Consider the following 68,742-nt stretch of genomic DNA (forward strand, 5'->3'; position numbering starts at 1 on the left):
GTTAACGAGTCTAACTCGTTAAGCGAGCTCGAATTCATTTTCGGACTCATTTTTCGGCTCATTTTAAGACTTGTTAAGCGAGCTCGAAAACTCATTTGAATAAATATTCAATAAAGATAACAACTAAAATAATATAAACTCAATATATCATTGAACATCTCAAGCTACTACATTAAACTTCCAAACTCAACACATCATTGAACATGTTCATGAGCCCTTTAATTGAGCCGAGCTCGAGCTCAAGTTCACAAGCTTATAAACGAACATGTTTCGAGCTCTTTAAACGAGCCGAGCTCGAGTCTGAGTTCACGAGCCTATAAACGAACATATTCTTGAGCCTTTTAAACGAGCCGAGCTCGAGCTCAAACTTGAACTCGAACTCGCGAGCCTATAAATGAATATGTTCGTAAGTTCACGAACCGAATATTCTTAAGCTCGAGCTCGGCTCGATAAAATTATCGAGCTCGAGCTCGACTCGATAAGTTAAACGAACGAACTCAAACAAACTTTTTATCGAATCAAGTTTCGAATAATTTGCAAACTATTTGGTTCATTTATATCCCTAATATTATTATTGGTATGGTCATAGTTGTATAACAATACTATAATAAAAATATTTAAAATAAAACATAAAATGTGATGCTTTCAATTTTTTTTTTCAAATAAAAAATTCTTTTACTTTAATAAAAAATAAGAGGGGTCATTAGCATTCAATGCAATCAGGTCTAGCCATATTCTAGTTTGTAACCATATCTCCCCAGGGGCTGAATCCCATGTCTGAATTAGGTCGACTCACTACAATATAAATCGAGTCAAACAAAGCCTTAGTTGGTCTCTAATCATACTCAAACGACTTGTACTTGTAGATCACATGTTTGAATTGTGACCCAAACCTTAAGGAGTGGGTTCTTAGGAGTGGAAATTCAGGTTCGAATATCTGAAATCCAACCTAATCAGGTCAGATAATTGTTTTAAAAAATGAGTTCAGGTATTACCTGAACTTGGATTTATTATTGTCAGATTAGGTTCTGATAAAAATTTTCCTATCTAAAACCCGATCTAGTACCTACCTATTATTGTTCTATATGAATTAAATTTAATTTTATTAGGCTATTTATTAGGATAATATTATTATAAGTGAAAGTTTTGATTACTATAATTTTGTTAGGACATAATTTTATCTCTTTCTATTTGTTTGTTTAAATTTTGCTAGGTATAAAGTTATTCTCGTTTATTCTATTAATATTTTATTTTATATAAAAAAAATTATCAAGTACCCGACTTATAGGTATCTGATTACATCAGTTAATGATCCAATTTTTTTTTCCTATCCGATATGTCGAGTACACGAGTATAACTATCCGACTCCGATATGTCAAATACCGGAGCACCCCTAAGTAGAAAAGAAACCCTTTTAATATAAAAATGCCCACTTATGGAGGTCTTAATTAGAGTTATAAATGAACCAAGCGTTCGCGAACAAATTTGGTGTTCGGCTTGGTAAGAACTTGTTTATGTTCGTTCAATATACATAAGATTAATTAAACAAACAAGCTTGAACAACTCGTTAAGCTAAACAAACAAGCTTGAACACATATGTGTTCAGCTCATTAATATTTGTGAATAACATTCGTGAACAATGTTCACGAATCATATTTATTAATAATTTTTTTTCAATATACTAAATAAATAATAAAATAAAATAAATAAATTTAAATTATTAATCTTAATAACCAATCAAACAATCAAATAAGCTTGAATGAGAGCTTGATAATATCTAAATGAATCAAGCTCAAACCAAGCTCAAGCCAAGCTTGAATTGAGAGCTTGGTAACATCTAAATGAACCAAGCTCAAGTCAAGCTTCAAACAAGCTCAAGCTCATAAAAAATAAACCAAGCCAAGTTTAAACACTTATTTCAAAAGCTTGGTTCATTTTAAGCTCGGCTCGACTCGACTCGGCTCGATTATCTTATCAAATAAGTTTGAACACCCCAAAGCTCGGCTCGACTCGACTCGTTTACCATCCTAGTCTTAATTTCCATTAATCCTTGCTTATAAACAATAAATCATTTTAAAATTAGCGCCAATTAAAAGAAGAAGACAACGAGCATCACGAGAAAGTGGCTAGCTAATAAACTAACATTAAGAGAGATAAGGACACAAGGATTAGTCCTAACTCCCTTTTGCTTATCTTAATGACAATCTCATTGGGACTAACACCGTGCATTAATTATTATATCCCAAATCCTCTCATTTAATTTATTTATTATTTATTTATTTTTTGATGAATTTCCTGTTTATTTAATTTGCACGGGCAACTGCAACGACCATTTGGAGAAGGGTAGTGAAGAATTAAAGCAAAGAAGAAGAAGGCCTTTTTGCATTACTTTTCCCCTCTGTCTCTCCTTCTGTTAGTGGAGTGCTGTCCCCAAAGAGAAAAGCTCTTTGCCTTTTCGATATTTTATCTTCATTTTTTAAAATTATTTATTTATTTATTATTTTATGTGCTGACAAATTCCCGCCTTTGTCACCATAAACAACACCTTCTTGCACTTGTAAGTTTGAATAATGCCTTCTTTTCTTTCTTTTTTTCGCTTTTCGTTTACTAGTTAAGTAGCTAAAGAGACGCAAGCTTACCGATATATAATCATAGTTTTTATCTTGATTCCTTTGTCTTGATTTATCAAGAATCTAAGAAACGCTTGAGGCATTTGATTACTAATTGGGTGATAGTAGTGGAGCTAGTGAAATGGATGAGCCGAGAAGTAAAGTGTGGATGATTCATAGATGGATTCAAATAGAGTTGGAAGCGAAGAAACCGCATTGACATACTTTGATGTGTGTCATTTGGTCCCTTTAAAGGGTTACATGTATGTATATCTCACTATGATTTGATCAATAATTAGCGGCTAATTAAGACTTATTGTATTTAAAATATTGAAGAGATAGTTATACTAATTAATAAAAAATTAATTGGGATGAGTTAAATGTTGATTAATCCAAATTAAATTAGAGAGATCCATTAATTTCCAAATTAATTAAAAGCTAATTTATAAGAGTCAAATTAAAAATTAGTTAAAGAGTTGATTACATTTTAAATTTGAACTTATTAGAGTTCTTAAGGGTTTAGTGGGAAACAAACTAAATATATAAGCCTCACTTTCAGTCTCAAAACCTAATACTTATTCTAATTTAAATCTAAGTGTCCTCTCAATCTAAGGTGGTTCTCATACCTTTGAAGGTAGAGAGTGTACGTACGTGTTGCTTCTCGGTGGGGTGAGTAGATATTTATTGTTTTCGTACTTTTATTCATGCAACAAAAATAAATAGAATAACAAATAAAAGACACAAGCACACAAAAAATAAAATCAATTTTTCCATGATTGCTACTTACTACACTAAGTGTGTGATTCACTACTTGAGCACTCTGGTCCTTGTTGGATTGTAATAATTATAAATAAAGTTTTACATTTTCATTGAAAATAAGTGAAAAGCATACATTTATAAGAAAAATATATGTCTAATGGTATGAAATATTTTTGATAGAGTTTAAAAATTAAAATAATAAGGACTTAGTTCCATATAAAAAAATATCATATCATTATAGAAATATTTAAATTTTTTTAATCCTAACAATTGGTATTAAAGTCTGGACTATCAGAAGGATTAATCGTCGACTGTAAATAAGAGTTATGATCCAATTGAGCCATGTGGATAGAATATTAACATCTAACGAAAGAAATGGGTTAAGGAAGACCTAATAATTTGATTGGACTTAGGGGTAAGAAAATCCTAGTAGGTCGGATAGACTGAGAGGTGAGGAAGTCCTAGTAGATTAAGGATCAGATGACATCAAGTGAATAAGTTTGAGGAGGAGATCTTTTGTTTGAGAGAGATTGTTGAATTGCAATAGTTATAAACAAAGTCTCATATTAAAAATGCATGAAAAAAAATATAAACTTATAAGTAAAAGATATCTCAATTAGTATGATTAAATTTTAAAATAAAATTATGATCACTTAAATCAAAATGAATACTATCATATCATTATAAAAATATTTAAACTCTAATAAAATGCTTATAAACGATACCACATTATATTCTTAATAAATGGATCGGATCACTCCTATAATTATTAGGATCTTTTCGTTAGACACCTAGAAATTTCTTCATACAGCAAATATAATATAAATATACCCAAAGCAAAAAATACAAGAAATAAAGATTACATTTCTATCTTCCATCAAAAATATTAAAATGAGTCATCTTATAAAATCTTAAGTTCACTAGGAATAGGCAAGAGGGTACATAATCCATTAAGATCTAGCCCTAGCTATGGCACCTTCTACACCGTATTCTAAAAAGCATCATTAAGCGCCCCACTTAAGCGCGCTTAAGCGCGAAGCGAGGAAGAAAAGCTTCACTTTAGGTGAAAATGGGGGAAAAGCGGTCAAAGTATGTTTGACCAAATTAAGCATGATTAAGCGTGCTTAATAGCGCTTAAGCACGATTTTTTATTTATAATTTTAATTGATTAGTAAATTTTTAAAGAATATAAGAAAAAAAATTTAAAGAAAACGAAGAGATATAACATCTCTCACTCTTGAGAGAAAAATCATAATCTGTCATAAATCCCCTATCTGTCTGCTATCGAGAAAAATTGAGGAGATCGAATTTGAATCAGACAAGGAATTAGATAATATCTAGTTTTTTATGTTCTTTTATTGTGAAAATTGAAAATTAATGAATATTATAAACTTTGTAACTTTTGTCTTTCTAAACCTGTGAAAAATTTATGCATAAACCTTAAATTTATCATGTTTAAGTATTATTTGATCTATTTATTTGTTTAAAATAATTAAATTTTATTTAAAAATAAAAGATATTTTTTTACGTTTAAAATTGTCCTAAGCTCGCTTAAGTTTATAAAACTTAAAGCTTGAATTCGACGTTTCATCACGCTTCGTGCTTTTTAAAACATTGCTTCTACATCATCCTCCCAGTCACAACTTCTAAATTAGTTGTTGGATGGCTAGTTCCTTAGTGTTTTCTTTCGATTTAACACTAATTTTGGATTTTTTTTTTCTTTTTGGTGAGTCTTGTTGAATTTCTAATTTAAATACAATCGTTACATGAGCTTGTAGCTCTTGACTTCATTTTTCAAATGACAATTTAATTTTTTTATAAATATATTTCTTAAACCGAAAAAAAAAACTGAGGCCGAAAAAGGACCGTGACCGATGTCCGGCGCTGTGTCACCCCACTTTGCGGCACCTTTTGGTCGATCACTCGCAGTGCAGCACTGCAGCAGGCCGCCGGCCATCATTAACGCTGCACGGCGCTGCCCGTCCCTCGCTCGCTCACTCAGTCACTCAGTCGGTCAGTCAAGGCGGTCAGCGGGTAATCATAAGCAACCCCAACGCGTGCGTGCAAAAGCCCCCAGCAGCACCAGCAGCCAGGCAAGCCACTGCCCACTGCCCCCACTGCTCCCACTGGCCGCTGCTGGTGGGTGGCAGTACCACGAGGGCCCGCACCGCACTCGCTTCACAGTTTACAGTTAATTCATAGTCGGAGATCTTCTTCTTCGATCTTGCTCTTCCTGTCACACGCTTACAGTAATGGCAGTGACCAAGATGGTGAATTCTTATATATCAAATATCACATGGAAACGATTTCTATTATTCGAATCTCAGCTACGATGAATTATAAAATATTTTTTTTAATAAAATAAAAATTAAATCTGACACGTTGAGATGAGAAGTTGCTTGTGCTTTTGGATTTACCCGATAGATGCACAAGAGGAAGGCCGCTTGTCTCAAGCATTAGTTGAGCAGTCGGCGCAATTGATAATTACATGAATGTTTACTTTAACAAGTCTTGATGTCAATTTTCAGCAGGTATAATAATATTTTGTTTGATCTCCGTTGTTAGGATAAAATATCTCTTATAATTTATGTCAGAACAGTTAGTCTGTAAATTGTGGATCAGAGGATGATCCATTACATGAAGATCTTTGATTTGGATGAATCCCACCTATTTAAAGATGAGGTTCATCCAAATCAAAAGTCCTTATTAATGGATCATCCCCTATCCATAAGTTGTGAATTAGAAAATCCTTACTGCTTTGTGTGAGCCAATGATATTAAATTATTTGAGATGAATGATATTATTTTTTTCTCTAATAGTAGAGTATGAATGAGAAGGATCTCTTGAATTACCGTCATCTGACTATTTGGACTCACCCAAGAAACAGAAACTACAAACACCAGTCTGCAAGATGCCAATCCAAAAGCAGAGTTCGAACATATAAAAAAGAACCAGGTCAAGTTTTCATGGGTGTGTGATGCAATTGTAAAATACTCAAAGGAATAATAAAAAAAAATCAGAATTCGAATTGCAAATAAGTGCATAATTGCTGTACTTATATGACATTCTTAGATGGTAGACATGATGATTCTTCAATCCATATGATCCTAAATTTGTAAAGATTCATGTAATATCTTATTAGATTCATATATAGTTAGTTTCAATCCATTTTGTCATTGATCAATGATCTTATTCGAAATCTGAATCGGATGAAGACCGGATGAAGTGTCGCGAGCGTTGACGGGGAGGAGACTGTGATGTTACGATCACACGGGCTTCAGAGAACGGATCCCCATGTGGTCCTGAAAGACTGCTGGGCTTGAGCCGGTGGTACTGGAATTCTGCGCACACTCAGACAAACACACGGGACATTAGAGGCCGAGAATCAGGGAAAAAGTCCCCGGAGCAGGCCCTCCGACACTCAAGTCAGGTACTTTTTTCCCAGATGAACAATGTACGAAGAAAAAAAATAAAAAACAAGTGTGCGAGTGAGTGTACTTGCGCAAGGGAGAGGACACCCCTTTTTATATGACAGTGCGTACCTTCTGGAGACTGACCTCTGCCAGAGGGTGTCGGGTGTCAAGACTTTGTCGGGTGGTGGAGGACACGTGACCTTCTCCTATAAACTGGAGGAAGGTTCTATTTGCAGATGACCCCAACAGTTGGAATATTTCCTGACATGCAGTAGATATTCTCTGACAAGTGATTACGATTCGCTGACATGTTGTCGCGTAGCGCCCATTATCCTGCCCGGGTGTGATCGAGGCAACCCGGGTTGATCCTCTAAGTGCTGATGAACACACTGGATGGATGGAGGGGTGTGATCGGAGTCCCTTTCTTCCAATTTTTATAATTTAGACCCGACTGAAAATGACAAGTCTGTTTACGCGGGCTAGCTTGAGGAAACCCAACCGGTGAAGGTAGGTCAGGCTTCGCCTTGATCACGCGTCATGCCGCAGACTTGGTTTCTTGATCGGTAGACCCCACCCTGACTTTATATGCCGGATAGCCCCAGGTGGTTCTACTCCGTATATTAACTGTCATGTCTCCTTACTTCTGACTGTCACATCTCCTTAACTTCTGGCTGTCACGTTCCCTTGATTTCTAACGACCGAACCCTACTATTATGCATCGTATCAATCAACTTTGTATAATTTGTTCATCATTGATGGCAAAAGATGATGACGCTCACACTTATTATGGTCGGCTCCATGGCTGAATAAAAGGTGGTAAATTAAGAATCAAGTAGACTACTAGGTAGGAGGGTATTTCATGATTCCCACGATTTGATCATTGCTGTATGGTGGTAAATCTACCACCTACAATTTGCTCATCATTGATAATGGGATAAGTGGAGAAAGTTTTAATTGGAGTGGTAGTTATTGTGGAATGAATTTAATAGACATCTAATAGATTATATGACTTTTGTAAGTGATATGTTTACTAATAACATTAATTTGACTGATATATATATATTGTTTGGTATTGACTTTGAGTTGAATGACACTGTTTGCTCCTAGGAGGTTCAATAGAAATGAAATAATCCCGACAAGATTTCTCCGACGACTCCATCATGCTTGAAAGTCTTATTCTACTCCATGATCTACTAACTCATTAGTAAACCATTCCTTAAAAATCCCACTATAGAACCTCTCCTTCAAGAGCTAGGTAGAGAAACCTTGTACGAAAACATTTCTCTTACAAAGATAAAAATGAATAAAACATGAGATAAAACAATTACTAAAAGAAAGAAACCGTCTAGGTGAGCTTGAGTTCTTATAGTTTGATGAGGACATTTATGGACTCCGAGAATGAGAGAAATTGAGCACTAAAGTGAGTTTCAAGATTCTTTTGCACTCCTATTTATACTCGCAAACAACCCTCAAATAATGGATAAGATCACTTAAATGATTAGTTTTTGTTTGATTTTAGTTGACTCCAATCATTTTTAGTCTACTAAAATCAAGATAAGAAAACCTTATTTGGCCAATGACCAGTGGTTGATAGATTAAAGATCTTTCCACTTGACTCAAATCCATTATAGCAGTCAGCTCAACGCAAAATAGAATCTTTCTATTTGCAAAACACACACACACTTATAATTGACTCACGTAATTCACGTAATTGATTGCATTTACTCAAAGGTCTTGAATTAACTTGAGATCAATCTCAAATGTTACTTCACCTTAGAATATGTTGCTTAGTCTAACAAAACTTTAGGGAGACTTTACATATACGAGTTGCTCGGTAAGCAGCTTCATCTATGAAGCGTGCTGTGAAATATATGAATTGTGTTCGTGTCAAATAGAATACAAGAAACAAATCATCATCATTACACCAAATGACTAGAGAGGGTGTATCAAAAAAAAAAAAAACAACTAACTCTAAAGGAAGGCCACAAAACAACTGAGCAACCAAATATTGTATGGTAGATACCACAAAATCTCATCCTTAAATAGACAGAACCATCAATAATCCTTACTTAGATCCCCATAACTCCAAAATCAACCTTTGTTTTGAGTCTAAGATAACTGAAACTGTCAAAAGAAATGCAACTAAGAGCAAGAAACCCAAGCCGACACAATGAGAATTAAGGTAAATCTCTTGAGAACAATTACTTCGAGCAGATCGATAGAGATTAGCTTGATCTCAAATGAAGATGGATACTACTAGTACATGGAGTATCAACATTTGATAACAAGTAAGAAATTTAACTTTGCGACCAACAAGTTCAACACACACATTGCAGAAACACATTCTGGTTAGTTACAGATGTCGGTACTGCAATGACTGGGATGACTAGGGGCTGAAGCCTTGGATGTACGAGCTCTCACAGACAACAACAGGAATATAGGAATCACAATACAAAAAAAAAAAGAACAAAAATATCACCTTAATTTTCAGGTACAATTTCTTCTGCTCTATGCTCTGTGCCATTACCTTCAGTTTTTCTCTGGCTTCCACTAGGTTTTCTATGTCTTAAAGTAGTTTTAGTTCTGTGCTGCTTTTGTGGTGGATCCACCAGTAGAAGGCGAGATATGACATACGCTAAAAGCTCCTCCCTGTGTGAGAATGTGAAATCCAAATGAGCATACTCAAACACCTTGTAAGACACCTCAATATCTGCCTTACGCATAAGTGCATAGTGCCTTTTCACCATCGAAGGTCGAATAACCTTGTCTTTTCGCCCTGCAACTAGATCGACAGGAATGCCAATGAGATTGTAATGTTGTCCCAGGTCCAGAGGCTCTGGTGTTCCATATGCTTTCATATTCGCAGCTGCACTTCCATGATCAAACATTATAAATTTCTTCGAGTGTTTAATCTGAGCGAGGTGAAGTGCAACATAAAGTGACACCCCAGGCATGTCATACATATTATAATGAGGTAGGCCAAGCACTCCAATCCAATTTGAGCTATCACCACCAGCAACGTAGCTTATAAGAGTCTGAACAAGGCCTCCTACAGCAGGATAGTTCTGGAAATCTCTGGCCAACTTGTTGATAAGCATTCGGAAGAATCGAGTCGGTATGTAGAGTCCAGGAACAATGGCGGCAATCACAGGCCCAAGAAGCAGCATAACTTTCTCTATAAGTGTAAATACTATAGTAGAGTCATCATGAAAGCCAGCAGGTGACAACAAGATCAATCTTGATAACCTGTGAGGCATTAAATTGATTCTAGATGTTATGACATACATTAACATAACTGCTCCTCCCAGGCTGTGGGAAATTGCGCACAGTTTGTAAGGCTGATCACGTACTACTTCATCTGAATCAGGTTTAGAAAGTTCATTTAATTCAGCAGTTTTTATCTCATGTATCTTTTCTATCATAGCAGGTATGTCTTTTGTTGCATGCTCATTGATCGAGTACCTCCAGTACCTGAACAAATTTGGCTTTAGATACATTCTGCTGACAAACATAATGGGTTAAACTCAATCACTGTAAAGTAACAGATCTCAAAAAGCTTAGAAGTTTGTATGAATGATCTATTTCAATGTATTTTTGATTTCTCTGCATGCCTGATAAGACTAACCTCTCAGAAATAAGTACAACCATGTTCTGTTGCTTATTTGATAATGATGATGAACAAAAATTGCACTTGTTTGTCTAACCTCGTAGTAAAAGAAACATGAAATATTACTAGTATCACATGCTGGAGGTCTTTCCTTTAGTCACATGAACTAGTAGAAAGTGAGAATTTGAATATGAGATTGTCTGGAGTTTGGTTAAAATAGTAATTCCAATAAATGAGAGGAAATTATCATCATCATAATTTAACTTAGGAAATAAACTCAAAGAGCAAACCATAGATAATCACCCAATTAAGACTCCAAAAAGCTGGTAAAAAAATTACCACTTGATGCACAGTATATGTTTAGTCAGGCATCAGTGTGATCAACAATTTATAGGAAATCCTTGGACAAGTGCTGAACTTCAAAGCAAGGATTGAGTTATATCAGCTTACTTGCGTGAGGAGATATTAGTATCAACATGCTCTCTTGAAACTAATCCTCGTAAATTCCCAAGAAAAACATCATAACCTGAAAAAAAAGCACAGTGACGAGTATTTGATTTTCCATTGTTTATTAAGTTATTTGAAGGAAAAAAAACCTTGATCAAATGCAGCAAATGCAGGAGAACCAACAACTCCATTGGATACCCACCTAACAAATGTAAAAATGAAAGAATTAGATGGTAATCACATAAATATATAACATATATGTGTTAGAATATTGTAACTTTGAGCTCCAATGCCCGAAAGTCAGCTAGATATCAAATGAATACATAAAAATAGTTTAATCCACATATGAACTCTTTCTGTGTTATAAATGAAAGATGGTACCAAAGACTTCTTTCAAAAAGCAAGAGCAACATCATGATGCTATATTGTGTTAGCTATGTGAATTGCCACACAACCCACCTTGATGAGAGAATTGACCCATTGAGCTATCAGGCCCAGTGGCCTAAAATGTTTAAGCCCAAGCAATAATAGCTCATATATCAAAGCTTACATAGTTCCTTTACTAGTCCACAACGTACAATGTTGGTCTAAAGTGGGGTGTCATAATCTCCCCAGTTTAAGATCTGATGTTCCATCAAAATCCAAAATATAAGTCATACTCAAAAGCATCCCTAATTGACTGCATCTCATGCCAATGGTGGATGCCACCTATATTGATAAAGGGGTGGATTGTCACACACAGTCTTGAGTTAATTTCTGCAAATTTTTTTAAGGGATTGATCATTAATAAGGCTGGATGTCACCTGTATTGATAAAGGGGTGATGTCTCTTGTATTTCACTCATTGGATCTAGCAGAAATCTTCATTTTCACCACCAGAGCAAATAGCTCATTATTGGCATAAATATGTGATCTCTCTAATCTAAACCACAATCACTAGAATCGCTAAGACTTTTTGACATGGCAACTGATTACTAGTTATTATTTTTTGTAGCATGGTCCAATATAGACGAAATCAAATTCATTAATAAATAGACATACGGAACTAACAATAGAGGTTGCCTCTTGAATCCATGTGAGTATATTTGATTTTCAACACTAGCAAGCACTTGTCAACTTATATGTGCGTGCCCTCCTAGACATAGATGAGAAGTTTGTGTTTATAAACATGGAAGACTTGTTATGTACTCATTATGTGATTCATGTGTTATGTAATGGATTGGACATTTTGATCCATGGTATGGTGTGTTTTGTTACTCATTTCATTCAAGTTCACTTGTAGTAATAATTGTACGATCTTTAGATGGAAACCATTTCTATGATATTTGTTCGCTATATTCTTTCATCGATCACATATTAATTTAATCATAAACTTGTTAAGTTTTATTTTGCTATTTTTTTTTTTTTTGATACTATGTAATATATATTCCATGAATGTTGAGATGCACAAATCATTTTTCTTGGCCTCAAGACTTTCAGGTTAGTAGATACATCTTTTTAGTTGAGCATCATTCACAGAAGACCATAATAGAATATGAGAGGTTTCAAATTCTAATGTATATGTTTGTTGTATGGTATGTACAGCTAAGAATTGTCACATGTTTTGTATGCTTGAATCATATATAAAAGATCACATGTATGTATGACCATAGTTGTTACTTTAAACTTGTGGAAACTGATGAGAGTATGAGTACAATACAATTTTAGATTTTAAGTAAACTATATTTTTTTGAATAGTAAAGTCACTCAGGTGATATTTGAATGATGTGTTATATAATTAAATAAGTAAACAAAATTGAACAGGAAAGTGGAACTAACACATGGTTTATTTGACATTTCCTGAGTATAAATTTATATATTAAACAAATTATAATAAAATTTCATCTAGGGGGATGATAGATTTTGATTTTAAAAACAGGTGGAACAATAAGTATTGTGAATGCCAATCAAAATCAAGATTTGGAAACACATAAAAGTTGGAGAAAAGCTTTAACAAAAAATTATAATAACTCACTGTACAAGTAACATAGTGTTATGTCATAAACCAGGGAAATACAATTACTATTTGGAAAGTGAGTCATTATACAAGCCAATCATCATTTTATAATTAAAAGTTTACAATTCAATTCATCGATTTTAATCTTTCTCCCCTACAACTTGATTTAACCTTTAAATCAAAGTTTAAAATATCATTTGTGCTAGAGTTTTAGTGCCCAATCGGATTGATATGGTTTTGATACCATATCAAAACAATATCAAATGGCAAAGACAGTATAATTTTGCAAGTAGACAAGGATTAACATCACTTTATTGCAATACTCACCCCATTGAGGTGTCAAATATTCCATGTTGTAAATAAACAACCTTTCCAGAGTCACGCCTGAAAAGAAAATTGATTGCATGAGCCGTGAGTAAATAAAGTCATGAAGCAACCAACAATTTAACCTAAAGAAGTAATTCTTGGCAAACCTTGGAATTCTCTCTAAAAGCAGCACATATCCATCAGAAGTAACCACACGAACAACTTCATATGGATACCTGTAACCATTCACATCATCAATAGTAGGCACATTATGTAAATAGATAGCACTGCTATTGGATCCATTATTACAATCAAAGCATATCAAGTTTTCACCAATTAAAACAATAAGCAGATGCCCTATCAGTCCCAATAATTAGAGATGGCTACATTGTCCCGTCCTGCTATTGAGCTCTATGTAAGGTTACTTCACTTGTGCTATTCGAATCATCTTACATTCCTTAAGTTAGTTAGATCATGTAAATATTTCTTTAGTTTCCCTTCATTTCTCAAATCATCAATTCTCATTATAAAATCTTTGAATCCTGTTTGAATGCTCATACAAATTTAATCTAGTTTCGCAGTTTATCATCTTTTGGAACAGCACTAAATAATAAGCACCTTGTATCTTTTCTATAGACCTTGCATGTGCCTCTTCGATCTTGTCAAAGCCCATCAGCAAAAATGAAGAAAAAACTACTCAAGTCATTCAGACTAGACTATTTCCTCCTCCAAATCACTCAGCAGATCTCAACTGTTATCCCTTTAGGTACCCCCTAACTTTTTTTAACCTGTAAAATTGTAGCCCATCACCCATATTGCTTATAGTCGTGAACCTCTTCACTTCGATCGTCAGTGTTTCCATCTCCCACTCTCATGCACACCCCCCTCTAATCTCCAATGACAAAAAGTGTCTAGCCCTGTTCTTACTCAGGCGTACTCAAAAGCTCGTCCCCTTCTGTCCTCCGCATGAAGGGTAAATCAGGACCTTGTCTACGCTTCTCCTTTCTTCTATTATACCATCTTCTTCTCTCCTCTCCTTTGTTGGTCACAACCTTCCTTGTCTCCTCTGTCTACTTCAACCTTCACCCCCTCCTTCACCAAAAAACCATTCTAACCTAGCATGAAAGAGGTTGACCTCACCCAGAGGAAAATAACTCTCAGAGAAACCAAGTGAAAATTTGATCAATTGCAAGATGATTACTATAATGACACAACTCTAGTTTTATATACTAGATTATGTGAAAATTAAGAAACAAACAAATAGGAAAACACAATAATTCCAATTAATTGGCTGCCCTAAATGCAGCAAGCAAATAAAAATATATAGTAATTCAAATTAATTCAAAGATGACAATCTGCCAAACAATTCAAATTATTTTCCAATAATTCAAATTCAAAATTTGGTGGAATCAAATCTTTCTTGATCTTCATGAGTTCGAAGAGGATATCATATGTTTCTCTGTAGATCAGGATGTCATACAAAATAAACTATAAAGAATTTTCATATAAAAGGTTTTAGGGATTGGTTCATCAACTTGAAGGTATTAGGTGTGTTCAAAAGTCTGAAAGGCATATATAACACTAATAAAAATTTTCTCGTCTCTTCAAGGTAGTTTATCATTCATCATGAATCCTGATCCTACTTTGACAATACTCACTATGCAAATCAACAATCGAACTCCTGCCATTAGTCAAGCATGTCATGAAGTGTAGGTATGAAAAATCTAAGCTTAACAAAGATCTTGTAATGGCACGAATGTTGGTAATTCTCCAAAAGAAATCCTTTTCAGGTCTCACTAAAGCATGGATGATGTAAGAACTTGTATTTCTCTAATAAAACATTCTTGTTGGAGTCCTTAAATTGGATAATTCAGTGTGCTCTAGGGGTTCATGCAATAATGTGGAAGGCTGGGCAACTATGACCTTGGATAAAATTTTTAACATGATGGACCGTGCCATATATGAGAGCTCATCACGTAACTCTTCAGGAGTTATGTCCAAGAACTCATCTACGATCTTCTTGACCTCAGGAGATGGTCTCTCGGTAAGTTACTCAAACTTATGATTGTGATGTTCTGGGCCACTAAACCTACCATCACTTCTACTCTTGACACCTTGCCTTCATTGAATTGAGAATGTGTGAAGAGAAAAAGGTGTTATCTTGAAGATTGGCATGGAGTGGTTCATGGTTTAGTTTTGGGCTCAATCTCACTGGTGTTAGCTAGGTGTATCCTAACATTTTGACCATTGTATTTAAAGAAGTAGGTGCTTTCTCTCACCATAACGGATGATATAGAGATCAAACAGCTAGCGTCGACCAAGAATGACATGGGAAATGCTCATAAAAAAACATCTCATATCGACTCATCTTGATAGGAACCAAATATTGCCCATACACCTTGTAGGGACTTAGGTGCAACTCAAGAGTGACCCCAATCTTAGTGAAGACATGTGTGGAAACTACATCCATATAGCTTCCACTATTAATAACAGTCTTGCAGGATTTACTACCATACTTCCGTGAATAGCCATCGTAGGCATGAACATGTACAATGTACTACGTGGAGTCGTACAATCTCTTTCTCACCTCCCTTAGTCTCTTGGTACTCATTAAAGGTTCAATTTCTTCATCACCACCCAAAGTTGGGAAGTATGCTACACTGTCTTCTTGGTTGTGTTCATCCCACAGTGTATTGTTGATTTTTGAAGGCATTAGAATGTACTTCTCCATCAACTTATACTTCATTTCCACCAAGGTTGTGATAGGCTTAACTCCTATAATGATATTGTGGTCTTGAACAATGTGATAGTACTTCTTAAACAATAAACTAACAAGTTTTGTCTTTGATACAATTGACATAGCACAAATGGAACTAACCTCACACAAAGGAAATAAAACTCTCAATAGAGAAGACAAGTATAGGTTATTACTGATCCTGTCCGAACCAAGAGTCAGCGGACGCTGGGCACGTGGCGCTCTCTGCTGGATCCTCGAGTGCTCCGGCGAACCTGCAACAAAACCGAGCCGGGAGGGGTGCCCCGGCGACGGTCCTCCGACGCTCAAGTCAGGTAAGTGGTGGAGAAAGTGGCTGCCAGATTTGTATTATGCGTACCTTTGGCGAAGTAATAGCCTCTTTATATAGGACGGAGAAGGAACTAATGCACGCCCACCGAGGTGCGTACGTGTCAGCAACCCATACCACGGTATGCACTTGTCAGAGAGCTTACCTGACGCCATGCTGCCACAGTCCGAGCATGTTCTTTGATGGGACGGCAGGACCACCCGTTGTCAGACTAGAAGTATGGCATAGCCATACGACTTGACGGCTGTCAGAAGATGTTCCCGTCTTTTACCCACCGTCTGACTGGGGTGCCCGGCCCGCCGGGCGGGCGATGAACGTCGTCCGGACGGCCTTGATTCTTTGCGCCGTCCGGGCGGCACATCCTTCCGCTCGGTCATTACGCACTGCTTTATTTGAGCGTCGGACCCCTGGTCCCTACCAGGGTGCCTTTTACTATCAGATTTCCCTTTCTTCTGAGTCCGGTCGGCTCGCCCTTTTCCGGCGAGCCACTGGACCCTTTGACCTCCCCTCAGCGTTGACTCCTTATGGGGTTCCGGATTTTTACCGCCGGATCACTTGCCTTCCTCTCGAGTCTAGTCGAAGGAGGTAAAGTCCGACTGACTGGACTGCCGATCTGTCGAACAATGATCATTGCCTTAGGCCGCTCGGCCAGGCATAAAGATGCTCATCCGTGCGGCGATATCTGTCTGTCCGGCGATACTTTGTCCATGCCTTGTATTTTCTGGGAATCGATGTCCGTTGTTCTCCTACACTACCCATCACGTGCTCTGCGCACGGTAAGGGGAGCTCATTAAATGCGGCTAGTAACCGGCTAACACGTGGCGACCGTGCATTTGTCAGAGTATGGCGATTGCGTCACTTCCGATGGGACAGTCGCCGTTTGAAACGGACGATCCGATGACAACCTCGATATCGACGACCTGGATCGGGCGGTGGAGATCGTTTCCGGGCGGCGATATAAGACCCTTGACTTCGTTTCCGCTGCATTTCATCTTCTTCGTTTCCAGACTCCCGTCATTCCCCCTCTTGCCGGTGACTTTGTTCTCAGGCTTTCCGACGATCACACGGCTTCTTCCGGTCATCTTCCTCGCTTGTAAGAGCCTTTTTCTCGCTTCAGACGCATTCTTCTTTCTGTTAATCATCCTTTTCAGCCGGTTTTCTTCCATTGCTCGAACCATCCTCTTCTATCCCGCATTCTGGCCTTTCGATCATGACCAGTACCTCGCAGTCAACCGGCGGTGCTCCGGGTCTTTGGTACTCGAACATGGAAAGTCGGTTCGACGAGGAAGACGCCATGCGCCTCACTCGAGCATATGACCTACCGACCGACCACGAAATAGTGTTAGCCACGCCTTCCGATCGGCCTAACGATCCTCCGCCCGGCACTGTTGTCTTCTTCCGGGATCAATTCCTGGCCGGACTACGTTTTCCTCCTCACAAGTTTTTCTTAGAAGTTTGCAACTATTTCCGCATTCCGCTCGGCCAAGTAGTTCCTAATTCTATTAGGTTGCTGAGCGGAGTGGTAGTTTTGTTCAAACTGAACGGCATTCCCTTAACCCCAAAAATCTTCCACTACTTCTACTATCCCAAGCAAGCCGAGTGGGGCACCTTTGTTTTCCAATCTAGGATAGGCTTCGTCCTTTTCGATAATACGCTAGAAGGAGTATTTTTTCTATATACGCTTTCCCGAGCGGCCCACTTTCCGCACCAAGTGGCAGACGGCTATGCCTGCGCAACCGGAGCTCGGCAAGTTTAGAGGTGACGCAGACTATCTCCATGCAGCCGAACAGCTAGTCGGTCAGCGCTATCACATTGACAAGATGCTTCTCCCAGGAGTCATGCATATATTCGGCTTGTCTTCTACACCAGCCGATCTGCCTTGTAGCATGAGTAAGCTTCCCTATCTTCCCCTTTATTTTGTTCTAACTGATTTATTCTCTGCTTCTGCAGCTGAGGTCATGTGGCGGGCCAGAGCCACCGAGAAGGTCAAACTGAAGGCCGCTCGGATTGAGGCGGTGACGAGCCAGGAGGCCGCCGAACGGGGCCTTGCTCCGGCTGATCCGGCCGGCGAAGAGGGTGAGGGGACGCCAACGGTCCCCCTGACGCCCGCCTCCCACGAGGCCACGGTCAATATAACCCGCGAGTGAAGCTGGTGGAGGGCCGTCGGCCGATGATGTGCCTGCAAGACTGGAACGCGTCGGCGACGGAATCCCGCCTCTACACTTGATGAGCCACAACCCGAGCGGGTGCGCGCCTGTGCGTCCGGTCAGTTTCTAGAGAGTACCCGACCTCAGACTCTCCGAGGGCTACTGAAGTGCCGCCGCCTTCGAGGACTCGACGACGCCTCAGGCGTTTAGGCGAGCTACCCACCTCTTCCGCGGGCCATCTCGAGCGGGCCGAGCGCTAATTTACTTAAACTGCTCTGCGCCTCCTTGAGGCGTACATGGCCGTCGGTGTTTCGAGCAGATGATCACCCGACGGGCCCTCTAGCACAAGCTTGGATAGATGCTCGAGTCGGATAGCTAAGTTGACTCCGGGCGGCTCTGACAAGAACCTTCAATCGACCAACGGGTATAGCCCTTCCCCTCTTTTCTCTTATTTGCGTTTTACCTGCTCGTGTTGCATAGCGAATCGGTGGAGCAGATCGCCATTAGCGATCGGTTGGCCGAACTGGAGGAGGAACTCAAGAAACAAAAAACGGCGAGACGGCCGCCCTGGAGAAGGCCAAGAAATCGCTAGAAGCCGAGCGAACGAGCCTCCGATCGCGAGCAAGGTCGCTCGGCTTGAAACGAAGCAGTGAGACAAGGAGATCCAGACGGCGACCACTAGGAAACAAGCCATCAACGATATGGACCACGAAGGTGGAGATCCGGGCCGGAGCAACGATCAAGGACCCGACGCCTCACGGCCACCGAAAAGAGAGCCGCTCTACCGATCTTCAAAGATTCATGGAGACTGAAGGCTCTCCAAGTCGCTAGCGACGCCCACGCGCTCAAGGAGTATCAAGAGGGGAGTCGGCCGCTCGGACGGCGAGGAAGGCTCCTCCTCGGAAGACTTGAGAGAAGTTTACCGACAAGATATCCTCACGCTCGAGGAGGCCATCAAGGCGGTGGTGGGCTATCTCAAGATCAAGGTCACCTGCCTGCTGACTATCCCCGAGGATCTGGCGAGCGTGATGGACGCCATCCCCGACGCCCTTTTTGATTTCGATGTGTGAGGAGCGTTTCTGTTATTCGCCGCTCGGCCCCGCTTATCTATGTAATGACTTTTTCGGCTTGCATATTAGATAATCTTCGCTCCTTTCTATTTTAGCAAGAAATTTTCCTCGTCCCAACTTTAAGTGTCTCTCGATATGTCGGAGCTCGACGACGCGGATATTTATAGCCGGCTGCCTCGATTTTAACGACGGGCTCATGGTTTCCGCGGTTTTATAGACGCCATTGCCTCGATATTTATCGTGAGCTCGACCGGCGGATATTTATATGGCCCGGCCTCGATTTTAACGACGGTGCTCGTCGGTTTTCCGCCCGGTTTTATAGCCGGCTCTACGGTTTAACGTCTGGGCTAGATGGCACGGATATTTATAGCCGGCTCTCGATTTTAACGGTGCTCATCGGTTTTCCGCCGATTTTTATATGGCTGCTCTACTTTAACGTCTGGCTGACGCGCGGATATTTATATTTGGCCGGCCTCGATTTTAACGACGGGCTCGTCGATTTCCGCCGGTTTTATAAATGGTCGGCTCACTGGTTTAACGTCTGGCTAGACGGATATTTAAGGCGCGGCTCTCGATTTTAACGACGGTGCTCGCCGGTTTTCCGCTCGATTTTTCTGCGCGGCTCTACGGTTTAACGTCCGGATATTTATAGCCATGGTTCTCGATTTTAACGACGGGCTCGTCGGTTTCCGCCTGGTTTTTATAAATCGGTACGGCTCTACGGTTTAACGTCTGGCTCACGGATATTTATAGCCGGTTCGATTTTAACGGTTTTTATACGGCGGCTTAACGTCTGGCAGCGGATATTTATAATGGCGGCTCTCGATTTTTAACGACGGGCTCGTCGGTTTCCGCTCGGTTATAACCGGCGCGGCTCTACGGTTTAACGTCTGGGCTAGACGGGGTTGGCACGGCTCTCGATTTTTAACGGTGCTCGTCGGTTTTCCGCTCGGTTTTATAGCGGTCGGTACTGGTTTAACGTCTGGGCTACGGATATTTATAAGCCCCGGCTCGATTTTTAACGACGGGCTCGTCGGTTTCCGCTCGGTTTTTATAGACGGCGATTTAACGTCTGGCTAGACGGCCTTTAAGGCTGACTCCTCGAGCGACCTTGGCCTTCTTTTCTAGCTTGGATAATACCCCGCCGAACGGCTCAGGGTCCACTTCGTCAAGTATCTTGGCTCGGATAATATACCCCTTCCGAATGGTACGGGCCGCTTTGTGAGCCGCGCCAATTGATCCAGATACCTCCTACGAGCCTTCGTTGTCGAGCTGCTCTGAAACCATATACCCTACCGACTCAGCCTTCACATCGCAAGGCCGGCTCAGAATAATCCTCCCGAGGTAGTCTCTAAAATGTACCTAGCCGAGCGGCTCAGGCCCGATATCGAACGCCGCTTATATTCTATACGCAGCCCGACTGAGCGGCCTGGGGAGCTCGGATATAAACCTCCCTACCGATCGGCTCGGGGGTTACGATGATAATGCCTTATATTCGCTCTTTTAACTTTTCATCTCTGCGTTTCAAGTATTTAGTGAAAAATGAAATACACGGGGTGATTTACAGTGATACACCTTTCACCCCGCCTGGTAAGGCTGGAGATGGTTCGCTCCACGGTTATCTAGTGCCGTCCGTCCTCGTCCTCCAAATAATACGCTACCGAGCGAGCTTTTCGATGATTTGAAAGGGCCCGCCACGGAGCTTCAACGACATCTCCGACCGCTCGACTTTCTTCCATAAGATCGCCGACTGAACGATCCGGGAATTACGCCACGGGTAGTTTTGCTTCATCCACGACGGGATGCCATCACCGAACGGACGCCGCCTCTCCTCTTCTACAAAGTCCACTCCATGTTTCTTCGCTCTGTCATCATCATAGATTCGACGCCGACTTCGACCGGTATGACAACCTCACCGCCATATACCAAATGGAACGGTGTGACTCCTTCCTGGCGTCGTTCGGATGGCCCACAAGACGCCCGGCACTTCATCCGGCCAACTCCCTCCCAAACGGTCGAGCCGAATTAAGAATTTCACGGTCGACTTGACCGCTGCTCGAGGATAGCCACGGACGTGAAATGTTGCTCAACGCCGTAGCTTTTGCACCAATCCTCTAACATCTTCCCCGTGAACTGCCGCCCGTTGTCGGACACTAGTCGGCGAGGGATGATATGTTGCCGGATGAATTTTTAACCATTTGTTCAGTGATCTTTGCCAGCCTCCACCCACTTGGAGAAATAGTCCACCGCCACTAGTAAAAATTTCTCTGCCCGCCGCCATCGGAAATGGACCCACAATATCCATTCCCATCGATCGAACGGATAGATGGTTGATGCCTTCATCCTCCTCACGGTGGAGAAGTTGTGATACTGCACGAAGGCACGTAGATATCGTCCGAGCGATCTGTTTCAGAAGTCACAAAGTATCCCGCCAAGAGGATCTTCGCCAACGAGCGCCCACCGGACGACCCCGCACGACCCTCGATGTACTTCCCGGAGGATGTGTCGAGTCCTCCGAGCTTACACATTTCAGCAAAGGGCGAGAAAGCTTTAAGCTGATCTCCGATGAGTGTAAACCGACCGGCTCTTCTTCCGAGGAGCCGGGCTGCATATTCATCGGATGGTGTGGTGCCCGAACGGAGGAATTCTATAATAGGTGTCCTCCAATCACTTGGAAACGCGAGGCCTTGCATCCGGTCGACATGCGCCCAGCACTTTTTCAATTGGTTGCTGAATGGCGACCGGCGTTATTGAGCTCGCGAGTTTGGCTAACTCATCGGCCGCCTGGTTCTCCGCTCGTGGGATCTTCCGAATAAGCACCTCTCGGAAAGTAGCTTGAGTTTTCAAAGGCCTCAACAGAGTTTAACACGCTGATTTCAAAGGTGCCGAAGTCACTGAGCGGCCAACCGTGAATCGAAGAGTGTCACCCGCCCGCTCCCACACGCCGCTCGCAATCCGCCATGAGGGCCTCATACCGCTCATTGTTAGTAGCTTTGTAATCTAGCCGACGGATAGGTGCATCTTTTCTTCCCGAGGTGAGAGTAGTAATATTCCGATCCACTCCGAGCCGAGTGGAGGATCCATCCACATATATTTTCCACATAGCTTCCGGCTCGTTTGCACTTCGGTCACAAAATCAGCCAAGGATTGGGCTTTAATCGCCGAGCGGGGCTGATATTGGATGTCAAATTCACTTAATTTCGTCCACTGATAAGCCGTCCGGACGCTCGATTCAACAGACTCTTCCGAGTGGACTGCTCGTCCGGACAATAATGGTGTGAGCAAGAAATACGGTCGCAGCGCCGAGCGGCTAGAACCAAAGCAAAGGCCAACTTCTCGAGCCCAGTATAACGAGATTCACCTTTAAAATGTGGCTTAGAAAATACACCGACTGTTCTTCGCCGTCCGAGTAGAGTTTGAGCCGAACACAGTTGATACATATAAAGTGACTCACCCCGACCGGCTTAGCACTGGCAGAGAATGAAGATATGTCTTCAACTCTTCAAATGCTCACATTCTTCATCCCATCGAACTTAGTGGCCTCATGCAGATTCAAGAATGGCAGCCGGCGGTTCGAGATGAATCTGGATAAAGCTTATCCGACCGTCAACCTCAGACTTCTCAGATTGGGGCGTATGTCTTGGTTGCTTTAACCTTGCTGGATTTGCTTGATTCCCGCTTCATACCATGCACCCCAAGAAACGCCTCCTTCGCTCCGAACAGCACTTTTGGGATTTAGCTTGACCCATATTTCAAGCTGCTCGAAGGTTTCTTCCATATCCTCGAAAAGATCGGCCGCTTGGACGGATTTGATAAGAATGTCGCCCACATAAACTTCCAGATTCCGCCCGATCCGCTCCTCGAACACCTTGTTCATCAAGCGTTGATAGTGGCCCCAGATTCTTCAACCGAACGGCATCACATCAGAGCAATACGCCCCTACCGCTACGGCTTACTTTTCTTGATCTTCCCAAGAGCACTATGATATCCTGGTAGGCGCCAAGCATGCAATTAATTCGCACCGTAGAGTCCACCAAATGATCTATCCGGGCAGAGGATAAAAACTGGGCATGCCTTGTTTAAATCTCAAAGTCGACGCAGACCCTCCACTGCCGCCCGGCTCGAGACCAAGACTACGTTGGCCACCCCCGAACCTCGCGATGTGGGGCCTTGAGTTTTTCCACCTCCGCCTTGATAATGGCATTCGCTCACATCAAGTTCCTTTTTCTCGCTCGCCCATCGCCGAGGTCCGACATGCAATCTACGCCGCGCTAGGCTCGGCGAAATTCCGGGTAACTCGACCCGACGAAGACATCATGATTTCGCTGAGGTATCAATCGCCTTCCTTTCTTCCCGCATCGAGGCGATAAAGTCGTGGCCTCCGATCGGGCCGGATGGATCCGGACTTCCTCCTTTCATCATAAATTAAAGGGAGGCTTCTGCACATGGCGTGTACCTCAATTGGGCGCCCGAGCGGAACTAGCTTGCCGGATCATCTCTATATAGCACCGCCGAGTTGCTAGTCCCCGCACTTCTCCTACTTTGTCCTCCACGGGAACTTTATCTTCGGTGGAAGGTCGAGACAACCGCTCGGAATTCGCCGAGCGCCGAAAATGACGTTGTAGGACGAGGGAGAGTCGACCACCACGAAGTTTATTGTCCCGGTCCTCCCGAGCGGCTCTTCTCCCAATGAGGTGGCTACCGGATTTGTCCGACCGGTCAACTTCGCTGCTCAGAAACCCGAGAGCGGGTCCATGGGCACGGCTCGATCAATTGCACTGATCGAACGCTTGAATACGATGTTGACCGAGCCCTCGTGTCAACAAATATGCGTGAATGGTGTAATTGCTATTACCGCTTTAATGAACAGAGCGTCGGGCACTTCTACTCCTTCTAAGTCCCCGGTCCGAAAGTGATTTCCGGTCCACTTGCAGCCGACCGCGTGGATCTGCAGATGCCGGACGCCCGCCTTTCTCGGTTGAGTCTCCTCCGGCCCACCAAAGAATAACGCTGATCTCGCCCGAAGTATTGCTCCTATTTTCCTCCTCCCGAGCGGACGGCCGACTGCTCGACGCCCGCGATTCTCCCGCCGAGATCGTGTCGATCGGTGTTCACATGTCGCCCCTGCGGGTCCGGCCACCACGAGTCCCACGCCTCGTCACGGGAGGCGACCGTCGCTCGGCTTTCCGGAACAGATCGACACAAAGGGAAGGCTTCGCAATCCTCGTGTTGTGCGATCCGTCGTGGAAGGTGCAACATGGGGTCCACCTCTTCTTTCACGAGCGGCAGCCCACTTGACGCGCGATCCGAGGATCGAATCGCCTCGGTCCTCCGGTGGCCGCCGAGCGGGCGTCCGCTTCAGAGCGCGCCGCCGAGTTTTTCCGGGCGGCGCTTCTTCCACATTTATATATTCGTTGGCCCGATGTAGCATGTGATCATAATCTCGGGCGCCTGACGAGCGACCGGAAGAAGTCCCCATCCGCAAGGCCTTGCGTGAAGGCATTCATCGTCTCCGATGTGGCCGTGGGGATATCCATCGCCACTTGGTCAATCGCCGAATATAACCTCAAGCGATTCTCCGCCTGCTCACGGCGAATAAGTCGACACTTGTCTTTGATAACGCCGACCATCGCGAAGTGGTGGAGGAAGGCCGCTCGAATTCCTGAAGCTCGTGATGGATCCGTCCGGCAACCTCCGAAACCACCGCTGAGCCGATCCCAGAGGGTGGTAAGGAAGACTTACACTTTACTCCATCTGCATCATGGAGCGTGGTCAGATATCAAACTTACCATGATCATCCGGTCTGTTGTTCCATCAGATTCGCCGATCGTGAGGCACGTAGTGTCAGGGGAGGGTCTCGAGGATAGCCTCCGAAATCTGGCGATGATCCGCCGGGAGGAGTCCGCCGGGAGCTTTCCTTTCCGCCATCCCGCCTGCATTTCATCCGAGGAAGATCCTCTATCTCTTCGGGCTGGTATGACTTCAGGGTGCGAAACAAGGCCCGGTGGAACGCGACGGTCGGAGGTGCTTCCGCCGCCACCAGACGCAGAATGTTGCGTTGTCCGCTCGCCGGATGCTTTTGTTTTGCCCATGAGTTCATGGCCTCATCTCGACTAGAGCGCCGAGTTCTTCCGCTGAAAGCGCCACCATGTGTTGCCGCCCGCCTCGCCCATTGTTCTTGTTCTAACGCAGAGCTGCCCACGACGGCGCCATTTGATCCCGTCCAACCAAGAGTCGGACGCCGGGCACGTGGCGCTCGCTGATCCTCGAGTGCTCCGCGAACCTGCAACAAAACCGAGCCGAGGGGTGCCCGGCGACGGTCCTCTCAAGTCGGTAAGTGGTGGAGAAAGTGGTTGTCAGATTTGTACCTTTGGCGAAGTAATAGCCTCTTTATATAGACGGAGAAGGAATCACGACGCCCACCGAGGTGCGTGACGTGTCAAGAACCCATACCACGGATGCACTTGTCGAGAGCTTACCCGACGCCACGCCGCCACCGAGCATGTTCTTTCGATGGGACAGCAGACCACCCGTTGTCAGACTAGAAGTACGGCATAGCCATACGACTTACCGTCAAGATGTTCCCGCCTTTACCCACCGCTCGACTGGGCTCACGGGCGATGAACGCCGTCCGACGGCCTTGATTCTTCATACGTCCGGGCAGCACCTCCTTCCGCTCGGTCATTACGCACTGCTTTATTTGAGCGTCGGACCCCTGGTCCCTACCAGGGTGCCTTTTACTATCAGATTTCCCTTTCTTCTGAGTCCGGTCGGCTCGCCCTTTTCCGGCGAGCCACTGGACCCTTTGACCTCCCCTCAGCGTTGACTCCTTATGGGGTTCCGGATTTTTACCGCCGGATCAATTACATTGACGTGACTCTACTTTTATAGATGGGACTCTAAAAAACTAGGAAATATAAACAAATCAAAAAATACAATAACCCTAATTAATTGGCTGCCCCAAATAAAGCAACAAAATATGCAAATATAATTGCAATTAATTGATTGCCCAAAATAAAATATAGCAAATCAAAGATAACAAACTACCAAACAATTCAAATTCAAAATTGGCCAAATCAAATCCTTATATGCATCACCTTTTCTCCCTCTCCTTTATCATCTGAGATTCCACCCATCTCTTAGCAGAAGTCCCTCAATAACTCCAACTTTAACAAAATAATTGTTTACCCCCTACCTTCGACCGAACAATTTCTTGAGTATCCCTTACTCTATAGATTGGCTAAAATTTATATCAATGATAACACACCACCTCTCCTCCCCATAAAGTCCCTTATATCGCACAAGACAAAAGAGGAACTTTCTCCACTCTTGTCCTTTCTTCTATGGTGTTATCTTCTTCCCTCCCTCTTCATCAACTGATACGGGAGGTAATCTGAGAGTGTCACATGGTCAAGGAGGTCAATAGTTTTGCCGAGGTGACGGCCAAAGTCAATGGAAAGCCAGGCGACCCTAGCTCCAGGTAGCCGTAGCTCCAAGCGGCCCCGGCTCCATGATGGTGCCGAATCTGAATCACCTCAACTAAACCGGAGCAGCGCACCCAATTGGTAGTAGTTAAGGTGATAAGCGGCTGCCCGCAAGAGAGGCGAATAATGTAGTCGTTGTTTCCAAAGATTGTGGGAACGTCGACCATTTAACCCGGGAAAGGCGGGCAACGTGGTCATTTATTTCGGAGAGCGTGGGTAACACTAGCGTGGATCTCGGGACACCAGGAGCACAACTATAACCCTATAAAAGGTAGTCCACTTCGATGGACGAAGGTACACACAAGCATCTAAACCCTAAAACTATTGTTCATCTTCTACTTCTTCATTCTCCCTTGTCGGAGACCGTCATTCTAATCCTCTCTATCTAGTCCTCTCTTCCCTGGCTCCGACGGATTGCTCCACGAGTCCCCGTTAGTCAACATCGACGCTTATTCACTGGTTAGTTGTTCATCGACGCTTATTCACTGGTTAGTCAACATCGACACTTATTCACTGGTTAGTCGTTGTTTCCGAAGATTGTGGGAACGTCGACCATTTAACCCGGGAAAGGCGGACAACGTGGTCATTTATTTCGGAGAGCGTGGGTAACACTAGCGTGGATCTCGGGACACCAGGAGCACAGCTGTAACCCTATAAAAGGTAGTCCACTTCGATGGACGAAGGTACACACAAGCATCTAAACCCTAAAACTATTGTTCATCTTCTACTTCTTCATTCTCCCTTGTCGGAGACCGTCATTCTAATCCTCTCTATCTAGTGCTCTCTTCCCAGGCTCCGACGGATTGCTCCACGAGTCCCCGTTAGTCAACATCGACGCTTATTCACTGGTTAGTTGTTCATCGATGCTTATTCACTGGTTAGTCGTTGTTTCCGAAGATTGTGGGAACGTCGACTATTTAACCCGGGAAAGGCAGACAACGTGGTCATTTATTTCAGGGAGCGTGGGTAACACTAGCGTGGATCTCGGGACACCAGGAGCACAGCTGTAACCCTATAAAAGGTAGTCCACTTCGATGGACGAAGGTACACACAAGCATCTAAACCCTAAAACTATTGTTCATGTTCTACTTCTTCATTCTCCCTTGTCATAAACCGTCATTCTAATCCTCTCTATCTAGTGCTCTCTTCCCAGGCTCCGACAGATTGCTCCACGAGTCCCTGTTAGTCAACATCGACGCTTATTCACTGGTTAGTTGTTCATCGGCGTCAGGCAGGATCATTAGCCATAACCTTTCCTATCTTTTTTCATTTTCGCAATCTCTCCCAAATCACCTTTGATTATCACACCCCTTTCCTCACCTTTGTTTATCACTTGAGCTTCCTCCCACAACTTTGTAGCATAAGAAAGTCCCTCGGTGACATCAACTTCAACCAAATAATTGTGTACCCCGTAACCTAATGTCATATCTCTCTTTCTCTCCAAATCATGCAACAAAGAATTCCTTCATATCATTATTAACCTCCTTAATTATAACACATGATTCAACCTTTCAACGTATTTATCTTTTGTTTAAGAATTACATCATAGTTGTAGTTGCTTTATTGAAAATAGTTTGTAAAGAACGTTGGTCCACCATGTATGAGTTTATATTGTAGGAGTTAGACCAAGTATATAGGAAATACTAGTAAACTATCACTTTATATAATTTTGCAACAAATTCAAGCAAGTTATATTTTAGCAAAATCCTTTCTACCATCTTCTAAGAAAAAAGTTTGAGTTCCCTTCTCTCTTGAATCCATAGAGAGTTTGTGTTGTCTCCTCTACTATTGAATGCTAATTATGCTCGCTCACAATATATGGTATGGTCCTTGCATTTCAACACTATCTAGCTTGTACAGTGTATTTTTAACTATATAATTCACTTAAGTAACACCCTAATTTTTTTATTTCTTTCTTTTTGATTTGTAACATAAACTACTATACTAAACTAAGCTCATTGGCTCTATTCCAAAAATCAAAATAATCATATTTTGATGAGTTCATCATTTACCTTATCTTATATCGTTCATATTTGTTTATATTACTACTATTATTAATCTATCTCAATGCACATAGAGACAAACCGATTAAGCCATTGATGAGTGTGTCGTGTGGTATCTAGCCAAAAGCAAACTATCACTAAATATAATTTTGCAGCAACAACTTTAAGCAAGTTTGATCCCAACAAAATCATTCTCCTTTATAGTCTCCTAAGAAAAAGATTTTGAGTTCCCTTTTCTCACGAATCAAAGGAGAGCTTGTGTTGTCTCCTCTACTTATAAATGCTAATTATATTGACTCGCTATATATGGTCCCTCTATTCCAACACGCTATCTAGCTTGTCCGCTATCTTTTCAACAATGTAATTCACTAATGTATCAGTCTTACTTTTGTAACAAAATATTGTGCTCTTTAATATAAAAATTAAAATAATCATGTTTTGAAATTCATTATTTAACTTATTATGGTTCAATAGAGTACTTAGGGAGTGTGGTAGGATCTTCACAATGTAAGGCTCAACATTCTTGAATTCTTATATGCAAATAAGTAGTCGTTGGGTGGCGAGAGTATCAACTATCAACACAGACATGGTTGCTAGAGCTACAGTAGAGAGCTGTGGGATGGTTTCCACATGAGGGATAAAGAGAGTTTGCATGTGAGTAGAGAAGGATAGGTTTCTATGCAAGACTAAACACAAGGCATGTGTCACTCACTTAAAACCCATGTTTAGACCCCAATGACATGGATTTTACCATATAGAATAAAATGTTGCACTTCCATGAATTTTTAGTTCAATAACATGATTGCCAACTTTATTGGCATCTACATAATACATTAAGAAATAGAAAGATCACACAAGACACTCACTCATCACTTCCAATCAGCCACACACGTTATTGGTGTTTGACATTGGGTGTGTGGTAGTGTAGATGTGTCTGCAGGTGTGTGGGTATCAGAGAAAGATCTTGAACATTTTGGAACTATCATGATGGACTTCAATCAAGACATCTAACTTCAATAACTTGATTCAGTTTTACTGACATCCACATAATACTGAGATACCAAAAACAAACAATAATAAAAGCTCTTACCCAAGTTCAGTTATGACATCTTGGCATGTCCGAGCATCAGTGTTAAGAGAGTAATGAAGTGTGCGTCTCCTTTCAGTTGGTGTTGGATCAGTATCACCAATAGTAGCTGTTGGAAAAACCATGTCTATGTTACTGTCATGATTATCAATCGCAGCACCTCCATTAGAAGAGATCAACGCAACAACTTTCCTACAAACTTCTGAAGGAGAGAGGAGCAAGTGTGCAGCCTTATGGGCAATTTGAAAGGCTGATTCAATGAATATTTCTATTGCTAGATGGAGATCCTACAGAAATGTAACAAATTTACTGAAATAACACAAGTAAAAAAATAATGTAATCATACTTGAACTAAATTATGTGTCTGCTAAATTAACTGTTTGGGAAAGTTACCATCATAATACCTCAATTACCCCTCGCCTCCTATCAGTGGTGCGTTGAAGAACATGATCCTTTGTTTGAAGAAATCTTCTTGTCAGGCGAGGGCTTGCAAATTGATTAACACTTACGTTGCCTGCTGCTCCACCTCTCCTAAAGCATTTGAAGAACCACAGAAAAATGGCTACTGGCCATAGCGTCCAGGCTAGAAAAATTTTGATCAGACGTATTAAACGCCGATCATATCTATTAACTGTGCTGCTATTCGACAATCTTGAAGCCTGAGACATTGGAGATGTAGGACAGATGTTCTCATCATAATCTTCTTCACCAGTTACAGAATAAGAATCTAAGGAAGTTTCAGGATCTAAAGACAACTCATGAACAAGCATGTTGAATGAAGAAACACCGCTGTCAAATGAGAAAAAAATTACTTCGGGAACAAAAGAATAATAGGAGAAAAAATAGTATTTTTTTAATTAATTACTGTAGAAAAGAGAAACGAGAATGTAGAAAAGAGAAACAAGAAGCGTTGGGAAAAAATTACTCTATGTTTCTATTAATATGTTTATATGTAGGTATTTATATACATAAAGAGAGAAAAGAAAAATTAATCTCAATCCCTATAATCAAGGGAATCAAAGTCAATCATAATCCCTACAATCAAGGGAATCTTCATAAGTATTCAACACTCCCCCCAAGTTGGAGAATATAGATCATATGCACCAAGCTTGTTACATATGTAGTCAATTCGGGGACCTCTCAGTACTTAGTGAATATATCTGCTAGTTGATTATCTGAATTGACAAAGCTAGTAGATATTTCTCTAGATATGGCTCTCTCTGACAAAGTGACAGTCAACTTCAATATGCTTTGTCCTCTCATGAAAAACTGGGTTCGAGGCGATATGCATGGTGACCTGGTTGTCACATATAAGTGATATTTGTGTAACATGGCCATAGCTCGATACTCTACCTCTGCACTGGATCTTACCATAACATTCTGCTTTTTGTTTTTCCAAGAAACAAGGTTATCTCCGACAAATATACAAAATCCAAAAGTGGATCTTCTATCAGTGGGAGATCCTGCCCAATCTGCATCAGAATATCCTACAACTCAAGTATGTCCTTTGTCTTCATACAAAAGACCCTTTCCTGATACGCCTCTGATATATCGAATAATGTGAATCACAGCATCTCAATGTTTCTTGTATGGAGAGTTGAGAAACTGACTTACTACACTTACTGTAAACATAGTAAGGTAGTTTAGTTTCCCTACTAATCGTCTGTACCGTTCAGGATTTAGAAGAGACTTCTCCTGATTTGGCAGGAGTTTGACATTAGGATCCATAGGGTTGTTGACTGTCTTTGAGTTTAACATTCCTGTTTCTTCCAAAATATCCATTGCACACTTCCTTTGGGATATGATGATCCCATTTTTAGACTGTGCTACTTCTATCCCTAAGAAATATTTGAGTTTGACGAGATCCTTTGTCTAGAAATGTTTGAAAAGATGCTGTTTTACCTGTGAAATCCCGAGATGATTACTACCTATGATGACAATATCATCAACATAAACCACTAAGTACATGCAACCAGTAGATGAGTGACAATAAAAGACAAAATGGTCAGCCTCGCTCCAAGTCATGCCAAACTGTTGAATTACAGTACTGAATCTACCAAACCATGCTCTGGGTGACTGTTTGAGGTCATATAAAGATTTTCGCAAGCGACATACAAGACCAGAAGACTCCCAGCAACAAAACACGGAGGTTGCTCCATGTAGACCTCCTCGAGCAGGTCCATGTAAGGATGCATTTTTGATGTCCAACTGATAAAGAGGTCAATGTCAAATCGTAGCAATGAACATGAAAAGGCGCACAGAAGACATCTTGGCAACTGGAGAAAAAATATCCCCTTAATCCAATCTGAAGATTTGAGTATAACCTTTAACGACGAGGCGAGCATTAAGCCGGCCAACCGTGTTATCTGGACCAACTTTCACCATATACACCCATTGACAACCAACAACTGATTTCCCAGGTGGTAGAGGAACAAGATCCCAAGTCCCACTGCGCTGCAAGGCACACATGTCATCAAGTATAGCTCGTTTCCATCCTGAATGGGCCAAGGCATCACTTGCAGTCTTTGGAAGAGAGACAGACGACAAGGAAGAAAGACAAAAATAGTAGGAAGGAGAAAGACGATGATAACTCAAGGAAATATAATGAGAAGAAGGATTACGAGTGGAACGCATACCTTTCCAAAGTGCAATGGGAATATCAAACTCAGGAGACGGGACCAGAGGAAGAGGTGAAGGACTTGACTCCAAAGATGTGTCCATGGCAGTGCCAGTGATGTGCAGCGGCAAAGTAGGGCGAGGATGACGCTGATAAACCTGCAAAGGAGAAGATGGGGTTGGAGGTGATAGAGATGCCCCCGGAGGATAAAAGACAGTCACTGGTACAGGCGGAGAAGAAGAGAACTCGGATGGGGATGCGTGAGGCCCAAAAAAAGGAACTGAATCAAAGAACGTAACATCAACAGAGATAAAGTACCGACGGAGAGTAGGGGAATAACACTTATACCTTTTCTGAGACCGAGGGTATCCAAGGAAGACACACTTATGAGACCGGGGAGAGAACTTGTCAATGCCAAGATTAATAGCATGAGCAAAACATATAGAACCAAAGACCCTAGCGGTAAAGGATGAAGAGACTGATAAGGATAAATTACATGATGAGGTATTTTACTCTGGAGAGTTAAGGAAGGCATGCGATTGATAAGATAACACACAGTAGGTATGGCATCGCCCTAAAACTGATGAGGAACGTGAGAGTGGAGAAGAAAAGTCCGAGTGGTCTCGAGGAGTGCGATGCAACACACCGTGAGACGCCAAGAAGGTACGAAACTGAGTTTTGATTTCATGGAAAAAAGATTGAAAAACAGAAAATAATTCGGAATGATCCTTCATCAGATATAACCAAGTACAACGGGAAAAATCATTTATAAAAGTAATAAAATATCGTGATCCCAATATAGAAGAAATACGATTCAGACCCCAAACATCAGAATGAACCAAAGCATAAGGGGATGTAGCTCGACTTATAGTACGAGGAGAAAAAAAACTGCGAACATGCTTTCCTAATTGACATGACTCACAAGACAAAGACTCTAAGTGAGGAAGACTAGAACGTAATTGTTTCAACTTATCTAGACCTGGATGTCCCAACTGAGCGTGAATAAGAAGTGGAGATGTCATCGTCAAACCAACAAGAGAGGGTTGTTGAAGCCTGTATAGGCCATGAGACTCGCATCCAAAGCCAATCATTCTCCCTGTACTCCGGTCCAGTCATATGATCGGTGGTCCCAGAATCAAGAACCCAAGGACCCGAAGAGCGAGATATGCCAGCAAAGGAATTACCAACGTGTGCGACGACAGCAGTGGAATTTGAAGCCTAACGATCCTCATACCATTTCAGAAAATCATCATAGCTAGGTTGTGGGGTCGGATCCAGTGGCAATTGTACAGCGGAAGCTGTAGAAGCGACAGAACTCTAAACGATCTGAACAATGCGAGGAGGTCGACCATGGAGACTCCAACACATCAATCATGTGTCCTGGTTGGTGGCAGTAATCACACCAAGGACGTCCTCTGCCACCCTTACGAGGTGAAGGTTTGTTGTTGTTTCGAGAGACCAAAGTTGACGAGTCAACAGGAACGAAAGGAGGCAACGTCAAGACTTTGACAGGTACACGGAGGAGAGTTGCCCAGGTACTGTCCATGGTAGCTTATGCGGGGCTGCCCAGGATCTGATCGCGAACATGAGAATAATCTGTGGACAGACCATACAAAGCCAGAGACATAAAAACTTTCTTTCAATTTTCAAGCTCCGCAAGAGGAGTGGTCGCAGGTGGAAGTAGTTCATTGAAGTCGCATAGAAGGCTAGAGACTGAACCTAGATAGGTTGACATTGAATCCTTAGCCTAATGGGAGGATGGTCATTAGATCTTCACAAACCTGATAGAGTCGCCGAGAGGTGTTTATAAAGAGTTGTTGAGCTTGTGTCGAAACAGCTTTACAGGTTTTGTGAGTGCAAAAGATATCCCTAAGAAAAAAAAAGGTAGATCCGCTTCCTTAGCGGTCCCCCTAGTGTCGGCCCAATGGATATGGAGGGAGGTACATGCAGGTACATAGGTCATAGGCGTATGGTGGGGTAAACCCCAGGTCGTCAGTTCCTGAGAATCGACCCCTGGCCATTACGCCAGAGATGTCATGCACCCACCGTTTGCACTACGCCCTGGGGCAGAAGGCATCCGTAAGAGATGGATGGATGGTGACTCGGATAATGCAACACAACTGGGCGTCAACCTTTTTCCATAGAGGACGATCGGCGACTTGGACATCCTCTTCGGTTTGAGTAAGATGCGTCTCATAACCCTGTCCAACAAGCCAAAGCTCAATATAAGAGGCCCAAGAAGAGTAATTCTTACCATTCAACTGCTCAGAAGAGAGTGGTGCAGGATGTGGTTGGTAAAGATTGAAATATCCGACTTTGGAGTGTCGGAGATAGCCATTGATCAACTCAGTATGCATAAAGGGCAGGTAGAGGGCACACGGCAAAGAAAGGCTCGGTGTACTCACGGCACAAGAAAACGCTGGCGTCAGTTCGCGAAGAGGAGAGGAGGGCGGCAGCATCGGGCGGTTGTCGAAGAGGGGCTGAGATATGCGTGCGAAGAGGCGTGCGCGATGTTGCGACGCAAGGAAGAAGAAAGAAAAAAAATAAGATTTGCCTCTTAACTTGGCTTTGATACCATGTAAAAAAGAGAAACGAGAATGTAGAAAAGAGAAACGAGAAGCGTTGGGATAAAATCTTTCTATATTTCTATTAATATGTTTATATGTAGGAATTTAATTATTTATATACATAAGGAGTGAAAAAAAAAATTAATCTCAATCCCTACAATCAAGGGAATCAAAGTCAATCTCAATCCCTACAATCAAGGGAATCAAAGTCAATCATAATCCCTACAATCAAGGGAATCTTCAGGAGTATTCAACAATTACTTTAGATCCAAAAGAAGAATAACTCTAGTTTTGCTTTGGTAGAAGAGTGCATGGAATATAAGTTGTCGATGGGATGTTTAAAATTTTATATCAGCATCTATAACAAATAACTCTTAATTATAATGTAGGTAGCTTCTAGCTAGCAGAAAAAGCAGAGCACTTGAAGAAGATTCTATTACATACTCGTCAATGATCAAATTAAGGTTCCACTCTATTTTCATCTTATGTTCATCACCTTCAAAAGTTACAAAAGTTTCAGCTTCTACCCCTAAAAAGAAGGAAATTTGGAGGGAGAAAAAATAGGAGAGATGAATAAGTTAATCTTGCATACTTGAAGTGAAAGTGAAGCAAGATAGAAAGTTGGAGTGTTACAAAAAACACTATTTTTCTTCCAAATCTTATCATCCCAAATCTGAGAAGAAAGAAAAAGTTGAAGGGGAGAGAATCATAACAGTCTCACAGAATGTAAGCAATAGGTTCTCCACGAATAGTAAACAACATATTGTATTCTATCCAGTTTTCTTTACTGAATTATATGCCCAGTGACACAATGATCATTCTCAGAGATCCTTGCTCAGGACTATAAACAAAAAAAGAAAAAGATAAATAAGATAATCACCAAAGTGAAATGGCCTTGTCCATTTAATCGAAACAAGACGCTTTAGCTCATTCACTTCCATAGGTCTTAAAATATATTACTATATTCTAACATTTCCCCTAATGCACCTATTTTTACAACCGTGTAGTTGATAGCTCATTCAGTTCCCTAGGTCTTAAAATATATTACTATATTCTAACATTTCCCTGATGCACCTATTTTAACAACCGTGTAGTTGATTTTCATGAGGTTGGATTGTCAATTTACTTCAGAATCATAAAATTAGGTATAGAAGGTTTATGAAAATTAATAACTAACTATAGAATAAGAAAAATAAGGGGAAAAAGCCTAAGTGTATATCATATAAAAAGAAGCACCGTGAAACATACTTCTCCATCCATCTAGGAAGGCGAGGTCCACGTAAAGTGGGTCTGAGCTCCCAATCATGGATCCCCTCTAGAATGTTGGTCTTCCCTGGCAGTAAGGACAATAGTAGTGCTGAAACACCATTTATTAGTCTTGCAATATTGATCAGAGATTCATAAGTGAATGTCTTCACTGACCTGCAAGACAATGTTGGAGGGAACAAGAAAGAAACTATCTTTTAATTAAGGTAAAATCCCAAGAACAAAAAGTGAATGCAGCTACTTATTCCAATAGAAAAAAAAAAACTATAATTGCACATGTAAGCCACATATGTGTATGTAACACCCTAGACCACTTTCAAAGTCCGCCTAGGTGGTTACATAAGAGAGAGCCGAAATGGGGCTTCCGAAAATTAAAACCACAGCAAGGAATTTGCTTTTTTGATATACAACAAATAATATCAATGACATGGTTAAGGAGTAAGAATAATATTTCTTCCAAATCTTGGAATAAACAGTTTAACCACGGATCAAATTTATGGATAATTATAATAACTAGTTAAGCCAGAGTGTCAAACAATACTTCATAAGTTCCTAATCCAATTGTCTGTGTGTATAAAAAGATTGTTGTATCTTTTTATCCTATTTCAAATCAGTTTACATGCCTTGTATTTAAAGATATACAAAGGAACTAAAAAAGGAAATAGCTAATTAGAATTAATTAACTTTCCTAAAAGCTATAGATTTGTACGCTTTGAATATTCCTAAGATGATGTCAATATCTTGGCTGATTGATTTTATTTTCAACACTTTCCAACACTCCCCCTCAAGCTGGTTTGAAGATATCTTCCATAGTCAGCTTGCCAATCAAATACTCGAATTGTTTCGATGACAATCCTTTAGTGAGTATATCTACAACTTGTTCAGTAGTTGGAATGTAGGGCATACAAATCAAACCATTATCTAGTTTTTCCTTGATGAAGTGCTTATCAATCTCAACCTACTTCATTTTGTCATGAAGAACTGGATTGTGTGCAATGGAGATGGTTGCTTTATTGTCACAGTATACTTTCATAGGCAATTAATATGAGACTCCCAATTCTTCCAATAATCTCTTGATCCATATTGTCTCACAGCCACCAAGAGCAAGAGCTTGAAACTCGACCTCGACATTACTTCTAGCAACCACAGGTTGCTTGCTTCTTGCTATGCCATGTAACCCAAATTACCCCCAACAAATATACAATAGTCGAAAGTTGATCTTCTATCAGTGGCACTTCCGGCCCAATCTGGATCGGTGCAAGCTTCGACTCGAAGATGTCCATATTTTCTAAACAATAGACCTTTTCTTGGAGTTCCCTTCAAATACCTTAAAATTCTAAAAGCTGCATCGAAGTGTGTTGGACCTAGAGAGTGCATAAATAGCTATATTAGGGCAAGTATGCGAAAAGGTAGACAAGCCTCCCAACTAACGGTTGGTACTGATCTCTTCTACAAACTACTTCAGGTTTGGCTTCCTTGAGAAGGTCTAGAACATATTTTCTTTGTGTAACAAATATACCCTCTTTGGATCGTGCGAACTCCATACTAAGGAAGTATTCAATACTCCCCGTTCCTTAATCTCGAATTCATTAGCAATCACTTCTTTCAATCTTTTAAGTTTAACATGATCATCTCTGGTTAAGATTATGTTATCCACGTAGATGATTAAAATGGTAATCTTCCCTCCTTTAGAGCGTCTGAAAAACAAGGTGTGATCCACTTCACTTTGGCAATACCCCTGACTTTTAATAGCCTTCCTAAATTGCTCAAACCAAGCTCTTGGTGACTGCTTAAGTCCATAAAGAGATTTCTTTAAGCAACATACTTTATTTCTTCCATGTTTTTTCTTGAATCTCGGTGGCAACTCCATGAACACTTCCTCTTCTACGTCTCCATTTAGGGAGACATTCTTCAGATCTAATTGGTGTAAAGGCCAATCAAAATGTACTGAGAGATAAGAACTAGGATTGAATTTATTTTTGTAACTGGTGCAAAAGTTTCCTGGTAGTCGATTCCATGTGTTTGTGTAAATCATTTAGCTACAAGTCTAGCTTTGTACCTATCTACACTACCATCAACTTTGCACTTAATGGTAAACACCCATTGGCAGCCCACTACTTTCTTTCTAACTAGTAAGTCAACAACCTCCCAAGTGTCATTTCTTCGAAGAGCATTTATCTCTCCTAGAACTACTAACTTCCAATCCGAGTGATCTAGAGCTTCCTGGATGTTTCTTGGCACAAACAAGTGAGTAATATTTGAGACAAAGTCCCTATAATTGTTGGAGCGCTTATGATACGACAAATATTTGGCAATAGGATGATTAGTACATGTTTGAACACCTTTCTTAATGGCAATAGGTATATTATTGTGAAGCATGGTTGCTGGAACAGGAGAATTACCTATAGAGTTTTGAGTGTCCAATTGACTCAACTTCGGAAGTGATGATTGAACTTGCACAGGGATAGTTGTATGATCCTCACCGTTTTGACGAGAATGTTTACGGCTAAAAACACAAAACTCAGGCAAAGGATTAGGAATCTTTCGTAGTATTTCTCCCCCCTGTCTATAAATCATCTACACTTGGCACCAATAAACTAGGGTTTTCTTTATTTTCATTAGTTAAAACTCATGTTTCTTGGTTTACTTCATACAACAACAACAACAACAAAGCTTTTTCCCACCAGGTGGGGTCGGCTGTATGAATCCTTTTACGTCATTGAGCTCTATCTCCTATTATATCATCATCTATATTTAAATAAATTTTATCTTATTTTATTGTTGTTAACCAAGCCTTTTTTGGTCTTCCTCTTCTTCGTTTGATATGCATGTTTATCATAGTTTCACATCGCCTAACTGGAGCATCTATTGGTCGTCTGATTACATGTCTGTACCATCTTAAACGTGTCTCTCGGAATTTTTCCTTAATAGATGCAACTTCGACTTTCTCTCTAATGCTCTCATTTCTTATTTTGTCCATCTTCGTATGTCCACACATCCACCTTAACATCCTCATCTCTGCAACTCTCATCTTCTGCTCATGTGCTCGAGGCATAGTCCAACATTCAGCTCCATATAACATAGAAGGTCTAACTGCGGTTTTATAAAACTTACCTTTAAGTTTAAGAGGTATTTTACGGTCATATAAAACACTCGACGTTCTCCTCCTCACCCATCCTGCTTGTATTCTATATAAGACATCTCTCTCAATCCCTCCATCATTTTGTAAAAATGATCCTAAATATTTAAATCTCTCGGTTTCGGGCAACTCGTCCTCTCCTATCTTAACAATTGTTTCATTACTTCTAATATTGCTAAACTTAAATTCCATATATTCTGTCTTTAATCTACTAAGCTTAAAACATTTCCCTTCTAGTGTTTCCCTCTAAGATTCTAGTTTAGCATTTACTCCTTCATGTGTCTCATCTACCAAAATAATAGCATCTGCAAACAACATGCACCACGGTACTGTGTCTTGAATGTGCGCAGTGAGTTCGTCCATAATTAGTGTAAAAAGATAGGGACTTAGAGCTGATCCTTGATGTAACCCTATCTTTATTGGAAATGCTTCAGTTACTCCACCTGAAGTCTTTACTCTGGTCGTTACATCGTCATACATGTTGTGAGAAGCAAGGGTAGATAAGTCTTTTTATCTTTTGTAAATAAGGTGATGTTTAGGGTTGTGTGGCTATATAAGCATATGTAATTCTCTTGAAATATTATGAATATGAAGAAAACTCTTTATTCCAATATGGTATCAGAGTAAAGTTCTGATCCCTAACCCTAACCCTAGTCGTCGGCGCGTCTTCTTCCTCTTTGCCCTAGCGCCGACCAAGCTTTCCTCTTCCTTTCTTCATCGCGATCTCCTGGCGCCGACCAAGCTTTCTTCTTCCCTTCTTCATCACGATCTCCTGCACTTCACCTTGTCTCGAATTCCTTTTCTTCAGCCAGTCTACTGCCCCGCCCCTTCTAGAAAATTTTTTCACAATGGCAGGCACTGAAGGGTCCGGTCTTCAAATAGTATCAGAAAAATTGTCAGACAAATTATGCATCTTGGGCCGTTGCTGTTGAACTTTATGTCGAAGGCCATGATAAACTTGATATTCTTCATGGCACTAAAGTGAAACCAGATGAAAAGAATCCTAGCTTTCGCACTTGGCGGCGTGACAATATTCAATTAATGACTTAGATGCTTAACTCTGTTAATTCTGGCATCAAACAAGTCATTCTTCATAACAAAATAGCGTACGACATGTGGAAGACACTGGAGCAGATGTATGGACGTCGACATGATATACTGCGTACTTATCAGATCAGCAGTCAAATTTTCAAACTTGAACAAGGTTCTATGTCAGTCACCAATTATTTTGCTACTCTGAAAGGACTGTGGGATGAGTTTGACTACTACCGGATGGAAAATTGGAGTTCCATTGGTGATCATTGCAGATGGAACCAAAGCCACTGTTGCTGGCAAAGGTTCCACAAAACTTACAGATCATTTTTTCCTATCCTCTGCACTTCACGTTCCATCCGTCTCTATTAATTTACTTTCTGTTAGCATTACTAAACAACTACACTACTCTGTAACCTTTTTCCCTAATCATTGTGTCTTCCAGGATCTCGAGACCAAGCAGACGATTGGGACTTCCGTGAAGTAGGGGGTCTTTATTATTATCAGCTTGAAACAACATCTGCTCTGAAATCTGCAGCCAAGTGTTTGGGAACTAAGCATCAAGAAATTCTTTTATGGCATTCTCGGTTGGGACATTTGTTTTTTCAGTCTTTGAAAATTTTATTTCCTAGTCTGTTCTTTTCTGTTTCTCTTCAGTCATTTCAATGTGAAATCTGTCAGTTATCCAAACATTGTAGAACACATTTTTCTGAGTCTTTAAAGAAGAGTTTGTCTCCATTTGATCTTGTTCATTCGGATGTGTGGGGGCCCTCTCCTGTGACTTCTTTGGATGGCTATCGATATTTTCTCTCTTTTATTGATGACTACACCCACTGTGCATGGCTTTACTTGATGAAAACTAGGGAAGAAGTTCCTCGTCTCATTTAAAATTTTTATAGAATGGTTGAAACCCAATTTAACTCAAAGGTGAAGATTCTTCGTTCTGACAATGCCCGTGAGTACTTTGCACAATCTCTAAATACTTTTCTTGAGGACTCGGGAATTCTTCATGAGTCATCTTGTCACTACACACCACAACAAAATGGAGTGGCCGAGAGAAAGAATCGTCATATTCTTGAAACAGCCCGTGCACTATTATTTCAACGTCACTTACCCAAATATTTCTGGGTTGATGCTGTTCTTGCCGCTGCTTATCTCATCAATCGATTGTCATCTAAAGGTCTCGGGAACCGGTGTCCTCTCACTATTCTTCATCCTAGCGTAGAGTTGTTCTCCCTTACACCTCGGGTTTTTGGTTCTCTTTGTTTTATACATGTCCTTGGTCCCAAATCCTTTAAACTTGATCCTCGTTCTATACGAGGAGTTTTTATAGGGTATTCCACTTGCCAGAAAGGCTACAAGTGCTTTGATCCTATTACTAGGACGAGATATATCTTGAAGGATGTTACTTTCTTTGAGTCTGAGTCCTATTATTCTCCTCAGTCTCATCCTCAGGGGGAGAATATTACCTCTTCCTTTGTGCCTCAAGTGGCTCCTCAAGTTCCTCAAGTGGTTTCTTCTCCTATTCCACTGGATGTCATAGAAAATAGAAAAGATGCCCCATCACTCGGAAAAGATGCTCCATCACTGGGAACACAGTCTTCACCCGATATTATTACTTATAAATGACGAAGACACAAGCAAGAACCTACTATTGATCGACTAGTTGAATCGGATGCTCTGGCTCTTGATCCTGTGAAGCAGTTATCCTCATCAGTTGAGTCAACCGCACCTCTAAATATGAATGAGCTGAACCTTCCGGTTGCTATTAGAAAAGATGTCAGGTCATGTACTCAACATCCTATCTCCAACCATGTTTCATACTCTCGTTTGTCTCCTTCATATCATGCATTTGTTTCACAGTTATCAAATCATGCTATACCTTCTTCCTATTATGAAGCTGTAAGGGATTCAAGGTGGCAGGAAGCAATGAACGAAGAAATGGAGGCTCTTAACAGAAATGGTACTTGGGATTTAGTTGATCCCCCAAAGGGGAAGAACTTGGTTGGTTCTAAATGGGTCTATGCTATCAAGTATAACTCAGAGGGTGAAGTGATTAGATATAAAGCCAGACTTGTTGCCAAGGGATTCACCCAAACATATGGGGTAGATTACTTGGAAACTTAAGTTGAACTCGGTCAGGGTAATTCTTTCTCTTGTTGCTCAATATGATTGGCCTCTATTTCAGTTAGATGTTAAAAATACCTTCTTGAATGGTGACCTTTATGAAGAAGTATACATGTTGTCACCGCCTGGAATTGAAACAAAAGGAAAGGTTTGCAAGCTAAGAAAAGCTTTGTATGGGCTTAAACAATCTCCCATAGCATGGTTTGATAGGTTTTGCAAAATCATGATATTGTTTGGTTTTAAACAATGGAATGTTGATCATACACTCTTTATAAAAAGGAAAAAGGACAGCATTATCATTCTTTTGGTTTATGTTGATGATATGATAGTTACAGGGGATGATGAGGTAGAAATCCAGGCTCTTAAGTCCAAGTTAACATCATAATTTGAAATTAAAGACCTTGGATCATTGAAGTACTTCCTGGGTATTGAAGTCGCTCGATCAAAGAAAGGAATCTATGTATGTCAGAGAAAATATGTATTGGACTTACTCAAAGAGACAAGGAAGCTGGGTTCTTGGCCAGCGTCTACTCCTATAGAAGTAAATCATGATCTTACTAGTTCCAGTGGGGAAGATCTTACAAGTCTGGAAAAGGGAACGTATCAAAGGCTGGTTGGAAAATTACTCTATTTATCTATGACTAGGCCTGACATCACCTATGCTATTAGTGTAGTAAGTCAGTACATGCATGCTCCTAAAACTATCCACATGAAGGCTGTTGACAGGATTCTAAGGTACTTGAAATCATGTCCTGGAAAAGGCTTGCTGTTCGAGATGATAGAAGATCCACTTCTGGCTATTGCACTTTTTTGGGAGGAAACTTGGTAACTTGGAGGAGTAAGAAACAAAATGTTTGCGCACGATCCAGTGTTGAAGCTGAATATCGAGCCATGGCACATGGTCTTGCAGAGATGTTGTGGTTGAGTTTTCTGTTGACAGACATGGGATTAAAGGTTGAATTACCTCTCATGTTGTATTGTGACAACAAGGCAGCAATCAATATTGCAAATAATCCGGTACAACATGACCGGACTAAACACATTGAGATTGATCGTCACTTTATTCGGGAGAGACTTGATTCTGGAGAGCTAAGTCTGCCTTATGTTAAGTCTGAGGACCAACTTGCTGATATGTTTACAAAAGCTATACCCCAAGCTATGTTTGACTCTTCTCTTAGCAAGTTAAACATGTTTGATATATATGTTCAACTTGAGGGGGAGTGTTGTGAGAAGCAAGGGTAGATAAGTCTTTTTATCTTTTGTAAATAAGGTGATGCTTAGGGTTATGTGGCTATATAAGCATATGTAATTCTCCTGAAATATTATGAATATGAAGAAAACTTTTTATTCCAACAATACATATCCTTAATTAGTTCAATATATGTTACGTTAACACCTCTCTTTCTAAAATTCTCCATATAATTTCTCTTGGGACTCTATCATAAGCTTTTTCTAAGTCAATGAATACCATGTGTAGATCTTGTTTTTGCTCCCGATATTTTTCAATTAATTGTCTAAGAAGATGTATAGCTTCTATTGTCGACCTTCCAGGTATGAACCCAAATTGAGTAGTCTTCCTTAATCTTTTTTCTATTACTTTTTCCCAAAGTTTCATAGTATGACTCATTAGTTTAATACCCCTATAGTTTGCACAATTTTGTACGTCTCCCTTGTTCTTATATAAGGGAACTAGAGTACTTATCCTCCATTGATCAGACATTTTTTTAGTTTTCAATATCATGTTAAATAATTTTGTAAGTCATTCAATACATTGTTTCCCTAAGCACTTCCATACCTCTATCAGAATATCATCTGGTCCAACAGTTTTTCCATTGTACATCTCATTTAAAGTTTGTTTTATTTCTGAAGTTTGAATTCTACGATAAAAATTAAAATTTCTATGTTCATTTGACCTAATTAAATTACCTAAGTTAAGTTGGTCACCTAAACCTTCGTTAAAAAGTTGATGAAAATATCTCTTCCACCGCTCTTTTATTTCTCCATCGTTTACTAATACCCTATTACATTCATCTTTAATACATTTTATTTGGCTAAGATCTCTTATTTTCCTTTCTCTCACTTTAGCTATTCTATAAATGTCTCTTTCCCCTTCTTTTGTATCCATTTTTTGATATAACTGTTCAAAAGTTTCATTTTTTGCTTCACTCACTACTTTCTTAGCTTCTTTCTTGGCTATTGTATATTTTTTTAAGTTTTTCTCATTCTTACAAATATATAATTCCTTATAAGCTATTCGTTTTTCCTTCACTTTCTCTTGGACTTTCTCATTCCACCACCAAGATTCTTTACTTAATGGTGCATGTCCCTTTGACTCATCGAGTACACTTTTAGCTATTATTTTCAACTTTAATGTCATCTTATCCCATGTTGTATTAGAGTCATTATATATTTCACCTAACGCTTGTACTTCTACCTTCTCCTTAAATATATTTTGCTTCCCATCATTTAACTTCCACCACTTAATTCTAGGAACTGTATATATTTTCTTTCTATTGATACTATGTTTGAGGCGTATATCCAACACTACTATCCTATGTTGGGTAGTTAAGCTTTCTCCAGGGATGACTTTGCAATCTTTACAAATCTTTCTATCCTTCTTCCTAACTATAAGAAAGTCAATTTACGATTCATTATTTCTACTTTTGAATGTGACTAAGTGTTCTTCTCTTTTCTTAAAAAACGTATTAGCTAATATAAGGTCATATGCTATCGCAAAATCTAATATAGTTTTCCCTTCCTCATTCCTCGTTCCAAACTCATAACTCTCATGTGCTCTCTCATATTCCTCATTTTTCACTCCGACATGCTCATTTAGATCACCTCCTATTAAAATCATTTCATTTGGTGGAATATTTTGTAATATTTCATCTAAGTCCTCCCAAACCTTGATTTGGTAGCTTCATCTAATCCTACTTGTGGTGCATATACGCTAATTATGTTCATAGTTTCTTTTGCCACTATTATCTTAAGGGCTATAATTTTATCCCCTTTTCTAACTACTTCTACAACTTCATCCTTTAACAAACTATCTACAATAATACCCACTTCATTTCTTACTTTACTCTTTCTAGTGTACCATAACTTAAAACCCGAGTTCTCTATCATCTTTGCCTTCTCGCCTGTCCATTTTGTTTCTTGTACACACAAAATATTAATTTTTCTCCTAATCATCATATCTACTACCTCCATTGAGAGTTCCTATGTTCCATGTTTCAAATCTTAGATTATTAGTTTTCCTATCATATTTGTTCTTATCCAACCTATGGTGTGAGAACTCTTGCCTATTTAACACTACACCCAAGTTCTCATGGAGATATAGCGATCCTTACTGAGACGTTACAGTCGGACCCTGTAACGCGAACTCTTGCATATTTATTACTACACCCGAGTTCTAGAGATGTAGCGGTCCTTGCCGAGACGTTACAGTCGGACCCTGCAACGCGTTCCTTCCGGGGAACAACCTAGCATTAGCACAATAGTTTAATGGATTCATTCATTGAATATTTGCCATAGTTTGACGCTGGCTGACAACCTAACGCAACCCTCCTTCTTTATCTGGGTTCAAACATTTGCATCCTTTTTTATTAGGAGCATAGCCAAGAAAAATGCACTTTTCAACTATATGAGCAAGCTTTAAACGCAAGTGATTTGGTATATGGACAAAAACAGTTCAACTAAATACCTTTAATGGCAAATCATATTCTATTTTTAGGAAAAATCTTTTTCAAACTATACAAAGGTATTATATAATTTAAGATACATGTTGACATCCTATTAATCAGATAACTTGCTATTAGAACTGCATCCCCCCATAAATACTTTGGAACATAAATAGAAAACATTATTGCTCGGGCAACTTCAAGTAAATGTCAGTTTTTTCTTTCAAGTAGTCGATTTTGTTGAGGAGTAACACAACAAGTGGATTGGTGTTCAATGCTTCTTTCCCCTTTAAAATGCCCCCAAGCATTCGTTAAAGTGTTAAAGTATTCAGTACCATTATTAGTTCGAAGAATGCTTATTTTGGTTTGACACTAAGTTTCCACCATAGTGTGAAAATCTTTGAATAATTTTTCAACTTCAGATTTTTCGCTCATCAAATAAATTCAACAAAGTCAAATATGATCGCCAATAAAAGTGAAACCATTTTTTTCCAGTTGAAGTAGTAATTTTTGAGAGACTCCAAACATCACCGAATCAAATAAAACGGTCTTGATGCACAATAAGGCCTTGACTCATATGAAACTCGATAACTTTTTGATAAATGATAAGCATCACAATTAAAGGAATTGCAATCCAACTTCTTAGTCTATGATGCCAAAGTATAATTTTTCACAAACAAAGGTAGAATTAGAACTACCACTTAAGCCATGAGCTTGTTTATTGCAAGAAGAGTTGTCATGGAAATAGTAGAGGCCTCCTAACATCCTAGCACCACAAATCATCATCCCAAAATTCTGGTCCTGAAATTCACAACAATTAGAAGCTTTCGATAACTTACTAACAGATAAAAGATTGCAAGAAAGTTTAGGAACATGAAGGATAGAATTCAATTCAATTTTTCATGAAATTTTGACTGAACCTGCCTTGCAATAGGTGAAAAACTCTCATATGCAATTCTAACTTTTCTATGGTCAGAGCAAGGAATATAAGATTCAAATAAATGGGACAAATTTGCCATATGATCTGATGCACCCGAGTTAATGATCCAAGGTGTGGACTTGAAGGTGCTGGATAGAGTTTTGGAAGTATTACCTAATTGTGTAAGAGACCACTAGGAATACCAGATATTGGATTAGATTTAAGCAGCTTCAAGAGTTGATCCACCTACTCTTTGATGAAGAAACTAGCCTCGGCTTCATTTGCTAAAAAAGTCCCAAAGTTGTTTTTGTCACCAGGTTTGCTGCCCTTTATGCTATGTTTACTTGGGAGAGCGGAAAGCAAAACTAAGGAAATATTTTCACAGTGAAAAAGTTTCCGTCATTTACTTCATTAAAATTTTAATAAGGAAGAGAAACACAATCCAGCGGATGATTTTAGAGCTAAAATATATCATCTCAAAATCAAGTAGAAAGCAACGGATGAAAAAAATGACGCATGTACCCCTTTTCATTCACAAAATTACACCATATATCCAAAAAATGATGCATGTACCCTTTTTCAGTTATAAAAATTACATTGCATATACCTTCCTCAATCAAGGTAAACAAGCATGCAGAGGAAGAGATTTCTTTCCTTTTCCATTCTCTTCTCGTGCCCTTAGGTTTATTTCATTCATCCATCGTCCACTCCTTTAGATAAACAGAGCATTAAATTTGTTGGTTTCCCATGAAGTTTCCAACAAGTATCTCAAGTATGGTGTGGTTTATTACAGTAATCACACCAAACTTGAGGTTTTCCTGCAGTTTTCCAATGATTACCGTTTGACTGAGCAACGTTAGCATCAGTAACGGTTAATGTTGAGCTTTCAAGGGATTCACCGGTCCCCTTTTTGCCCAGTATAACATTCCGATGACTTTCCTTGCGCCGTACTTCAAAAAAAATACCTCTCTAATGGATGGAAGGGGTTGTCTGCCAATTATTCTACTCCTTACTTCATCAAATTCAACATTTAATCGTACCAAAAATTTATAAATCCTATTATTCTCCACCATCTTTCGATGATGAATGTAATCTTCAATACTTTTCCATTCATAATCATCAATAAATAGATCCAAGTCTTGCCATAGGCCTTTCACGATATTGAAGTATCTTGTCACACTACCTCCCCCTTGCCAAATCTCTCCAAGACGCAACTGCAACTCATAAACTTGTGACAGGTTGCCAAGATCATAATACATTTGACAAATATTATCCCAAAGCTCTCTAGCAGTGGGGTAACACATGTAGTTGACACTAATGTCTTCCTCCATAGAATTGACCAACCAAGCCATTAGGCCCATTACCATAGAATTCTTTGGATCCCACGTTGCAAAGGTTGGACCTGTTTTTGCAGGTGCTTTGGTTCCACTAGTGAGATATCCGATCTTTCCCCTCCCTCGGATGCACATCCTAACTGATTGAGACCATCTCAAAAAATTACCTTCATTAAGTCGGATTGTGGTGATTTGAATATGATGAGACTCAACATGGGAATTCTCGGTTTCAGTGGTTTTAGAGGTCACAATAAGAGAGGAATCGAGAACTTTAGACATGGTGAAAGAAAGAAAAGAAATTGGTTGCTAGGGTTTTAAAAAAAAAGAAGACAAGAAGTAGCTCTGATACCAGAAAGATTGTTGTATCTTTTTATCCTATTTCAAATTAGTTTACATGCCCTGTATTTACAGATATACAAAGGAACTAAAAAAGGAAATAGCTAATTAGAATTAATTAACTTTCCTAAAAGCTAAGCTTAAATATTCCTAAGATCATGCCAACATTTTGACTGATTGATTTTATTTTCAACACTTTCCAATAGTATATACATACACTCCTAAAAAGTTTGTCTTTTAAGGTAGTAGCATGAAATTTGCTTTCAGTTACAGACTAGTCTTTGCAAACTTATCTATACAAATACAGAAATATGGGCATTATTCAAGAAGATTTTTAACCATAGATCACAATGCTAGGAGCACTTTCTTTCATTGACAGAAAACATAATGCAAAAGCATATTTGTTCTTTACAAAAGATGATAGCTAGACAGGCTTCCATACCAACTTCCAAAGTTGTAACATTGCATATAAACCACGAAAGTCCAACCACATCCAAATATACAATGTTTCTATCCTCACTCTCAAATACAGAAATGAAAAAGAACTCAAACTAAACTAATCTTTGATTAACTGTTAAAAGAAACATGACATAAAAGAGAAATTAATAAAATGGATTAAGAAGTTCATGTTTAATACTTTTCTATATGTATCCCTATATCAAAAGATGTGGATGAAGTGTGTTAGCAGTTGTAGTTGTCAGAAAAAAAAAGCCACGGCTAGGATTGAGTTTAATCTGAGTTCCATTCTAATAAATTTCCACATATGACAAGATATTCCTGCAGTTTAAATCCCATGTATGTCTGCTAATTCAGATTCCTTCGAATAAAGTAGAATAGTCTCCTGGAATCAACGTAAGGGGTAAACTCAAAAAGTTGACTGCTACTAGGCATACAATAGAAGCCCTGAAGACAAACTTAGGAACAGAAGCAAAGTTAACTGATCAATTAGCCTTGTCACCATAGCTGGATTTCTAGTATCCCACTTCCAACCCTCTTTCATAATCCCCATTTCTTATAACTCCACCCATGGAATTTGCATTGCTTTTCTTTCTCTGAACACACAATAACACCAAATGATAAAATATTAATATAGGCATACAATCTTAGCCCTCAAGACAAGGTTTAGAACAGAAGCAAAGCCAACTGACCAATTAGCCTTATCACCCTAGCTTGATTTCTAGCATCCCAACCCCCTTTCAAAATTATTATCCATTTCTCACAACTCCACCTAATGAATTGGCTTATGTATCTTCCTTTCTTTTATTTCTCTTAACGCCCAATAAGATCAAATTTTGATTGATACCCTCCATATTGCATCTCTAAGAAAATATTTCACAGTAGTCAAATCGTAAGATTGGTATGGAGGCAAAAGGAAGTAACGCAACCCCGTCTCCCTTTTTTCCCCTTCTAACAAGAAAGGCAGCATCTTTCATCACAGAGGGCACCTACTCATCTAAAATGCATTTTAGGGGGGAAATGTAATTCAACTAAAATAAATCAAGCATATCAAATTCCAAGAGACATTCAAACCAGCATAAGCCCGATCACGGGAACACTATTTCAACACGAATTCAAAAAGTAAAAAAAAAAACACGCATGAATGAAAAAAAAGACGGGAACGGAACGAACTCCTTGGTGACAGCGAGTAGATGATCGACGAATCGCCGCAACATGATCCCCCCTGCCGCTTCTCCGGGAACAAAAACCTAGAAGCAATTCCAGGGAATCAATCGACGGGACCAAACAAGGGGAGGAGGATAGCGCGAGCGAGCGAGCAATTGTCAGGGTCGCTTAGATCGGAGCCTGTCGACAATTAGAATCCACGCTTCCAAGTTTCTCTTCGTCGTCGGGGGCTGGCAGACGCTTCCCGGCTGCGGCACAAGGATTATTATGCAGACGGCCGTATAAAGAGTGGGAACGGGATGGGCGCACGTGGACACCGGCCAAGCCACGCAAGAACGATGTCGGCTGGAGACGGGTACACCTTATGACGATACCCACAAACTATACCAAAATGCGAGCCCAACGCGTGGGCAAAAGTTATAGGAGATGTGTAACGCAGACAATGCGGTCGATTTTTAAAAATTTACGTCCAACATTTATTTTATCGTACGTTTAACATGTGTATATCTATAAAGATAACAAATTTACTTTTAAGGGAGGTGCTTTGGACTTTCAGTGCATTTTAGTCCAAACTGAACTGAGAAGCCATAATATTTTGGCGGGAGATCTACTCCAAGTAGAGGTCCTCCGTTCATGACCATCTTGATCGATTTCAATATTTAATGAATAAATTTATTAAACATTTTTATATAGCAGATTCAAATGAATGAACACACGAGGAGGAGTTATGAGCTCAAGTGCAGTCAACGGCAAGGGTGGATTTAGTGAGAGGGTGGCATCGGCATCTTTTTTTACCGATGATGAAACTCTTTATTATGAAATTTCATTGGTGGAAATAGAGGATCCTCATCTTTATTTCGTGTAAAAATCATTTTTTCCATTCTTAAATTCTTAGATCCATCATTGGTCAAAGGATGAGTAATTTAAAAAAGTTACGAGTTCAGATGTAGTCAAAGGACAAGTAACTTAATGTGGGATGATTTCTAGGCAAAGATAAATTTATGGTGACTTGAGTGTGATGAGGAATTGTGAGGTAAAATTTCAACATAGATAGACTTGCCCTTATAAGTAGTCACAGTGTACTAGTCAATTAATTATTAATCTGAGTTAGTGGACTCAATAGCTTAGAATATACTTGTTATTTGGTCCAATTGATTGATGAATTGGTGGTATACCAATCGACTAATGTAATTGACTGGGGTTGAATGACTAGTGAATTAAATATTTTTGTTCAAGCTCTGTTGACTGCTAAGTCAACTAATCAAGGGCAGTTGATTACTATTACAAGAGCTAACATGAATGAAATCATTGATAAAGCAATAAATCAATTCGGTTGACAATAATAATAATAATTCAGTCAAATAAGAAAGAATTTCAATCCAATCAAGTGTTGGACGTTGAGCAATAACGGTAAGCAAGTTTGATGGTGGCTACAAAAGAAGCTTGTGGTGAAAGTTTAAAGGGTAACTTTCCTTGTAATTTATAAACCTACTTGTACTAATTTGAGAGCTATATTCCTGTTTCATTGTAAGAGAATTATAAGAGATTTTTTCCATCTTTAATAATTGATTGAGAGAAAGGTAATGATTGTTTCGGGGATGATCCACCTCAAGGACCAATAGGTACTCATTGTTTCAATGAATTTCTTGAGCTCCTTGGGTTTTGAATTCAAATATTGGAATAAGGATGGTTTAATTAGAGGGGTGAATAGATGACACATCTACAAATACAAATAATGAAGGGTTAATCGCAAGGTAACGTGTGAATGAGTAGCCCCAAAAAGATACAAAATAAAATATGACAATAACATGGCATTAACATGATGGTTTTATAGATCCACAATTACCATCCTTCCAAACAAAGTAATGAAGGTAAACTTCTACAATCTGAATATAAAATCTTGATATAACTAATGATATTTCATAAGATTAACTAATTTAGCCTTAATTAGGCATGTCATTTACAAATATACATCACCTACTGTTTGAAAGACTTGAATATCATCTTTACATGATAATGACTCTTTGATGACTAGGTATTGAAGATCAACAAACTTTCAAAAGCCAAGTTCACTTAATTTGTAGTATGTTTGAGAGCATGAAACAGAAATGAAATAAATTATAATTACTCATAGTGATCTCCCGAAGAAATCGCAGAAGAAGACGCTAGTCGATGAAGACGCTACCGCTGTAGGAAGCATAATCATGAGTAACCGAAAAGTCCTTCAGAATTCACGAGCCAAATCTCAGATGTGCTGCTTTGCTTCTCTGATCGCCACCAGAGTTTCTGCTTATTTCTCTCATGGCTTGGACGCACCTTTTATAAGAAGATTAAGGAAAACAAAGGGGAAAAGATGCCCTTTCGTCTCCTTTTTGCAGCAAAAGGCGAAGCCCTCGCCCCCAGGGCCCCCACCGACCGGACCCACGGCCATCATGAGGGAGGTAAATCGTAGCACCCGAGCTAGTATGGGACGGACCGGGTGGGATACAGGGATAGGGGATTTATTCCCCCGCTACCACTGAGTTTCGACCCGGCGGCCTCATTGCAGCAACTCCCGTCCCATACCGTCTCGGATGACCCACGGGGTCGCCCTTTCGTCTCCTTGACGTTATGCAACAAGGAGGGAGATGAAGGGGAAACAACACCCCTTTATTTGCTCAACGTCTAACATCTCCCACTCGTCTAAGTCAATCCATATGGTCACATAGACAATGTCAGTCACATAAACTTCAAGGTGATCATGTCACGAAGACCGGAGCAAAAATTAGTCACAAAGACCATATAAGAACATTCATTCTATACATTAGGGAAAATGGTTCGTGCGACAACAAGCACAGTGAGCATTCAATTGCTAAGAAGATTGTCACACCTTACTTAGCTGCTCTATTAAACGAATCAGAGACATAAATGACTTGCCTTTACCCTAGATTAAATTATTTATATCATTATAAACATCTCTAATTCCTCATATTCACTATATGTCAAGAGCATGTTCAACATCTCCAATCAAACAAATTATTCACAATTACATTTTATGTACTGAACTAAAAATGTAACTGGTACCAGTGAATAAATGTCACAGATGTAAGTCAATCTTAATCTTCCTTTTTAGTTAGAATCTATTCATTATAATCAGTCGCTTTCCTAGTTATGCTCCATAGACCGAATTATCCATGGTCAATAAGAAACATACTAAAGTAGCAGACACTGATCAGAACTTCAAGTAGACAGCTAAATAGTTACTTAGGGTAAGATTGAGATTAACTTATAATCTCAAGAGTCTCACATAGTAGAGAAGCAGAGATCCATTCTTCTTCTACCTTTCTTATTGTCATAGCACATGTGGTATGAATAACATGCTATGATGTTATTCTCTTTACTAAAAAAAGTGCATGTTTTCTCCAAAGTTTAACATCGTACAGATTTCGATTTAAACATACCTAATGTCCAATCTTGAATTCAACATATGAATTAGAATATGGCTTTAAGCATATTCAATAAATGGTGGGTGCATTTACTCCAATCATTACATAAATGATCTCATCTTGACACAATTATCAAGGCGACATTAACTTACGGGTATGTTTCTATTCATAGCTACATAAGCTATCCCATAAACAACGGTCTTACCTCTATTCGTACTTAACAAATAGAGATGATTGTCCATGTGAGTGGACCAATCTCAATCTGCCAACATACTTATCGAGACTTTTATTCTAATGTAACAAAGACATCTACACTGAATAGATCATGGCATTTTTCATTTATCAATACGTCTTTACAATAAGTTACATTCTTCGAAGTCCCAAAGACTTTACATGTCCATAAAATGACTCTTTAGTCAATTGCTGAGTAAAAGGATCAGCAAGCATATTTCGTGTAGGGATGTACTCAAGAATTATCTTTTTCTTGTTAACAATATTCCTTATAAAATTATACTTAATTTCTATATGTTTGCCTTTGTTGTGATATTTGGGATTCTTGGAAAAGCTATTGCAGCTTGATTGTCACAGTATACTGTAATAGGACTCCCACTATCCTCAGCAATCTTCAGATGATTCAGGAACCTTCTTACCCAGACAACCTCTTGCACAACCGCTGCACAAGCTGCATACTCAGCTTCCATTGTCGACAAGGCTACACAAGCCTGCTTCTTGTTGTTCCATAAGATGGTGCAACCATTCAACAAGAACACATAGCCAGATGTGGATTTTCTGTCATCAAGGTCCCTTGCCCAATCTGTATCTGTGTAGCCACTTAGGCTCATTTCTGATCCTTGGAAACAGAAATAATAATTCGCTGTTCCTTTGAGATATCTAAATATCCTCTTCACCGCTTTCCAGTGTCTTGATCCTGGGTTTGACTGGAAATGACTAACTAAACCAACAACATAGCTTATATCAGGACGAATATACAATATAGTGTACATCAAACTACCAATAGCACTGTATATGATTTTTTCTTCATTTCGGCTATTTCCTTAGGAGTCTTGGGATATATACTTTTGCTCAAGACAGTACCTCTCTCTATAGGTGTTTGTTCAATGTTGCAATCTGACATATTGAAGTGTTGTAGCATCTTAGTGATATAAGCTTCTTGAGACAAACCCAAAAACATTTTTGATCGGTCTCTAACGATCTTCACTCCTAAGATGTACTCTGCTTCTCCCATATCTATTATGTCAAATTGCGATGAAAGCCAATTTTTGACTTCTATCACACACTTTATGTCGCTTCCAGCTATTAGCATATCATCAACATATAATGATAAAATGATAAACTTTCCTTTTTTCCTTTCTTAGGTAATCATAATGATCCTCATTGATCATTTCGAAGCCATAAGACAAAATGACTTCATTAAATCTTATGTTTCATTATCTTGACACTTGCTTTAGCCCATATATAGACTTCCTAAATCTACATAATCTTTTCTCTTGGCCTTCAGCAACATAACCTTCTGGTTGTACCATATAGATTTCTTTGTCAAGATTACCATTAAGGAAAGCTATTTTTGCATTCATCTGATGTAATATCATGTCATATTGTGCTACTATAGCCAGGATGACACGTATTGACATAAACTTCACAACTGGGGAGAATGTCTCTTCAAAGTAATACCCTCCATTTGGGTATATTCTTTTGTAACTAATCGAGTTTTGTATTGATTAATCGATTCATCTGTTTTCCTCTTTACTTTGAGAATCCACTTATTCCCAATAGTCCTTCGGCCCGGAGGAAGATCGATTAAATTCCAAACTTGATTCTTTCTCATTGACTCCATTTCCTCATCTATTGCAATTTCCCATTTTTCTCTTACTGAGCTTCTCAAAGGTTCCTCAACTGTTCGAGATTCCTCATCATTAACTGGGAGAATCATCAATGCCTCATTCTCAATATCAAACTTTCTCCGAGAAATAATCTGACGACTACTTCTTTGAAGATTAGACTGTTGAGAAACTGACTCATTCAGTGGCAAATTACTCCCACTAGGTTGACTAGACTCAGACATCTCCTGATTTGTTGATAAAGGAACATTATCCTTCTCCTCTATCTCATATAGAGGAATTGTCTTATCAACTTCACCTCGTATTGGAAATTCAGTTTCAAGAAAAGTAGCATCTCTTGACTCAATTTCAGAGATGGTTCCATCTTGTCGCTCACCGATAAAAATATAACTCTTAGAAGTCTCAGAATACCTTATAAAGATACACTTTTTACCTCTAGGTCCTAATTTTCTATGTTTGTGAGTCTTATCATGAACGTAGGCAGCTGACCCCCAAGGTCTCAAATTACATAAATCCGGCTTTCTGTCTGTCCAACGTTCATATGGGGTAGATGGAACTAACTTTAAAGGCACTTTGTTAAGTATATAGGTCATAACTAATAATGCATCTCCCCAATAGGAGATTGACAAATTAGCCTACACTATCATAGACCTAACCATTTCAAGAAGAGTCCTCTTTCTTCTTTCAGCAACCTCATTTTGTTGTGGAGTTCCAAGGATAGTTAGCTGTCTAATAATCCCTTTCTCATTACATATTGTCTTGAACTGATCAGACAAATATTCACCTCCATAGTCAATGCGCAAGGTTTTAACCTTACGTTCCAATTGATTCTCAACTTCATTCAAGTAACGAATAAAATAATCTAATGCTTCAGATTTGTGAGAAATCAAATACACATGACCAAAACTTATGAAGTCATTAATAAATATAATGAAATAAGAACTCCCATTTCTAGCCTTCATATTCATTAGACCATAAATATCCGAATGAATTAATTGCAATGGTGACTATCCTAATAGTCTTACCAAATGATTTTCTAGTTGTCTTTCCAGCAAGACAATGCTCACATATAGACAAGTTAATCTTAGCATGAGCGCTCAAAAAGTCCTCCTTAGCTAAACTATTCATTCGTTCTTGTCCTATATGTCCTAGCCTAGCATGCCAAATTTCATCATTAACATCAGCATTACTACTAAGAGCAATGTTTGAAAAACAACCATCATTATTATTTGGTTCTACATCAAGAACTATAAAACCATTTGTTACATAACCATACCCAATTAACACAGAGTTAATTCGAAGTTCCACACAACGGCTATAAAAATTTACATCATAACCTAAATCAACAAGACAAATGACGGAAACCAGATTCCGTCGAATCTCAGGGCCATACAGGACATCATGTAGAAACAAGGTATGCCCACCACGTAGGTTGAGCTTGCAAGTGTCAATTCCTTTGACTTCAATTCTTGCATTGTTTCCTACATATATCCATTTGTTGTCAGCTGGTACCCGACAGTACTCCACATATGTAGCTTGATCACGTGCTACATGGTTCGTTGCTCCGAAATCTACAATCAATAAAGGATACGAATCAGCTAACAACATTGTACTTGCAACATACTACTCGTGGAAAGAAGATAAAAAATGGATCTACCTTTTTAGGCTCAGTACAATCCCGAGGAAAATGACCCTTCTTGTCACAGTTAAAGCAAGTCAACTTGCTCATAGGTCTTTGTCCATATCTCTTTCCTTTTTTCTTGATTTAGTTTTTAACAGTAACAACACTAGCCTCCTTTCCTTTTCCCTTTCCTTTCTTAAACCATCTTTTCTTATTCTTGGAACCATAACCTTCAGCTACCAAAGTTTGACCAGAAATCTTTGCGGATTCAATCCTCTCCGTCTAAGTTCAACATGGCGTGAGACATCGATAAAAGTTTTGATACTCTCACTGTGGGTCAGATTTTGTTTCATCGTTTCCCAAGAATTAAAAAGGGAACGGATAACTGCTTGAACCTGTTGTTCATCAGTCAACGCATGACCATCAGTTTTAAGCTCTCGAATCATGTTACCCATCTCCCTGAGATGTTGGGCCATGGTAACATTCGAGCATTTTTTATAGCTACCAAACTTAATTGTTAGCTGACGGAGCTTACTAAGACTTACTCCACTGCACTTCTCTCTAAGGGCTACCCAGACAACATAAGTCGATGGTAATGACTCATACTCAAATACCAGGTCATCCACCATTGAACTAATCAATATTGTTGCGTTTTTCGGGCCGCGAAAACCGCTTTTCGCGTCGCGAAAACCGCTTTTCGCGTCGCGGAAACCCCGAGTCACCCAAGGCCAACGGATCCGTGCAAGAAAAACCGAACGATAAATACGAGTACGAGTTTAAAAACCTTTTAGATCTACTCCTAGATCTACTTGTTAAGAACTTTACCTTCGATGCGTGCCCTTTTTCGTATCCCGCTCGTCCAAGATTCGTCGGATCTCGAAAGTATCAAGGATAGATACTTCTCTATATGTATCCACACGAACACACTAGGTGGAGATGACCAAAACAAGGTGTGCTAGCACCTTTGGATGGTTCGGCCAAGAGAGGAGAGGGAGAGCAAAATTGGAGCAAGGAAGAAGATGATGGAATGAATGAGATTAATTCCAAAATGAAACTTATCTCTCCCATTCATGTGGCCGGCCACATTAAGAGCATGAGTAACTCCCATGGAATGCCAAGAGTCACAACTCTTGGTAACTCCCATGAGGTGGCATTCCACATAAGCAACCATGATGATGTGGAGCAGTATCATTGGTCCACATCTTGCCCACTCACCAATGAGGTGGCATAAAGTCAAGTTAAACTTGACTCTTCATCTTCCTCACAAGTCAAGTCAAACTTCACTTAATCTCTCTCATGGTTGATCTAATCCAACCATTTAATTCAAGCCAATTTAATATAATGAATCTAATTCATTTAATTAAATTGATTTAATGAGTCATAATCCAAATTAGACTCATTAAACACATGAATCAACTTGAGTCTAACTCAATTAGCCCAATTAGGATTACTCTTAATCCAATTTGATTCATCAAATGAATCTAATCCTCTTGGTTCATTATATGAACCTAATCTCCATCTAAATGTCCTTAGTGTGTGACCCTATAGGTTCTTGTAACGTTGGCAATGCCCCTAAACCCATTTAGAGGCATAAGTAATGAGCGGTATCTAGCAACACATCATTACTACCCAATGTTACAAGAATGTTGAGATCCAACATCACCTTGTGACTACTAATTGTGACTCCTCACAATATGCGACATTGTCCTTCTATCCTAGACACCTAGATTGATCAATGTGAGGCATAGACCGTGTCATCCTCTAATCAATCTAAATCTTGAACTCCAAGTAGACTCACTCGATCAAATGAGCTCAACATCTCATGTTGACTCATTTGGGCATGGCCATGCACTTCGTGGTCTAACTCTATCAAGAATATTGATGTCGCTCCCGTCATATGGGAGGGATAGATCCCATCTACATCACTCACATCCCTCTGCATAATTTGTTACATACCCAGTAATCGCCTTTATAGTCCACCCTGTTACGGGTGACGTTTGACGAAATCAAAGTACATAACTCCTTATGTAGGGATCCATGGTGACTTCAGGTCAAAGGACTAATAGTCATACTAATAGCCACATGAGAAAGTATATGACACTCGTATAACGATCCATGATACTTTTTCATGGAGGGTCATTCAGTATACATTCTCTAATGCATACCCATGTGTCAGCTTGATATCTCTATATCCATGACTTGTGAGATCAAGTCATCGAGCTGACCTACATGCTAGTCTTATTGTATTAACATTGTCCCTGAATGTTAATACTCGACTAGGAATGATTTAGAGTAGTGTTCCCTATATCATCTCACTATCGATTCAACTAATCGATTGATATAGGTATGAACCTTCTACTCAATGACGCTATTATACTTAGTCTATTTGGCACTAATACAAATAAGTATAATAACCAAACAAATGCCTTTATTAATATACAAGAATATGATACAATGAGTCCATACAATCATCAAATGATTGACTCTAGGGCTCTAACTAACAATCTCCCACTAGCACTAGTGTCAATCAGTATAGGCTCTAAGGCCTAATGACCTAGTGTGACCATCATGCTTCCTCTGTGCCAAAGCCTTGGTCAAGGGATCTGCAATGTTAGCCTCTGTAGGTACTCTGCAAATCTTCACATCTCCTTTATCGATAATCTCTCGAATGAGATGGAAGCGCCGTAGTATATGCTTGGTCCGCTGGTGTGAGCGAGGTTCCTTCTCCTGTGCTATAGCTCCATTGTTGTCACAATAGAGCGCAATGGGGTCAGCAATGCTGGGAACCACCCTAAGTTCAGTAATGAACTTGCGGATCCAAACTGCCTCCTTTGCTGCTTCTGATACAGCAATGTACTCGGCTTCTGTTGTAGAATCAGCTACTGTATCCTGCTTCGAACTCTTCCAGCTGACAGCGCCACCATTAATGCAAAATACGAACCCCGACTGCGATCTATAGTCATCCTGGTCGGTTTGGAAGCTAGCATCACTGTAACCCTTTACAGCTAGCTCATCATTGCCTCCATATATCAAGAAATATTCTTTAGTCCTTCTTAAGTACTTAAGAATATTCTTGACCACTATCCAGTGACTTTCACCTGGATCTGACTGGTATCTGCTCGTCATGCTCAAAGCATACGAGACATCAGGTCGAGTACATAGCATGGCATACATGATCGATCCTATGGCTGAGGCATAAGGGATCTGATCCATGCGGTCTCTCTCCTCTCTAGAAGAGGGACTTTGAGTCTTCGAAAGACTCACGCCATGTGACATTGGCAGAAATCCCTTCTTGGAGTTCTGCATGACAAACCGAAGGAGTACCATGTCAATGTATGTACTCTGACTTAGGACAAGCAATCTCTTAGATCTATCTCTATAGATCTGTATTCCTAGAATGCGGGATGTCTCACCTAAGTCCTTCATTGAGAAGCAACTCCCTAGCCAGGTCTTAACAGACTGAAGCATAGGGATGTCCTTCCCAATGAGTAGTATGTCATCCACATACAATATGAGGAAGACAACTATGTCTCCTACAACCTTCTTGTAGACACAAGGTTCATCTTCGTTCTTGATGAAACCAAACTGTTTGATTGCATCATCGAATCGAAGATTCCAACTTCGAGAAGCTTGCTTTAGTCCATAAATGGACCTATGCAGCTTGCATACTCTGCTAGTATGTTGTGGATCGACAAAACCCTCAGGTTGTGTCATGTACACATCCTCGAGTAGGTTTCCATTTAGAAACACGGTTTTGACATCCATCTGCCATATCTCATAGTCATGGTAGGCTGCAATAGCAAGCATGATCCGAATGGACTTAAACATCACTACTGGAGAAAAGGTTTTATCATAGTCAATACCATGAATCTGCTTGAAACCTTTAGCTACCAAGCGACCCTTATAGATAAGTCCATCCATGTCAATCTTTCTCTTAAAGACCCACTTGCACCCAATGGGTTTTACCCCTTCAGGTGGATCAACCAAAGTCCATACTTGGTTGGTGTACATGGATTCCATCTCGGATCTCATGGCCTCTAGCCATTTCTCGGAATCTTGTCTCATCACAGCTTCCTGATAGGTGGTAGGCTCATCCTCTATGAGCACAATGTCATCATGGTCAGATAAGAGAAATGAGTATCTCTCAGGCTGACGACGTACCCTATCAGACATGCGAAGAGGTATGTCTACTTGAACTGGTTGTTGTTCCCCAACTCCTTGTGGAACATCATCCACAACACTTTGTGGTTCCATTTCAACTTCCATCGAGGCTTCAGTGCTAGTATTCGCATCTTGAACTTCTTCAAGATCGAACGTGCTCCCACTAGTCTTTCTAGAAACAAAGTCCCTTTCTAGAAAGACCCCAGTCTTTGCCACAACACTAGGATTGTAGAAGCAATATCCCTTAGTTTCCTTGGGATATCCATGAAATAGCACTTGTCGGATTTGTGTCCTAATTTGTGCGAGACTTGACGTCGCACGTAAGCCTCACATGCCCCAAATCCTCATGAAAGACACCGGCATCTCTCCCATATCTTATATGGTGTCTTTATCACGGCCTTGGATGGAACTCGGTTGAGAATGAAAGTCGTGTCTAGAGCATATCCCCATAGATATGTCGGAAGATCTGTGTGACTCATCATAGATCGTACCATATCTAATAAGGTACGATTCCTCCTTTCGGATACACCATTCCACCGTGGTGTTCCAGAGGAGTGAGTTGAGATAAAATCTCACACTCGCCTAAGTAGTCACTGAACTCATGACTTAAGTATTCGCCACCTCGATCCGATCAAGTATTTTAATACTCTTGTCAAGTTGGTTCGGACTTCATTCTTGAATTCTTTGAACTTTTCAAAGGATTCGGACTTATGTGTCATCAAGTACATAACCATATCTACTCATCAGTAAATGTGATGAAATATCTATAACCGCCTCTAGCAATGACATTGAAAGGGCTACATACATCACTATGTATGAGTCCTAACAAATCGATCGCTCTCATGCCCACTAAAAGGAGTCTTGGTCATCTTGCCTCGTAGGCATGACTCGATATCTCATATGATTCAAAATCAAATGAGTCTAGCAAACCATCCTTATAGAGTGGGATAAACGCTGTCATTTATATAAGCGACAGTGCAGAGATAAGTTTGGTTCATGTCATTTGACTTGAACCTCTTGGTACTAATGTTATAGATAGGGCTCTCAAGGTCTAGAATATAGAGTCCGTTTATTAGTGGTGCACTACAATAGAACATATCTTTTAAATAAAGTAACAACATTTGTCTTTTATTATAAAGAGTATCCTTTCTTGTCTAAACAAGAAATTGAAACTATGTTCTTAGTAAGAGCGGGCACATAACAACAATCATCTAAATTTAGTACAAGCCCAGAGGGCGAGATAGCTGATAAGTTCCTACAACAATCAAGAACCCGTGCTCCATTGCCTACTCGTAGGTCCACCTCACCCTTTGCCAATGCTCTGCTATTTCGGACACATCAAGACAAATGTGAGAAGCACATCCAAGATCTAATACCCATGATGTAGAAATAGATAGATTGACTTCTATAACATATATACCAAGTGGAAGTCTCTCTGCTTCTTCTTAAGATCCTCCAAGTATACCTTGCAGTTCCTCTTCCAATGCTCTGATCGCAACCAACAGTAGCATCCTTGGCGACCCTCCTTTAGGCTTCATGCCTTGCCTTTACCCTTGGTTTGGGACTTTCCCTTACCTTTGGGCTTGCCCTTGCCCTTATGCTTCTGGACCATCAGAATCGGCTTAACCTTCTTAAGGTTAATCTCAGCAGTTCGTAACATACTAAGTAGCTCGGGCAGTGGCTTGTCAATCTCGTTCATGTTATAGTTGAGAACGAATTGACTATAGCTATCCGGCAAGGACTGCAAGATCAAGTCAGTGGCCAGCTGTTGGCCAAGTGGGAACCCCAGTCTTTGTAGGTTCTCTATGTACCCAATCATCTTGAGTACATAAGGACTTACAGGAGCCCCGTCTGACATCTTGCACTGAAACAGTGCCTTAGAGATCTCAAATCTCTCATGCCTCGCTTGTCCCTGATATAGTTGGCGAAGATGCTCAACCATATCGTAAGCGCCCATCAACTCGTGTTGCTTCTGAAGCTCAGAGTTCATGGTCGCGAGCATTAGACAGGACATATCTAATGCGTCGTCTTGATGCTTCTTGTAAGCATCTTTGTCTGCTCGCGGGGCATTGGCAGGAGGAGCCTCCGGAATGGGCTGCTCCAGAACGTACAGTTTACGTTCCTGGGTGAGAACTATTCTCAAGTTCCTGTACCAGTCCAGGAAATTCGCTTCGTTGAGCTTGTCCTTCTCAAGGACAGATCGCAGGGAGAAGGAATTCATGTTCGACGTCATGGTTATCTACAACAGAAAATTTGCAGAAATAAATATCATATTCTTTTAAAATCATTTAATTAGGCCTTTAATTAAATGATGCTCCCACTGAATTCTATAATTCTTGTGAGACAAGATCCACATCATACTAACCCTTGAGTTAGCTTTGGCTAATACGCCCAAGGCTTAGTATGATCGGTAGGTAACGATTACCAATTACATCTTTATACAACTCTTGTTTATATAATCAATATCCGCATTTATATTAAAACTCGAGTTCGCTTTGGCTAATACGCCCGAGAGTTAATATAGATGTGATTTTGACCTATCTTTTCCAACCGTTGGAATAATGCCTATAGTTGACTCGATCCAACCGAGTAACTAGGAATACTCAATCTAATTGAGTTTGTATTCACCCATGCGTTGATAGGCGGGACCAAGATTGTCCCTCCGTACCCTACCAAGATAATATGTATTGCTATGCTTTGGCAGATTCAACAATACATGTGATCGAGGTAGTGATAGGTATCACGGCACAGTTAGGCATTTAGAGTTGGTTCGATCGAGATCTAATCTAATCAAAAAGGATGCATCTTGTGCACGACTTAGATCTAATCTAATCGCAAGGGTGCATCATGTGCACGACTTAGATCTAATCTAATCGTAAGGCACTAATTAATTAACTACTTATTAAATATGCATCACATACACAAGCAATTAATTAATCTATTTGTGATTTAGTCATGGCCCTACTACGATCTTCTCAAGCCAATGAGAAGATCGATTGGTCAACCTAGGGTCAACAGCTTCTCCAAGCTCCTCCCTTTGACCACCTTGTGTTGCTCGTGCCTGCCTCGGAACTCCGTCTCGTGTGGACCCTCCACCGCTCCAATTTGTACATTACAATTTGAAACTCGAGTTACATTCGAGTTTAAATCTAATTTACAACAAGAATATAAGAGAAGGCACGACGCGCAGGTCGCGAATATAATACAACACTCGCAAACACATAACTCGTATTATGAATTACAACACAATCCAATCATATTGGGTTTTTAGGCCATGACTATCACAAAATTTATATATAATTCAAAATTATATATTTTCATAATTTTCTATAATTTTAAAATTAATTTTTACAATTTTTACGAGTAAAATTTCCCGACGGTCCCGGGCGCAATCGCTGAACGGATCCCCTTGCGGGGGCCCCCTACGATCTAACCATCGCGAGGTTCCTGCGATCCAACAGCACCTAAACCCGCTGTCCCAAAACGATTTGGCCGAGACATTGCCGTTCGGAAAAATCTTCCCGGTGGGTTCGTTTTAGCGATTTCGGTGCAATCACGGAGCAAATCCCCTTTCAGGGGCAGCGCCCTACCCACGATCTAACCATCGTGAGTTGCTCCTTTGCGATCTAATGGCACCCAATCCCGCTGTTCCAAACGGATTTGGGGCAAAATGAAGCCGTTTTGGAAAAATCTTTCCGGTAGCCGAAGCCTACAAGTGCCGAGACACTTGTGCTTCGCTTCTACGGAAAAATTACCCATAAAAACTATAAAATCATAATTTTACAGAAAATTACAGAAACTTTAGTTTTCATAAAACCAAAAATCAAACTCGTACAAGCCTTGCACGTGGCTCTGATACCACTGTTGCGTTTTTCGGGCCGCGAAAATCGCTTTTCGCGTCGCGGAAACCCCGAATCACCCAAGGCCAACGGATCCGTGCAAGGAAAACCGAATGATAAATACGAGTACGAGTTTAAAAACCTTTTAGATCTACTCCTAGATCTACTTGTTAAGAACTTTACCTTCGATGCGTGCCCTTTTTCGTATCCCACTCGTCCAAGATTCGTCGGATCTCGAAAGTATCAAGGATAGATACTTCTCTATATGTATCCACACGAACACACTAGGTGGAGATGACCAAAACAAGGTGTGCTAGCACCTTTGGATGGTTCAGCCAAGAGAGGAGAGGGAGAGCAAAATTGGAGCAAGGAAGAAGATGATGGAATGAATGAGATTAATTCCAAAATGAAACTTATCTCTCCCATTCATGTGGCCGGCCACATTAAGAGCATGAGTAACTCCCATGGAATGCCAAGAGTCACAACTCTTGGTAACTCCCATGAGGTGGCATTCCACATAAGCAACCATGATGATGTGGAGCAGTATCATTGGTCCACATCTTGCCCACTCACCAATGAGGTGGCATAAAGTCAAGTCAAACTTGACTCTTCATCTTCCTCTCAAGTCAAGTCAAACTTGACTTAATCTCTCTCATGGTTGATCTAATCCAACCATTTAATTCAAGCCAATTTAATATAATGAATCTAATTCATTTAATTAAATTGATTTAATGAGTCATAATCCAAATTAGACTCATTAAACACATGAATCAACTTGAGTCTAACTCAATTAGCCCAATTAGGATTACTCTTAATCGAATTTGATTCATCAAATGAATCTAATCCTCTTGGTTCATCATATGAACCTAATCTCCATCTAAATGTCCTTAGTGTGTGACTCTATAGGTTCTTGTAACGTTGACAATGCCCCTAAACCCATTTAGAGGCATAAGTAATGAGCGGTATCTAGCAACACATCATTACTACCCAATGTTACAAGAATGTTGAGATCCAACATCACATTGTGACTACTAATTGTGACTCCTCACAATATGCGACATTGTCCTTCTATCCTAGACACCTAGATTGATCAATGTGAGGCATAGACCGTGTCATCCTCTAATCAATCTAAATCTTGAACTCCAAGTAGACTCACTCAATCAAATGAGCTCAACATCTCATGTTGACTCATTTGGGCATGGCCATGCACTTCGTGGTCTAACTCTATCAAGAATATTGATGTCGCTCCCGTCATATGGGAGGGATAGATCCCATCTACATCACTCACATCCCTCTGCATAATTTGTTACATACCCAGTAATCACCTTTATAGTCCACCCTGTTACGGGTGGCGTTTGACGAAACCAAAGTACATAACTCCTTATGTAGGGATTCATGGTGACTTCAGGTCAAAGGACTAATAGTCATACTAATAGCCACATGAGAAAGTATATGACACTCATATAACGATCCATGATACTTTCTCATGGCGGGTCATTCAGTATACATTCTCTAATGCATACCCATGTGTCAGCTTGATATCTCTATATCCATGACTTGTGAGATCAAGTCATCGAGCTGACCTACATGCTAGTCTTATTGTATTAACATTGTCCCTGAATGTTAATACTCGACTAGGAATGATTTAGAGTAGTGTTCCCTATATCATCTCACTATCGATTTAACTAATCGATTGATATAGGTATGAACCTTCTACTCAATGACGCTATTATACTTAGTCTATTTGGCACTAATACAAATAAGTATAATAACCAAACAAATGCCTTTATTAATATACAAGAATATGATACAATGAGTCCATACAATCATCAAATGATTGGCTCTAGGGCTCTAACTAACAAATATTCCCTTAGCAATGAAGTCATTCCTTTTCCATGCCTTATAGGCATCAAGGTCAAGTATATGTTGTGTTGTAGAATCATCAGCTGGTTCTTCCATGAATTGATTTACAGCCTCTAGAACTTCTTGCTCCTCAAGAACGTATTGTATCTTGAGGTGTCAGATTTTATAGTTATCCCCATATAATTTCTCTCCCTTATTGAGTTCAACTATGATGTTTTTAGTTGTCGTAATGTACATAAATAAACACATTATTTATTATTTCAGTGTAATTCATATATGTGCAATTATTTATTAACTCAGTGTAAATTAGAATTAGTTACAAAATCAAGTGATAACATTGTTTCCACTCATCATTTGTATGTTCTAATCTAATCAACATTGATCAATCATATTACACATATCCCATCTAATGAACGAATCATTATTAAAATGAACTAATCATTTTTCATATGAACTAATCATATGGATATATGAACTAATCATATTCACATGAACTAATCATGAGCAAGTTAGTTAACATATAACATAACTTTTCATTATATAATTCTGTTCGTACATAACTACAGAAATTATTACATAACTCAAAAACTAAATGAGCTAACACTGTTCGTACATAACGATAGTAAACAGAACACTAATCAACCAGATAGGCCAGCACTACTCCCACTAGGATAAATACTAGTACAGTGGCTAATATTATCCCTATTAACCTAGACTCATTTGGGATAATCTCAAATGGAGCAACTTCAGAATTCTTCATCAGATCCATTTCTGGATCTTCCTTGAACATTTCCTGGTCCTCTTCATACCATTCAAGCTCTTCTTCACCCATATAGTGAAGTAGTTCCTCACACAGTTCTGAATATGTGACACGTCCTTCATGACGCCCCGATACATAGTCTACTATCACCCTAGGATACTCTGGCAATGAATGCATCAATGTCCATATCCTATAATTGTCCAGGACTGGAAACTCTTCTTGCTCAAGTTTCCAGAATAGTCTATCAAGCCTTCTAACATGTCCGTCGACTCCATAAACATACTTATACTCTATCTCCTGAATCTCCTCTCGAAGTTAGTTTCGTCGCACTTCGCGACGAGTCAATGTGGTAATAGTCCGTGCCATCTGAAAAATTGAATTTAAATAGGTCAGTACAAAACCGACTAACCAATACAAAACCAGTTTAGTTCAATTTATACAGACATAAAACCATCATTATAAATCAAGCAAAATAAATCTTCTCGATTTTTAGGAGTTTAAGTCGACTAACTCATTAGACTAGTCAATCAGGAGTCCGGATCTTAAGCTTAGTCTATCGTCCTC

General features: G+C 40.0%; 1 protein-coding gene across 4 annotated transcripts; it reads right to left on the reverse strand.

Annotated features, from left to right (window-relative positions):
• Positions 1-8,986: 8,986 nt before the first annotated feature.
• On the reverse strand, positions 8,987-50,922 carry LOC121982227 (gastric triacylglycerol lipase-like). 4 transcript variants are annotated; one of them, XM_042535193.1, is made up of 10 exons: positions 50,657-50,922; positions 47,140-47,239; positions 36,443-36,616; positions 30,415-30,799; positions 30,014-30,297; positions 13,304-13,372; positions 13,158-13,214; positions 10,985-11,037; positions 10,839-10,914; positions 8,987-10,252 (listed from the first exon to the last, which is right to left on the reverse strand). In XM_042535193.1, exons 3-10 carry the CDS (start codon positions 36,448-36,450, stop codon positions 9,262-9,264), a joined length of 1,923 nt encoding a protein of 640 aa, XP_042391127.1. In that variant the 5' UTR covers positions 36,451-36,616; positions 47,140-47,239; positions 50,657-50,922; the 3' UTR covers positions 8,987-9,261. The 4 variants fall into 4 exon arrangements, with proteins under 4 accessions (XP_042391127.1, XP_042391128.1, XP_042391125.1 ...); XM_042535194.1 differs by having other exon boundaries at positions 30,415-30,669; positions 47,137-47,239; XM_042535191.1 differs by having other exon boundaries at positions 47,137-47,239.
• Between the last annotated feature and the right edge of the window lie 17,820 nt (positions 50,923-68,742).

Source organism: Zingiber officinale, chromosome 5A, assembly GCF_018446385.1.
Source record: "Zingiber officinale cultivar Zhangliang chromosome 5A, Zo_v1.1, whole genome shotgun sequence".
Taxonomy (NCBI): domain Eukaryota; kingdom Viridiplantae; phylum Streptophyta; class Magnoliopsida; order Zingiberales; family Zingiberaceae; genus Zingiber; species Zingiber officinale.

Bases quoted from the DNA above. Each gene is read 5' to 3' on its own strand.
- LOC121982227 (XM_042535190.1), bottom strand. From the start codon at position 50,700: ATGTTGCGGCGATTCGTCGATCATCTACTCGCTGTCACCAAGGA. The intron at 36,617-50,656 runs GTTCGTTCCGTT...ATTGTCTTGCAG, and splicing joins CTACTCGCTGTCACCAAGGA to GTCAGTGAAGACATTCACTT. The intron at 13,373-30,013 runs GTAAGAGCTTTT...GAATGGTTACAG, and splicing joins GATGTCATAACTGAACTTGG to GTATCCATATGAAGTTGTTC.